Consider the following 72,089-nt stretch of genomic DNA (forward strand, 5'->3'; position numbering starts at 1 on the left):
GGTGGGAGTGCAAACTTGCACAGATACTATGGAAATCAATATGGAGGTTCCTCAGAAAGTTAGAAATCGATCTACCTCAAGACCCAGCTATACTTCTCTTGGGAATATATCCAAAGGATGCTTTATCCTACCACAAGGACACTTGCTCATCTATGTTCCACTGAAGCTTTATTCATAAGAGCCAGAAACTGGAAACAACCTAGATGCGCTTCAACAGAAGAATAGATAAACAAAATGTTGTACATTTACACAATGGAGTAATATTATTTGGCTGTTTTAAAAAATGACATCATGAAATTTGCAGTCTAAAGGATGGCACTAGAAAAAAATCATCCTGAGGTAACCCAAACTCATAAAGAATTATGGTATATATTCACTTATAAGTAAATATAAATCATTAAGTAGATGATAATCAAGCTACAGTGCATAGACCCAGCAAAGTTAGGTAAAGAGGTCTACGAGGGATGCTTGGATGTTCCTAGGAAGGGGGAACAGAATAGATTTTACAGGTAGTCTGAGGTGGGTGGGAAAGGGAGTGACAGAGACCAGGATGGGGGATGGTATGGAGGGAGAGAATGCAGAGAGAGACAGCTGGACTTGGGGTGGGCATTTGGTGGATGGTACGGAAACCTAGCTCAGTGGAAACTTCTAGGAATGTATGAAGGTGATCCTAATGAGGACTCAGTTATGGGGGATACAAAGTCTCAACTGTCCATCTTTTGTAGGCAGACAAGGTTTCCACTGGTGGGACTGGGTTGCATTCAGTTGAATTGTTGGCTAAGGGGGACCCATGAAAAATCCCCAAACAACCCAGGCTGATGATGCTACAACAAAGGGTTGATTTTTGCAAATTGACAGCAGGGACCCAATTGCCAAGGACAGCATCCACACAGCTCATTGACCATGAAGCTGGTACCTACATGGAGCCTTCATCCTTATGTTCTAGTCTCTTTAGTGCAGGAAGGTACTCTCCAGCTACCAAAAAAGAAATGTAGACACCCAATCAGCTACAAAGCTATAATCTGTCTTCCCTGTAAAACATGTTAGGGCAATGTGGCATGGAACTGGTGGGAGTAGCCAATCAATGTCTAATTTGACTTAAGACTCACTCCATCCTAAGGAACCCAAAACCTAAACTGCTTGGGTAACAATGAATCAGGGACTAGATAGCCTGGAGACATAGGGTAAACCCCAACATGACTGGTTTAAAAAATCAATAAAATGATTCCTAGTGATATTTTGCTATATTCATAGACTTAGTTCCAGTGATATTTTGCTATAGACTTAGTACCCTATCCAGTCACACTCAGACAGGCCTCCTCAGGCAGCAGCTGGGACAGATGGAGAGATCCACAGCCAGATGTTATGTAGAGACAGAGTCTGAATTGGAGCTGTCCACAAAATCCTTCCCTTCAGTGTTCAGTGAATCACACAGTTGAGGGGTTGGAGAGGTTGTAAGAGTCAGAGGGAATGGAGGAAACCAAGACATCACAGCTCTCTGAATCAACTAAACAAGGTGCATATGAGGTCACGGAGACTGAAGCAGCAAGCACAGGGCCTATATGTGTCTACACCAGGTCCTCTGCATATATATTATAGCTATGAACTTACCATTTTTATGGGACTCCTGACTACAATAATGAATGGGTCTCCGATTCTTTTCCCTACTCTTGGGACTCATTTCACCCTGTTGGTTTTCTGTGTCCTATTTTGACACAGAAGCTTTTGCTTTATCTTATATTTTATTTTGTTATGTTTGGTTGTTATTTCTTAAAGTCCTGTTCTTTTCTCATGAGAGACAGAAAAGGAGTGGATTCAGAGGGGCAGGGGAAGTGGGGAGAAAGTGGATGGAGGGTAAAATATAATCAAGATATATTGTATGAGGGAAATAATAAAAAAAAAAGAGTGCTTGCTGTTCTTCTAGAGAACTTGAATTTGGTTCCCAGCATACACACTGGGTGGCTCAGGAACTATCTTCAGGATTACAAATGCCTTCTTCTGCCATTTAAGGGTTATTGTGTGTGTTTGGTGGGTGCGCACATGAGTGCACACACTCACACACACACATACATGCACTCACACACACAGTCTCTAAAAAGTCTTTTTGGGACAAGGAATATTTGTTGAGTGAATAAATCCAGTTTTAACTGGGCTAAAAATAAAATCTGATGTTGGATGTCATCTGAAGTTTAGAGGCAACACTCTATTAAGGGCAAGCAGACAGTGTTTCAGAGAGGCTATTTTTGTAGACCTACCCTATCGTTTATGCATTTCATTGAGGATCTGTTGTTTCTTAATGACCTTGCATTCCTTCTTGATGTAAAGCTTCTGGTGAGGCCAGGCTGGTGTTTTCTGAATGGGCTGACATGTGTTTGCCACCTGACTTTCCCGTGATGTTTCCAGACGGCATACATTGACGCGCTCCAACGGCATCTGCATACCTTGGAAAGTTCTGCGTGCTGAGAAGTTCCTCTAGCCGGATCCCCTGATTATGAGTCAGAGTCTGTCAGAACATTTCTTGAATTATTTTAAAATGCATTAAAAGAACAAAAAACTTTAATAACTGGCCTCATATGGTCTGTGCTTAGAAATGCACCTCCCCGACCCCCCCAATCCATGGATTCCCTGTTCCTTTGGTGTCCCTGGTGTGTAATGGCCTGTAGGAAGCATACATCTACTTCTCTTCCTCACTTTTGGACACAATTTATAACGGAGTATGAGAAATTCAAAATTTTCAGTTAATCCCATTTAATACTTCTTAGTAATGTTTATTTTTCACAGCATTAGTGCATTGTGAAGAGGAAAATAAAGTATGATATCTTAACCCTAGGATCAAGCTCCGATGGAATCCTTTCAGCCCTGACTTAGTATAATTACAGGAAAGAGGGGGCATTTCAAACTATTTAAGTGCTTCTAGAAGCCCAGGACTGGAGAGGAATCAGAAAGCCATTTTTCATCTTGTCAGTCCCGACATCATGCTGAAGGAATTCTCACAGTAAAACAAATGGGTATTCAGACAGCATTCAGCATTCCTTGGTCTTAAGTCAAAGCAGTAATTCCTGCTAAGAAGGTTTGAAAATTTGCTGTCACCACTTGTAAAGTGTGTGTCTGGAATTCATAATTAACCAGCATGATCATATCACAGCAATATAATGCTGAAACATCAGGGACAGATTCAACAGCACATATACCACAGGGGCTTTAACACAGGCTTCATGTCTTTGAGATTATAAAGATATTACCTTTCTAGGTTCCATCTAGCATAAAAGGAATAAATAGTAAATCTGGAAAGAGTTGACTCTGAAGCTTATTAGTGACTCTGAAGGATGGTTGAGAGTTGGCCTGGTAGGTAAACTTCTATTCAGGTACCTTGGGATAGAGCAGGTGCCTTTGTAAAGCTCTCTGCTCTGGTGAAACCCCTAATCAATGTCATCAAACACATTAGGAATGGGAGCAGACCTAGGCATGAGCATTTTAAAAGGCCTTCCATTGTTTCCCATATAAAGCCAAGGCAGAGAAGCATTGCTCTAATTATAGTCTAGTGGTGTAGCCCAGAGTGTGGGCACTATCTTTGGGCATGCTGGGGAGAAGTGGGTGACTAAAGGCCAGGGCTTGCTATTAATACATGTGACACTTTCTTAAGAACTTTGCCTGTGTTAACACATTTAACTCAGCCTAATGGACAGCAGCTATTACTGCCAACTTATTACAAATGAGAAAATGATAAGAGAAATCATATAGATGAGAATAGTAGAAGAGAATCCAGGCTTTTGTATTTGATAATACAGTGATGTTTGTTTAACAAGTATTTGTTAAGCTCTTATGGCACATGTAAGAATTCTTGCTGGAATCCCCAGTGTTTGGTGCAGTGAATAAGAAGGACTCTACCACAAAGCACCTAATTATCACCAAATTCCTTGGTAAGTCCTAGAACCAATGGTGGAGAGAATAGGTTCAATCCTCCAAACTACAAACAATGCATATGTCATTCACAGATAGTCATTTGTACTTCAGTGTAGAATTAACGGTTAAGAGCAAAATTTGGGAAAGAAACCACTTGACTGCTGAGACCCATAAAAGAGTTGAAAATGTGAGAAAGGGAAGGCGTGGTTTTGGCAGGATGACCCTATCCCCTTTGCAGTTTTCCTTCCAATCACTTTCCAGAAGGACTCATAACTATCCATGAAGGGAAATGAGGAAACAAAGCTCATTTCTTTTTCTTGATAGCACACACTGTCCAAGGCCAACGTACAGATTAAGACAATGAGTTTTATAATATGGAAAAACAGTAAGGCATATTTCATTATTTTGATACTAAGCAAAGTTGAAAATCTGATCCATTTTATAAAATCCCTTTATAAAGAGCAAAGAAAAGAGAAGGAAGATTCGCAGTGCCATTGTTACCATGGTCAACAGGTAGCAGATGTTTGAGGAAGTCTGACCGTGAGAGGCAAGACTAAAAATGAGTATAATAAGAATCATATTGGCATAAATGATCAAGTCACTAACCACACCAGGAGAGAGAGAGAGAAAAAGAGAGAGCACAAGAGAGAGAGAAATCGTGCTGTAAAATAGAAGAATTAGCTGCATGCAAAAGGATTAAAGCCATGATGAAACTTCTTACTTTTAGTAGGAAGTAGGAAATACACAGAAAGCCAGATTATCTCCAGATGGAAGATCTAGTGAAATACTTGAAGACACATTTTTTTTTTTTTTTGGTAATAAAGTAATTTCAAATAAACTGATGGTAAAAGAAGATGTTACTGATTCTAGCAATTGACTGATCCAGAAAGAAATGTATTTGCTGTAGCTCTTCTTTATGAAATTCAGATTTATTTTTCTCAGAAGAGCTGGGAATAAGAAAAAAAAAAAAGAAGCGAGAGTTATAACCCTACAGATCAAAGAAAGTATAATTCCAGTCATAAATATATGAGGGGGAAATGTCAATGCTTGGAATTAAATATCTCATATGTAGCAAATGTAATATGACAGTAAATGTAATACATCTACTGATTAAGTGAATCTTTTAAAAAAAAAAAGAAAGAAAGAAATCTGAGAAAGACTAGGAAAAAAAATTACTGGGTCAGTTGCTGGAGTGATAAAACAAATCCCCATAGAGTTAGTGTCTTAAATCTATACAATGCTATTGTTTCTCATGATTTGTACTTGTTAGGAACATATTAGTAGTGTGGCTGCACAGATGTGTCTCCAAGAAGGTTGAGCTGTGGCAGTTAAGGGCTGCTCAACTACTTCTTTCTCTTTTTAGGGTCCTATAGCTTTTCTGTTCAGTCTCATAACAGGTGTGATTTAGCACAATAATTTCAAAGCTACATGTTAACTCACATGACAGATCAAGACTCCAGAATTGGGCAAAATGGAAGCCAAACCTTCTTCTATGTCTTCACCCAAAAGGTCATCCAGTGTTAATTTTGCCAGTTTCACTGGTGATCAAACAGTACCAAAAGCCCTTTGTGTTTCTAGAGCATGGGCTTCAGTTCTTCTCGATGGAATAATAAAATTAACATATGTGAGACTGCCAGGTGAGGCATTGTGTAGTTTCATGAAAGGGTCAATGGGGTAGCAGGTTGTATCAAGTCCAGATTGGAAGACAGAAGCTAGCAGAAATATCCTGCTACACTCCAGACCAGTCATTCTCAGCTTGTGGGTCTTGACCTCCACAGGGATCACATATTGGAAATCTTGAATATCAGATATTTACATTATAACTCATAACAGAAGCAAGATTATAGTTAGATAGTAGAAATGGAATAATTTTTTTCTTTTTAAAAAATTTTTAATACTTTTTATTACATATTTTTCTCAATTACATTTCCAACGCTATCCCAAAAGTCCCCCATACCCTCCCCCCCACTTCCCTACCCACCCATTCCCATTTTTTTTTGGCCCTGGAATTCCCCTGTACTGGGGCATATAAAGTTTGTGTCCAATGGGCCTCTCTTTCCAGTGATGGCTGACTAGGCCATCTTTTGATACATATGCAGCTAGAGTCAAGAGCTCCGGGGTACTGGTTAGTTCATAATGTTGTTCCACCTATAGGGTTGCAGATCCCTTTAGCTCCTTGGGTACTTTCTCTAGCTCCTCCATTGGGAGCCCTGTGATCCACCCATAGCTGACTGTGAGCATCCACTTCTGTGTTTGCTAAGCCCCGGCATAGTCTTACAAGAGACAGCTATATCAGGGTCCTTTCAGCAAAATCTTGCTAGTGTATGCAATGGTGTCAGCGTTTGGAAGCTGATTATGGGGTGGATCCCTGGATATGGTAGTCTCTAGAGAAATGGAATAATTTTATGGTTTGGGGGTCAGTCACTACAACATGAGGAACTATATTGAAAGGTCACAGCATCAGGAAGTTTGAGAACCACTGCTGTAGACTCTGAATTTTCCTATAGACTCCAGCAACAACAAAGACAATACTCCAATAATCAAAAGAACTGCACGTTTCATTTAATCCTGTATTCTCTTTATGATTTTCAAACCCAAGCTTCAGATAGCTTTCTTAGCATGCTCAAGAGCCTACTGCAAATAGTGTAGCCACAAAAAAACAGATCTATTTCCAATTCCAGATGCTCTCAGCTGCACTTTGTGTCCTCTTAAAACAAGTTCATCACTACACTCATGGCCATGAAGGGGGAAGGTTTATTACCCATCAGCACTTTGAGTTGGAACTCAGCACTAGACTCATCAGGAAAAAAAAAAAACAAAACAACGTAGGGAACGTTCAGTGCAATCCTACCGGGTCTTTACCAAATTTTGTATCCTGCCTCTTCTACTTCTCCATGCTTACCTTTATCAACATCGTTTCCCAACCATTCTGTATCATTTGCAACCATTTTAGTTGAATTTTGACTGGCCTAAACAACATTTCTGACACTTAAGAGTTGGCCAACTCTCTAATTTAAAGGAGAAAAATACCAGCAAGCAAGACTTCCCTCAGATCCCCTCCCTCCCAGTGGCTTGAGCTTAACCCTTCTTCTCTCTTGTCACCCTGTTTCACATGCGCCCATAGATAAGCTCGTCCCTTTGCACTCTGGATCCCCACCCTCTTCCTGTCTGTTCTGAGAACTTTCCCTCTCACTTATGTCCGCTGCTTTCACCGCAGACCTCCCTCTTCTCTTGGCTCTTCCCCTTCCTTTTTAAAACAATTTCACATTCCTTATCCTAAAAATAATAATCCTTCTCCAGTCTGCTCCCCTTTCACTTAAGCTGTTTGCTTTCCCGGCTCCCCTTCAAGTCTAAAGGGCTTATCAAAACAGTTTACACTGAATGAATTCACCCCATTATCTCCAACTTGCTCCATGACTCATTTTGGTTTGGCTTCAGCTTCCCACTCCCTTTAAGTTGCTTTCAAATGACCCAACCCTGAGTCCAGCTCTGAAATCACTGAAACCAAGGTATAGATAGCTGCAAGCCCACCCCTTTGTAATGGATGTCCTTCCCGTAGCCTTCTGCTCAACTGCTACTAGCTAGGAATAAAGACTTTACTTGATTAGCCCACCAGTTCGTCATTAGAAGTATTAAGTTATATGGCTCAATGAAACACTGAGTCAAAAACAAAACAAAACAAACAAAACAAAACAAAACAAACAAAAAACAACAAGAAGCAAGAATTGTACTTCTTGATGAAACCCAAATGGCATTTAGAGTGCACATTCTATTTATATTAATTCCCACCTCTGTCACACAGTCAAATGTTTTTCTCTTAAGATCTAGCAAAGTCAAGTTCTGTCAGAGGGTTACAAATAGTAGGAAAGACTAATAGTAACGTATTTTATCCCAAATGTCTTTAGAATTGACAGCTGCCTCCTGCTGCTCTTGGCTTATTCATTTACTTAAGGAATGACACTGCGTTGCCTCCAAGTTTTGTCAGTTATGAATAAGTCTCCAATAGGTATTATTGGGAAGGTTTTTATCTGGACATACATTTCAATTCCTTTGAGTAAACATCAAGACACATAATTGCCAGACACTGTTTCTTTTATACAATACTACCAAATCTCTTTCATAGATGATTTAGGATGTTGCATTTCCCCAAGCAATGAATGGGAATCCCTATTGCTCCAGAGCCCTTCCTATGACCAGGGATATCGATCTTGACATTCAAATATTAAGATTCTACAATCGTTTCCCAAAGCCTAAAGTAGGAAGAACTGACATAAATGGTGACCAAATTAAGACCCCGTGCAAGAAGAATGTGAGGAATGCATGACAAATATGAATCCTCAAGCTGGATGTGGTGGCACACATCTGCAACCCCTGTATGTGGTGGCACACATCTGCAACCCCTGCATGTGGTGGCACACATCTGCAACCCCTGCATGTGGTGGCACACATCTGCAACCCTTGCATTAGAAGGCTGAAGCAAGAGGATGAGTAGACTGAGGATAGTCTGGGCAGTAAAACAAGAAAATAGTATCCTGAAAGAAGGAACATCTTTTGTCTCTAGATTGACTGTGGCTCACAGGTCATCCTGCCAGAGAGATACAGATTGTAAAATGATGAGGATTAGAAATTGACCCTGGCAAAACACAAATGTCGGAGAAGCCTGTTCTTAAGGCCACAGTTCAGCATGTCTGGATAGCTCTGTGAGCTTGATGCAGAATGGAGGACTCCCCTTTCCGTCAGGGGTTCCCTTTCTCTACCTGGCACTGGTTGGAAAGCGTCTCTGAACACAGATGCCTGACCTTGTTTGGAGGATGACTGTGCAGAGCTCTCTGCAAATGCTGCATGACTCAGCACACAAGTCCTGCTCTAGCTTCCCAGCCGAATGATAATTAAGTACTGGGTTCTGGCCAATCAGCTCTCTCCACCCTTAGGAGCCCTATATACCCTGCCTCGGAACACTAAAGTAGAGTTGTCTCACTTAAGCTCTGTTCTGAAGTCCTTCTATCAGACTCATGGCTGTCTGCACCCTGCATGATGCTGTTCCCTCGGCCCTTACGTGTAGGTGGCCAAAGTACATCCCCTACCCCCAGGAGAAGGGAGACCCATATACAAATATTTTTTTCAGATAAAGCAATATGTTCTACCGTAGGAAGACATTTTAATGTAGGGAAGAATGTTTCAGACTCAGTTCTGTGATGAGGACAAGCCCTTGATTTCAAGACCAAAGCATATTTCCAGGAATCACCCAAGCAAACAATGGCTAAGTCCTTTGTAGAATAACTAAGAAAAAAAAAGGACTTTGACCCCTTCATTTTAGCTAGTATGTTTCTTGAACTAAGAATTCACAGGGCAAAGTATATAAGCTAAAATTCAGTCTATGGCCATAAGGAAGCCAGTGCCATGTAGTATCTTAATACCCAAGTCACTTTAACGTATTTATGGAGCAGACCAAGACATCCAAGTAAATCCACATCTTGGCTGGGGTTCAAAAAACATCTGTTGTGACACCTTCAAGGGATGTCAGGACAGAGGATGAATTTCCCTTTGTGTCAGGAAAGCTAGCACTAACCCTTGTAGGAAAAGTTATAGAAAAGGAAAATGAGGAACAGAGGGAGAAGGAGGAGGGAGAGCAGAGGAGGAAAAGGTCATGTAACGTTATCAGAATCCAAGAATTATAAAAAGTGGATTTACATAAGCTGAATAAAGAGCCAGAATTACAGATACATTTTATTGAAAATAGAAGATTTATTCCAAAAGTCTTTCATTATTTTAGCCTAGTATGACCCATCAAATCTGCCCAGTGATTGGTCACAGCCTACACACTTGGGACTGGGTTCAGATCTAGAGATGCTTAGAATGTCATGGCATCGGTACCAGGAGAACACTGAAAGTCTGTTACTTCTTTCATGAGACCTCCTCGTGCAGATTCTCAAGCAGGTCTAAAAATGAATTGCAGTGGGAAGTACAGGGGAGAAGAGACAGTGGAGGCTGACAGCTTTCCCTGCAATTTGAGAGTGGCTAGGGTGAGCAGTCTCTCAGTGATGCAGCTTTTGTGAAGTCTGAAGGAGTAGCCGACATTTTTGTTCAGCCTGACTAGAGACAGGGAAGAAGATGCAGATTAACAACTATCTACAGACATCAAAAATGAATTCATATTCTTTATGAAAGTCTGGCATAATGAACTGTGAAGAGGCAAGATTAGAAAATGAAAGCTTTTAGGTTTTTTTCTTTTTAATAATGTAAATCTTTAAACAATCTATAATTTTAAATATGTGTGTTTTTAATATTTTATATCCTCACCATTCGCTGGGGAACTCCTCACATCCCCTCAGGGGACCAAGCCTTACTTTCCCACCCCATCTCTTTATATCAGTCACCAAACCCCAGAGGCCCTTTCTTCCTGAGAATCTGCTGCCCATGCCTGCTGAAGGATCAAGTAGGCAAGCTTCTCTCTTCTTCTTATCCTCCACTTCCAATTCTCTAGTTTCATACTCTAATGAGAACATGCAGTGTTCTTGTGTCAGAACCAGCTTTCCTCTCTTCTGTAAACCTCACAGCACCCCCTGACCCCATTTCCAGCCCATCCTCATGCTCTTTCCATGGTCCCCAGTGGCTACAATAGCCTGACTTTCAGAAGCACTCCTTGAAAGGTAAACCACATTCACCATACAACCCTAAGATCCAGAGTGGACAACGGAAACCAAGGAATGTTGGAATACCCACCTAACAGAGACAAGACCACGTATTAGCACCTAGAATCACAATAACCCCAAGCCCAGATGTCTAGACACCAGTGCAAAAAAAAATTACTAATAGCCAAGACAGTATACCACTATCATAACCATAAAAAGTTTGATATAGCTGAATCAAAGGGCAGGGACTTCAGAATTGCTATTGTAAATATGCTCAAGGACCTCAAAGAGGATATTAACAAATTTATTAATGAAGTCTGTGAATACACAAACAAACAAAAATAAAGTAAGATATGAAAGTAGCAATAGAATCACAAAAGAAAAACCCAAAACAGGTAAAAATGGAAATGAAAAATTTAAGAATTCCAGCAGATCTTCAAAGAAGAATTAATTCCAGCACTCTTTGAATTATTTCACAAAATATAAACAGAAGGAAAATTGCCTAACTCTTTGAATTATTTCACAAAATATAAACAGAAGGAAAATTGCCTAATTCTTTTGACAAGGTCACAATTACCATTGTACCTCTACCACATAAAGGTTGAAAAGAGAAACAGATTTACAGACCAATTTCTTGGTGAACATTGAAACAAAAATTCTCATTAAAATACTTGCAAACTAAATCTAAGAATACATGAAAAAAGATTATCTGCTATGAACAAGTAGGCTTTATACCAGCAATTCAGGGTTTGTTCAGCCTATGCAAATCAATAAATGTAATTCAACATATAAACAGGCTGAAAGAAAAAACAGCATATGATCAACTTACTGATGCAGAAAAGGCCTATGACAAAGTCTAACAACACTCCACAAAGATCTTGGAGAAAGTGGGGATACAAGGGACACACCACCATCACCACCACCACGACAATGGGCAATTTACAGCAAGCCACAGTAAGCATCAACCAAAAAGAAGAGAAACTCAAAGTATTTCCATTTAAAATCAGGAACAAGATAGGGTTGTTCACTCCCTCCATACCTATTCAATATAGTACTTGAAGTCTTAGAGCAATAAGACAACTGCAGGAGGAATACAAATTGGAAAGGAAGAAATATTTTTGAAGCTAATATGATTGCATATATAATTGACCCTGAAAACTCCACCAGAAAACTCCTACAGCTGATGAAAACTTTCAGCAAAGTAGTAGGATACAAAATTCACTCCCAAAAATCAGTATCTTTCTTGTATACAAACAGACATTTGAGAAAGATATCAGAGAAACAATGCTTTTCACAATAGCTTTAAATATATATCTTGTGGTGATTCTAAACAAGCAAGTGAGAGACTTTACAGGGAAAAATCCCCAAGATGCTGAAAAAAGAAACTGAAGAAGGTATTGGGTGATGGCAAGATCTCACATGCTCATGGATCAGTAGGATTAATATAATGAGAACTGCCATCCCACCTACAGATCCAGTCTCCATCAATATTCTAGCATCAATTTTCACAGAACTTGAAAGGACATTTTTCTGCTTCCCATAGAAACACACACACACACACACACACACACACACACACACACACACACACACACACTCACACACACACACACACACACACACACACACACACTCACACACACACACACACACTCACACACACACACACAGACACACACACACACACAGACACACACATACACACACAGACACACACACACACAGACACACACATACACACACACACACACTCACACACACACACTCACACACACACACACACAGACACACACACACACAGACACACACACACACACACACAGACACACACACACACAGAGACACACACACACAAACACACACACACCAAAAGCCCTAAGATCCCCTATCTCAAGTTGTATTACAGAACTATAGTAATACATACAGCATGCTATTGGCATAAAAATACATGTTGATCAATGGAATCAAATTGATAACCCAGACAAAATCTACAAACCAACAGACACCTGATTTTTTATAAAGAAGCCAGAAATAAGCAGTGAAGAGAGGGGAAAAAAAGAACAGCATTTTCAACAAATGGTGTTGGTTAAAAGAATGAGAATAGATCCATACTTACCACTCTGCTCAAAACTCAGCTCCAAATGGCTCAGAGACCTCAACATGAAATTAGATAGACTAAACCTGATGGGAGAGAAAGTGGGGTAGAGGTGTGAACTCATTGGTCCAGGAAAAGACTTTCTGAAGAGGATACTGATAGCACAACTCTAACAACACAGTAACAAATGGGATCTCATGAAGCTGAAAAGTTTATGTTAACAAACAATGTTCACATCCTTATTTCTGTTCAAATTACATAAACACAAGAAGTAAAAATAAATAAATAAATAAAATATATATATAATTCATCATTCATTGAGAGAATATTGCTTTTCCAATGCAAAATTGATATTTGCATTGGATTACTGTACAGTTCTATGTAACATACTTACAGAAAATAAACTATTGTCTCAGATCTCTAATGTGATTGATTTTGTTCTGAAGAATAACAGAAGTTCAAATACTTCTTCTTCTTCTTCTTCTTCTTCTTCTTCTTCTTCTTCTTCTTCTTCTTCTTCTTCTTCTTCTTCTTCTTCTTCTTCTTCTTCTTTTTTTTTTGAACTTTAATTTTTTAATTAGGTATTTTCTTTATTTACATTTCAAATGCTATCCAAAAAGTCCCCCATACCCTCCCCCCAACTCCCCTACGCACCCACTCCTACTTCTTGGCCCTGGCATTCCCCTATACTGAGGCATATAAAGTTTGCAAGACCAAGGGGCCTCTCTTCCCAATGTTGTCTGACCAGGCCATCTTCTACTACATATGCAGCTAGAGACACGAGCTCTGGGGGTACTGGTTAGTTCATATTGTTGTTCCACCTATAGGGTTGCAGACTCCTTTAGCTCCTTGGGTACTTTTTCTAGCGCCTACATTGGGGGCCCTGTGATCCATCCAATAGCTGACTGTGAGCATCTACTTATGTGTTTGCCAGACAGCTATATCAGGGTCTTTACAGCAAAATCTTGCTGGCGTATGTAATGGTGTCAGCGTTTGGAGGCTGATTATGGGATGGATCCCCAGGTGTGGCAGTCTCTAGATGGTCCATCCTTTTATCTCAGCTCCAAACTTTGTCTCTGTAACTCCTTCCATGGGTGTTTTGTTCCAAATTCTAAGAAGGGGCAAAGTGTCCACACTTTGGTCTTCGTTCTTCTTCAATTTCATGTGTTTTGCAAATTATATCTTGTATCTTGGGTATTCTAAGTTTCTGAGCTAATATCCACTTATCAGTGAGTACATATCATGTGAGTTCTTTTGTGATTGGGTTACCTCACTCAGGATGATGCCCTCCAGGTCCATCCATTTGCCTAGGAATTTCATAAATTCATTCTTTTTAATAGCTGAGTAGTACTCCATTGTGTAAATGTACCACATTTTCTGTATCCATTCCTCTGTTGAGGGGCATCTGGGTTCTTTCCAGCTTCTGGCTATTATAAATAAGGCTGCTATGAACATAGTGGAGCATGTGTCCTTCTTACCAGTTGGAACATCTTCTGGGTATATGCCCAGGAGAGGTATTGCTGGATCCTCTGGTAGTACTATGTCCAATTTTCTGAGGAACCGCAAGACTAATTTCCAGAATGGTTGTACCAGGTTGCAATCCCACCAACAATGGAGGAGTGTTCCTCTTTCTCCACATCCTCGCCAGCATCTGCTGTCACCTGAATTTTTGATCTTAGCCATTCTGACTGGTGTGAGATGGAATCTCAGGGTTGTTTTGATTTTCGTTTCCGTGATGATTAAGGATGCTGAACATTTTTTCAGGTGCTTCTCAGCCATTTGGTATTCCTCAGGTGAGAATTCTTTGTTTAGCTCTGAGCCCCATTTTTCAATGGGGTTATTTGATTTTCTGGAGTCCACCTTTTTGAGTTACATATATATATATATATATATATGTTGGATATTAGTTCCCTATCTGATTTAGGGTTGGTAAAGATCCTTTCCCAATCTGTTGGTGGCCTTTTTGTCTTATTGACAGTGTCTTTTGCCTTACAGAAGCTCAAATGCTTCTTCTTGAGAAAAGAAATTACAACCATGTCTGAAGTAAGACCTGTGAATGCTAAAGCTGAGGACATTAAATATATTCATATGCTCACTATTATCTTTCTTACAGCCTGTGCTAGATAGTTTTAGGTCAACTTGATACAAGCTAAAGTCATCTGAGCGAAAGGAACCTCAATTATGTAAACGTCTCCTTGAGATCAGGCTGTACACAAGCCTGTGGGAAATTTTCTTAATTGGTGATTGAATTGGAAGAGTCCTAGACCATTGTGGGTAGAGCCATCCCTGGGCTGGCAGTCAGGGGTTCTATAGGAAAGCAGGGTGAACAAGCCATGAGGAGCAAGTCAGTAAGTAGCATTCTTCCATGGCCCCTACATCCGTGTCTGCCTCCAGGTTTCTGTCATGTTGAAGTTCCTATTCTGACTTCTTTCAATGGCAAACAGCGAGTTGTAAGCCAAATAAACCGTTTCCTCCCTAAGCTTCTTTATGCCCTGTTCATCGAAGAAACAGTAGCCCTAACTAAGACAGGGACATATTTACTTTTAGCTTAAAAAAGTGTTTTATATTTAACTACCATGTTTAATTAAATCAAATTGCACTCTATAGCAACCTAATGTCCCAGAAGCAAAGGATTCATTGAAAACTGACAGCACCGTGAATTTGATGACCTTCTATATTTCTTAATTGCTACAAAAGAAGGGTTGGATTCTGCATGAGTGCCTTGCCTTCAAAACCCTGGCACATCCCCTATCCCCAGAGCCTTTAATCAAAACTCACTGAGGCAGAGGGGTTCAGCTGCTGATCCGTCATTCCCATTGTCCTTACTGAGATGGTGTTTGCGTGATTTAACAATATAAGACCATGAATATTGGCTTCGCACACTGGAGCTTTCTTGAAGAAATCGTTCAGTCCAGTCATGTGTGACATTGTAACACAGCTGAACATTCACACTGAAATGGAGCTACAAGTCACAACGTATATCTTAACAAGTTATAAACAACTTTAGGCTAAGTTATAAAGAGAAATGAAAAATACAATCTTATCATTTAGAAATACCAACTGTTAATATTTTGCAGTTTTATTTCCAATAACATTCTTAGTTTTGTACAGATTTGAAACTGTTTTCCTTACAATACTACTGTAGGTTTTGTGTGTATTTAACAGCAATCAAAGTTTTACTTTGTATCTTGTAGTCTGTGTATTTTACATCGTTAAAGTCTCTTCAAAGCTTCTTTCTAATTTTAAGTGCTTATGTATTTATATTATCAATGACTGTAAACTGTTTGACTTGTTTACTATACACTATGTACATAGTTTTTCCAAAAAAAAAACCCACCTTTTTTTCTTCTCTCATAGTGTATATTTTTAATTTGAATATTTTACTGTGTGAGATCATGGAAGAACTTTTTTCCCAGTAGATTCACCAATATTTTGACTTCTCACCATGTATAACACCAGTGTCCACTTGCACAAGTAACAGGAAATGATTTATTGTGGACAAGCATTCTTTTAGTGGGAAAAAAGCTACACACCATATGAATGTAAAGAATTTGACACCAAGATGAAGGTCTCATCTCCATAAATACAGATCTGTGTTGAGAGTTTTCTTCCACTTGAATTATTATGTTCAGTTAAAAACTAATAAAGAATTGTTAAGTTGTTCATAAGCTTTCACTGCAGAGAGAGATGTTCATGAGGCAAGAATGTGTGTGGAGTTCACAAGTGTTACATTGTGTGGGGAATTCCATACACAGAACCTGACCTCTAGAAAGCATGGAAATGGCTTGACCTTCGACTTTTAGCAATCTGTGGTTGAGTTGAAAAGGCTGTCTGGACATTCTCTAGTAAGTGAGTGCATTCTATGACAACCACACCATGACGTGGAAGGAAATGCTTTATGAGGACTGCTTGTCAATATCATTTCAAGTTTACTAAGTAGCATAAGGGATTCATTTATTGTACAAAACTGTGGATGTGAAATATTCCTGACCAATTATACATAAATTATATGGATGAATGTGTAAGTAGATAGAATAATAAAGGCCTAATCAACATTTTTTTTAGCAGGGTCTGATGTACATATGTAAACATGTTCCCTGGTACATGGTACGAGGCCCAGGGTTGAGACACTGTGTAGTCCTGGCTGTCATGGAACTCATTATGTAGACCAGACTGTCCTTAAAGCTACAGCGACCCACCCGTCCCTGACTCTGGAGTGCTGGGCATCAAGGCATGTACCAACACACTATGCTGAGTCTTCTTTTTTTCCTTTTTATTGCATATACTTAATTTGTGTAATTAATTTGGGGTTTAGGTTTACACACACATGTTGAAGCTATTGATATAGGTGAGCGAATGAGCAAATCCAGCATCCCACACAGTAACATTTTCACGGGCACCCGAAGCCTGTTCTCTTAGAAGTTTTGCAATACTTATTTTGAATACCCGAAACAAACTGTGTGATAATTCCTGAAAGTTTTTGTATTAGTAGATTATATCTAAGTATATAAGACTCTGACTGGAAGCTAGAAGAAAACGTTGGTGAGGAATGTAACTCTTTGTTTAAAAATCTCAGATTCTTAACACCCGTGTAGTTCATTGGCGAAATAGCGCTGTAGAGAACAACGGGAGACCATTCACTACGTATTTCAGTTACACTAGAAAACATAACCTAGAGCCTGGGAAAGCAAGCCAGCAGGCTCTTTCTTTCTTAGCAACCTAATTTTCCCTTTTTAAAAAACAAAATCCCAGAGATGTTGGAATGGACACCCCGCTTTCTCTGCTCTCTTGGCAGTGTGCCCCTACCCTGTGAACATGGATCAGCCCCTGGTGTGACAGAAAGTTTGCAGTGACATCACAGGTTTGGCTGCAAGAAGAAAGAGAATCTTAGGAGTCTTCACATGATTTCCAACATTATATCCCAGTTCTTCCATCTGCTATGCACATACGTGTATGTTTTGTAGCAAAATCTCCCTACACAAACCAGACTGGCTTGCAACTTGTGGATCCTTTTCCCTCGGCCTCCCCAGTGCCAAGGTATAAGCCCCTCCACTTGGGTATTTTCTGTGAGTTTAAAATAAAGTTTTTCAAAGACATTCCCAAATACCACACAGAAGGCTAAATGGAGAACATGTATAAAACTTCAAAAGGATGCCCATCAGAGCCATCTGGACCACATTGCTAAGATCCTAATCGCTCTCTCTGGATTCTTACACTTAAGAGCAATGGGAGGGTGTGGCCTTTAAGGCAACATAATACTTTCACACTCTGGGCATGTGTGAACTGGAATGACACCACATTGCATCACAACAGCTCAAAAGGTGCTGAGCGCTGTGCCCTTCTGCGGGACTTGGCAACACGCAGCACAGAGCAGAAGGCCTAGAGGAAGAAAACAGAAGACTCTGTCCTGTTTTCCTGCTGCATCCTCACTACTCCCTAAGCAAAGCAACAGTGGCACCATTGTGATGATTCTGCAGAAATAAGGGAGTGACAGGATGGTTCTTCCAGCTGCTTCCTTTGACTTAATGAGAGCAATGCTGCCCCATTGAATTCCTTTCCAAGTGCAATGGCTGTTGTTATTTTTGGGAGACTTTGTTGTTCACCATCTACTTAATTACATTTTAAAAAAATTATTTATGTATTAAAATAACAGATGTGGAAAATCTCTAGAGTAGATCCCGGCACTAAAAGTTCCGTTCATTCTTGTGCGTTTAATAAAGAATCCTGATTATTATGTTTCTATGGAAATGCACATCCTCCTTTATGCTTTGGACTGTTGTGGCTACCAGAATAGTTCAAGCCATCAGCTGCAGTGGTGCATGGCAGTAGGATGGGATGAAAAGACAGAGGATCACAAGTGTAGCCCATCGCACATCTCCTTTTCACTGAGGAGATGGCTTGCTGAGTGTTTGCTGTGCAAATCTGAGGATCGAAGTTTGAATTGTCACAAACTGCTTAGAGACCAAGGTAATCCCAGTGCCACCAAAGGATCCTGGGAGGGAGAGACAGAAGAATCTCTGGAAAGACTATATGGATATATATGGAAGGAAGAAAATAAAAAAAACAAAAATTCCCCAAGAGTTAATTTCTATCTCTCTGGCCAGGAGACTTGGCTGCTGAGAGTCTAGGCTTCATAAAGGTGCATGAGTTTTACATAACCATAAGACTATGACAACATGAAACATGACATGTTAGGCTGCTAACCTATGTGGTAGCATTACATGTGATGATGTTTTCTTATCTTCAAGTCCTATAGGAAACTAAAATACTTTTAAATAAATTATTACCTAGTATACACACTTCACGCAACACAATTTCATTAAATAAAAGGTTCCATTATGTTTAATTATTCTTGGAACAAAATGTAGATCTGCAAAAACAATGATATGAATCCAAAAATCTACATGAGCTCCAACACTTAAGAAATGCAATCCCATGTCTGTCAAATCCAAACCCTGTGTGGAAGATGTGATAAGCAAAGCATAGCTCTGTAGGGATGGAAATGCAGCTTGCCTGAGTTACAGGTCATTAGTAATGGGCTGTGTAGCAATGTCAGCAGTTTTACTGACACAGACATGCTGTGGGAGGATGAGAACAACTAGCTATGCCTCTGTCTCTCAGGACAGAGTGGACACTGAAAATTGTGGCTGCAAAGCCATTGGATGGGAGAGAGGGGATTGCCATGGCGAGCAGCTATCTCTGGGACATGACTCAGGGTTCTGTGCGGACCAGGGTGCCCTTCCCACGTCGCTAACGCTTGACACTGCAGCATGCTTTATCTTTGAGGTCAGCAGTTCTAAAGATGGGAATCCTTCTGTGTTTTTAAATACTCCACTTAAAATTACAGACATCTAAACCCCACCCTAGAATGACTGCATGAGGATATTTGTGATCTGGGCAGAGTATGTGAGAAAGTTTGAAATCCAATAAATGACAGTGTCTCTCCTCTCCCACCTGCCCCCCTCAAAGCTACCACTTAAAGCCACTTCCAAGTGTTCTGATTTTAGTATGAATCACTGGAGAAATATGTTGAGGCTATAGAAGGAATAAAAAGTATGAATTTCATAAAAGAATAACCTATTCTGCCATAGATTGGGTCGAACAGAGAGTTAGGAAAAAATGTTTTACAACTTGGCAAAATAGAAAATTTCCCAGCTTAGTTTTTTGTTTTTTTTTTCTTTATAACAAAGAATTGCAAAGCAGGACATTTCTGTAATAGTACTATAGACTTTCCAAGTTAATAAACTGAAGGAAAATATTAAGGCAACAAGAAAAATGCCATGATGATCCTGTATTTCTAAATGGACAGCTAATCTATAGAGATATAGTAATATTTCAGGAACGTTCCCAGATCCCATGCCATGTGTGCACCCACATGACACAACTCTTGGGTAAAATTAGGTGAAAATAGATAATAGCCAGCCTTCGTCTACACATAATTAGACTCAGCAGGGTCAGCTTTGCTTTGCCAAAATCCCACAACCAGGAGCCAGGCTCCTAAGCTCAGATGTGTTTTCCAAATGCTCGGGTTCCAACACATCTCTGTAGTCCTGGAAATCAAGTGGAATTTTGTCCCTTGTAACATGGTTGCTGCCATAGAAGATACTTTACTGTTAGCTTTCCTCGATGTAACAAGGACCTGGTATAAATTAACTTAAAAGAGAAAGGTTTCTTTCCTAATGTTATCTAGATTTATTTTTATTTTATGGAGTTTTAAAAACTACATTTAAGTTAGCAAACAATGGAGTGGATTTTGTTATCATATTTTCATACACATACGTCATTATACCTTGCTCTAATGTATGACCTTCCCCACTGCACTACCTTGACACTCTTGCTCATTCCATAACTGCGCTCCCTCCCTGACAGACAGACAGACAAGCCTCTATGTTGCCTTCCTCTCCCAGGCGTCTCTTACCCTCTCTTTCCTTCACATCCGTCATTAAGATTGTTTCTATCCCTCTTCATCCCATTTCTGGTTTCAAGACAGACATATACACATGTAATGCATTTACATGCATGTTGACATGTGCACATGAAAGGAAACATACCATATAGACAGAAACAAATTCAGTGTCTGACTTATTCTATTTACTATAGTGATCTCCAGGTCTAACTATTTGTCACAGATGTCCGTGTTTCATTTATGAAAAGCTGGATAGATATGTATAGGGACTATGTTTTATTTAGACATTCATCGATGATGGACATGTATCCTAGTTACATATCTTGGTTGTTGTAAACAACAAATGATAAACATGAATGTGAAAGGAGGCTGGCTTACAGTCCTTCAGGAGTGTTTATCTGGATTGAATGGTAGTTAGTTCTGCTTTAAGTGTTTTGAGACAGCTCAACTCTGCAATGGCTACACTGGTCTACACTCCTGCTGACAATGAATGGGTTTTCTTCTTTCCAGTACTCACTAGCTCAGGTTGTCCTTCAGTTTGTGACAGCCATTCTAACTGGGGCAGGTTGCAATTTCAAAGAAGTTTCCATTAGCATTTCCTTGGTAGCTAAGGGTGTTGAACACACCTCAAAGTATTTATTGACTATTTGTTGCTTTAGATAACTATAAATTCAGTTCATTAGTTCTTTTGTTGATTGGAAGACTTAGTTTTGCCGTCTAAAGAATTTCATTGTGGAGAAAATCTTTCAGGCTTGGGGTTAATATATAGATTGCATAAAGAACTTTAAAAGTTAAACACCCACACCTCCTGCTGTTAGTTATGGATGATGGTAAAGTGCTTGCTACACAAGCACGGAGATCTAAGCATGATCACCCAGAGCCCATGTGAAAAGCAAGGAGGACTGAAGAGGAAGAGGCAGGAGGATTTCCTGGGTGTGACTGACCAGCCAGCCTCTCTGCCCAAGCAATATTAACTCTTCAGTGAGAGACCTTGTCTCAACAAATAAGGTGAAGAATTATTGAAAAATACTCTCAATATAGTGTATATATACATCCAGTCAGTGAGTGGGCTAATGAACTGAACAGATCGTTCTCAGAAGAAGAAATGCAGATTTACAATAAATATTTTTAAGGTGTTTAACATCCTTACCAACCAGAGAAATGCACATTGAAGTTATTTTTGGAGTCCATTCCACCTTAGAATGTTTTTCATCAAGAAAATAAATGACAAGAAATGCTACTGAGAATATGTGGAGAGAGGAATCCTCCTTCCTGAATGGCAGTAGTGTGAAGGGGTGCAGGAACTACGGCAAACAATGTGAAGTCTTTTCAAAAATCTAAAAATTGAAATACTGTATCACCCAGCTATACCACTGGTAGATGAATACCCAAAACTCTGTACTTTGCCACAGAAAATACTTAGACATCTGTGTTTATTGCCACTCTTTTAACAGCAGCAAAGAAATGGAACCAACCTAGCTGCCCAAAGAAATGGAACCAACCTAGTTGCCCATCAGCAGAGGGGTATATAATAAAAATGAGGTAAATATACATAATGGAATTCTATTCAGTCACAACAGAAATTAAATTGTGAAATGTACTGATAAATGATGGAACGGAAAAGCAGTATAGTCAGTGAGTTAACCCAGCCTAAGAAAGACAAGACTGAAGGTTTGCTCTCATAGGTGAATTCCAGTTTCTGATTGTTAAATATGTGGAAGGAAGTGTGGATAGAGACCAGGAAATTAGAAGGGTTCAAGAAAAAGCAAAATAGCTTTAAAGGACTGGGGTGAAGAGTCCAATAGGATGTGTACGATATGAAATTAGCTGAGACAATGCTGAGGAAAAGGGCTATGGCTGAGAGAGGAGATGGGGGGTGGGGAGGAAATGGAGGATATCCATCAAAGTATGAATTAAAATGCCACAAGGAAGCCTGATATTTTGCAAGCTAGTGTTTAACTAAAGAAAAAATAATACCTACCTAGTTTCACAAATTAGAATAAGACATCTAGAAACCAACCTAGCTAAGAAGGTAAAAATGTCTACAGGGAAAACTGAGAACAAAGGAAGAACACCAGAAAACACAGAAAAATAAAAAAACAAAGAAAAAGAAGATACCAGAACATGGGAAGACTTTCTGTGCTTGTAATGGGGAGAACTCACAGTGTAAAAATGGAGGTCGTAGCCAAAGTTATCTACAGATTAAATGCAATACCCATCAAAATTCGAATGATGTTTTTCACAAAACTAGAAACAACAGTCCATAAGTTCGTACAGAAAGACAAAAGGAACCCAAGCAGCCACAGCAATCCTAGCAGAAAGGGGGATGCCGGAGGAATAGTGATCCCTGAAACCAAATTCTACTACACAGCCTAGGACTGGCACCAAAGAATCCATTGGATTAGACCCAGGTCTCACCTACACAGCCACAGACAGGGAAAAAAGTGTCAAACGTATACAGTGGAAAGAAAAAAGACAACCTGTTCAACAAATGGTGCTAGGAAAATACACTTCCACATAGTGATGGAGGAGATGGCATCCTCCTCTCTCACCCTGCATATCAATTTCAAAGCAAGCACAGACCTCGGTATAAGAACTGGAACTTTGGATACTTTCTCTAGCTCCTCCATTGGGGGCCCTGTGATCCATTCAATAGTTGAATGTGGATATCCACTTCTGTATTTGCTAGGCCCCGGCATAGTCTCACAAGGGACAGCTATATCACGGTCCTTGCAACAAAGGCTTGCTAGTGTATGCCATGGTGTCATCGTTTGGAGGCTAATTATGGGATGGATTCCTGAATATGGCAGTCTCTAGATGGTCCATCCTTTTGTCTCAGCTCCAAACTTTGTCTCTGTAACTCCTTCCATGGGTGATTGCTTCAACAACATTATGAACTAACCAGTACCCCAGAGCTCTTGACTCTAGCTGCATATGTATCAAAAGATGGCCTAGTCGGCCATCAATGGGAAGAGAGGCCCATTGGTCAGGCAAACTTTATATGCCCCAGTACAGGAGAACGCCAGGGACAAAAAATGGGAATGGGTGGGTAGGGGAGTGGGGGGGGATGTGGGGGACTTTTGGTATAGCATTGGAAATGTAATTGAGGAAAATACGTAATAAAAAAAAGAGTGGGAGGGGGACAAGAGATGGTAATGGAGGATGGACATGTTCAAAATACATTATGTCACTCTGAAACCCATTAGTATATTAATTAACTAATTAATTAATACTAACTTTATTTATTTATTTATTTATTTTAATTTTTTTCCATTTTTTCTTAGGTATTTAGCTTATTTACATTTCCAATGCTATACCAAAAGTCCCCCATACCCACCCACCCCCACTCACCTACCCACACACTCCACCTTTTTGGCCCTGGCGTTCCCCTGTACTGGGGCATATAAAGTTTGCATGTCCAATGGGCCTCTCTTTCCAGTGATGGCTGACTAGGCCATCTTTTGATACATATGCAGCTAGAGTCAAGAGCTCCGGGGTACTGGTTAGTTCATAATGTTGTTCCACCTATAGGGTTGCAGATCCCTTTAGCTCCTTGGGTACATTCTCTAGCTCCTCCATTGGGAGCCCTGTGATCCATCCATTAGCTGACTGTGAGCATCCACTTCTGTGTTTGCTAGGCCCCAGCATAGTCTCACAAGAGACAGCTACATCTGGGTCCTTTCGTTAAAATCTTGCTAGTATATGCAATGGTGTCAGCGTTTGGATGCTGATTATGGGGTGGATCCCTGGATATGGCAGTCTCTACATGGTCCATCCTTTCATCTCAGCTCCAAACTTTGTCTTTGTAACTCCTTCCATGGGTATTTTGTTCCCAATTCTAAGGAGGGGCATAGTGTCCACACTTCAGTCTTCATTCTTCTTGAGTTTCATGTGTTTAGCAAATTGTATCTTATATCTTGGGTATCCTAGGTTTTGGGCTAATATCCACTTATCAGTGAGTACATATTGTGTGAGTTTCTTTGTGAATGTGTTACCTCACTCAGGATGATGCCCTCCAGGTCCATCCATTTGGCTAGGAATTTCATAAATTCATTCTTTTTAATAGCTGAGTAGTACTCCATTGTGTAGATGTACCACATTTTCTGTATCCATTCCTCTGTTGAGGGACATCTGGGTTCTTTCCAGCTTCTGGCTATTATAAATAAGGCTGCTATGAAGATAGTGGAGCATGTGTCCTTCTTACCAGTTGGGGCATCTTCTGGATATATGCCCAGGAGAGGTATTGCTGGATCCTCCGGTAGTACTATGTCCAATTTTCTGAGGAACCGCCAGACTGATTTCCAGAGTGGTTGTACAAGCCTGCAATCCCACCAACAATGGAGGAGTGTTCCTCTTTCTCCACATCCACACCAGCATCTGCTGTCACTTGAATTTTTGATCTTAGCCATTCTGACTGGTGTGAGGTGGAATCTCAGGGTTGTTTTGATTTGCATTTCCCTGATGATTAAGGATGTTGAACATTTTTTCAGGTGCTTCTCTGCCATTCGGTATTCCTCAGGTGAGAATTCTTTGTCCAGTTCTGAGCCCCATTTTTTAATGGGGTTATTTGATTTTCTGAAGTCCACCTTCTTGAGTTCTTTATATATGTTGGATATTAGTCCCCTATCTGATTTAGGATAGGTAAAGATCCTTTCCCAATCTTTTGGTGGTCTTTTTGTCTTATTGACGGTGTCTTTTGCCTTGCAGAAACTTTGGAGTTTCATTAGGTCCCATTTGTCAATTCTCGATCTTACAGCACAAGCCATTGCTGTTCTGTTCAGGAATTTTTCCCCTGTGCCCATATCTTCAAGGCTTTCCCCACTTTCTCCTCTATAAGTTTCAGTGTCTCTGGTTTTATGTGAAGTTCCTTGATCCACTTAGATTTGACCTTAGTACAAGGAGATAAGTATGGATCGATTCGCATTCTTCTACACGATAACAACCAGTTGTGCCAGCACCAATTGTTGAAAATGCTGTCTTTCTTCCACTGGATGGTTTTAGCTCCCTTGTGGAAGATCAAGTGACCATAGGTGTGTGGGTTCATTTCTGGGTCTTCAATTCTATTCCATTGGTCTACTTGTCTGTCTCTATACCAGTACCATGCAGTTTTTATCACAATTGCTCTGTAGTAAAGCTTTAGGTCTGGCATGGTGATTCCGCCAGAAGTTCTTTTATCCTTGAGAAGACTTTTTGCTATCCTAGGTTTTTTGTTATTCCAGACAAATTTGCAAATTGCTCCTTCCAATTCGTTGAAGAATTGAGTTGGAATTTTGATGGGGATTGCATTGAATCTGTAGATTGCTTTTGGCAAGATAGCCATTTTTACAATGTTGATCCTGCCAATCCATGAGCATGGGAGATCTTTCCATCTTCTGAGATCTTCTTTAATTTCTTTCTTCAGAGATTTGAAGTTTTTATCATACAGATCTTTCACTTCCTTAGTTAGAGTCACGCCAAGATATTTTATATTATTTGTGACTATTGAGAAGGGTGTTGTTTCCCTAATTTCTTTCTCAGCCTGTTTATTCTTTTTTTTTTTCCATTTTTTATTAGGTATTTAACTCATTTACATTTCCAATGCTATACCAAAAGTCCCCCATATCCACCCACCCCCACTCCCCTGCCCACCCACTCCCCCTTTTTGGCCCTGGTATTCCCCTGTACTGGGGCATATAAAGTTTGCAAGTCCAATGGGCCTCTTTTTCCAGTGATGGCCAACTAGGCCATCTTTTGATATATATGCAGCTAGAGTCAAGAGCTCCGGGGTACTGGTTAGCTCATAATGTTGTTCCACCTATAGGGTTGCAGATCCCTTTAGCTCCTTGGCTACTTTCTCTAGCTCCTCCATTGGGAGCCCTATGATCCATCCATTAGCTGACTGTGAGCATCCACTTCTGTGTTTGCTGGGCCCCGGCATAGTCTCACAAGAGACAGCTACATCTGCGTCCTTTCAATAAAATCTTGCTAGTGTATGCAATGGTGTCAGCGTTTGGATGCTGATTATGGGGTGGATCCCTGGCTATGGCAGTCTCTACATGGTCCATCCTTTCATCTCAGCTCCAAACTCCGTCTCTGTAACTCCTTCCATGGGTGTTTTGTTCCCAAATCTAAGGAGGGGCATAGTGTCCACACTTCAGTCTTCATTCTCCTTGAGTTTCATGTGTTTAGCAAATTATATCTTATATCTTGGGTATCCTAGGTTTGGGGCTAATATCCACTTATCAGTGAATACATATTGTGTGAGTTTCTTTGTGAATGTGTTACCTCACTCAGGATGATGCCCTCCAGGTCCATCCATTTGGCTAGGAATTTCATAAATTCATTCTTTTTAATAGCTGAGTAGTACTCCATTGTGTAGATGTACCACATTTTCTGTATCCATTCCTCTGTTGAGGGGCATCTAGGTTCTTTCCAGCTTCTGGCTATTATAAATAAGGCTGCTATGAACATAGTGGAGCATGTGTCCTTCTTACCTGTTGGGGCATCTTCTGGATATATGCCCAGGAGAGGTATTGCTGGATCCTCCGGTAGTACTATGTCCAGTTTTCTGAGGAACCGCCAGACTGATTTCCAGAGTGGTTGTACAAGCCTGCACTCCCACCAACAATGGAGGAGTGTTCCTCTTTCTCCACATCCTCGCCAGCATCTGCTGTCACCTGAATTTTTGATCTTAGCCATTCTGACTGGTGTGAGGTGGAATCTCAGGGTTGTTTTGATTTGCATTTCCCTGATGATTAAGGATGTTGAACATTTTTTCAAGTGCTCCTCTGCCATTCGGTATTCCTCAGGTGAGAATTCTTTGTTCAGTTCTGAGCCCCATTTTTTAATGGGGTTATTTGATTTTCTGAAGTCCACCTTCTTGAGTTCTTTATATATGTTGGATATTAGTCCCCTATCTGATTTAGGATAGGTAAAGATCCTTTCCCAATCTTTTGGTGGTCTTTTTGTCTTATTGACGGTGTCTTTTGCCTTGCAGAAACTTTGGAGTTTCATTAGGTCCCATTTGTCGATTCTCGATCTTACAGCACAAGCCATTGCTGTTCTGTTCAGGAATTTTTCCCCTGTGCCCATATCTTCAAGGCTTTTCCCCACTTTCTCCTCTATAAGTTTCAGTGTCTCTGGTTTTATGTGAAGTTCCTTGATCCACTTAGATTTGACCTTAGTACAAGGAGATAAGTATGGATCGATTCGCATTCTTCTACATGATAACAACCAGTTGTGCCAGCACCAATTGTTGAAAATGCTGTCTTTCTTCCACTGGATGGTTTTAGCTCCCTTGTCGAAGATCAAGTGACCATAGGTGTGTGGGTTCATTTATGGATCTTCAATTCTATTCCATTGGTCTACTTGTCTGTCTCTATACCAGTACCATGCAGTTTTTATCACAATTGCTCTGTAGTAAAGCTTTAGGTCTGGCATGGTGATTCCGCCAGAAGTTCTTTTATCCTTGAGAAGACTTTTTGCTATCCTAGGTTTTTTGTTATTCCAGACAAATTTGCAAATTGCTCCTTCCAATTCGTTGAAGAATTGAGTTGGAATTTTGATGGGGATTGCATTGAATCTGTAGATTGCTTTTGGCAAGATAGCCATTTTTACAATGTTGATCCTGCCAATCCATGAGCATGGGAGATCTTTCCATCTTCTGAGATCTTCTTTAATTTCTTTCGTCAGAGATTTGAAGTTTTTATCATACAGATCTTTCACCTCCTTAGTTAGAGTCACGCCAAGATATTTTATATTATTTGTGACTATTGAGAAGGGTGTTGTTTCCCTAATTTCTTTCTCAGCCTGTTTATTCTTTGTATAGAGAAAGGCCATTGACTTGTTTGAGTTTATTTTATATCCAGCTACTTCACCGAAGCTGTTTATCAGGTTTAGGAGTTCTCTGGTAGAATTTTTAGGGTCACTTATATATACTATCATATCATCTGCAAAAAGTGATATTTTGACTTCCTCTTTTCCAATTTGTATCCCCTTGATCTCCTTTTGTTGTCGAATTGCTCTGGCTAATACTTCAAGTACTATGTTGAAAAGGTAGGGAGAAAGTGGGCAGCCTTGTCTAGTCCCTAATTTTAGTGGGATTGCTTCCAGCTTCTCTCCATTTACTTTGATGTTGGCTACTGGTTTGCTGTAGATTGCTTTTATCATGTTTAGGTATGGGCCTTGAATTCCTGATCTTTCCAAAACTTTTATCATGAATGGGTGTTGGATCTTGTCAAATGCTTTTTCTGCATCTAACGAGATGATCATGTGGTTTTTGTCTTTGAGTTTGTTTATATAATGGATTACATTGATGGATTTTCGTATATTAAACCATCCCTGCATCCCTGGAATAAAACCTACTTGGTCAGGATGGATGATTGCTTTAATGTGTTCTTGGATTCAGTTAGCGAGAATTTTATTGAGGATTTTTGCATCGATATTCATAAGAGAAATTGGTCTGAAGTTCTCTATCTTTGTTGGATCTTTCTGTGGTTTAGGTATCAGAGTAATAGTGGCTTCATAAAATGAGTTGGGTAGAGTACCTTCTACTTCTATTTTGTGAAATAGTTTGTGCAGAACTGGAATTAGATCTTCTTTGAAGGTCTGATAGAACTCTGCACTAAACCCGTCTGGTCCTGGGCTTTTTTTGGCTGGGAGACTATTAATAACTGCTTCTATTTCTTTAGGGGATATGGGACTGTTTAGATGGTCAACTTGATCCTGATTCAACTTTGGTACCTGGTATCTGTCCAGAAATTTGTCCATTTCGTCCAGGTTTTCCAGTTTTGTTGAGTATAGCCTTTTGTAGAAGGATCTGATGGTGTTTTGGATTTCTTCAGGATCTGTTGTTATGTCTCCCTTTTCATTTCTGATTTTGTTAATTAGGATTTTGTCCCTGTGCCCTTTAGTGAGTCTAGCTAAGGGTTTATCTATCTTGTTGATTTTCTCAGAGAACCAACTCCTCATTTGGTTAATTCTTTGAATAGTTCTTCTTGTTTCCACTTGGTTGATTTCACCCCTGAGTTTGATTATTTCCTGCCGTCTACTCCTCTTGGGTGAATTTGCTTCCTTTTTTTCTAGGGCTTTTAGATGTGTTGTCAAGCTGCTAGTATGTGCTCTCTCCCGTTTCTTCTTGGAGGCACTCAGAGCTATGAGTTTCCCTCTTAGAAATGCTTTCATTGTGTCCCATAGGTTTGGGTACGTTGTGGCTTCATTTTCATTAAACTCTAAAAAGTCTTTAATTTCTTTCTTTATTCCTTCCTTGACCAAGGTATCATTGAGAAGAGTGTTATTCAGTTTCCACGTGAATGTTGGCTTTCCATTATTTATGTTGTTATTGAAGATCAGTCTTAGGCCATGGTGGTCTGATAGGATACATGGGACAATTTCAATATTTTTGTATCTGTTGAGGCCTGTTTTGTGACCAATTATATGGTCAATTTTGGAGAAGGTCCCGTGAGGTGCTGAGAAGAAGGTATATCCTTTTGTTTTAGGATAAAATGTTCTGTAGATATCTGTCAGGTCCATTTGTTTCATAACTTTTGTTAGTTTCACTGTGTCCCTGTTTAGTTTCTGTTTCCACGATCTGTCCATTGAAGAAAGTGGTGTGTTGAAGTCTCCCACTATTATTGTGTGAGGTGCAATGTGTGCTTTGAGCTTTACTAAAGTGTCTTTAATGAATGTGGCTGCCCTTGCATTTGGTGCGTAGATATTCAGAATTGAGAGTTCCTCTTGGAGGATTTTACCTTTGATGAGTATGAAGTGTCCCTCCTTGTCTTTTTTGATAACTTTGGGTTGGAAGTCGATTTTATCCGATATTAAAATGGCTACTCCAGCTTTTTTCTTCAGTCCATTTGCTTGGAAAATTGTTTTCCAGCCTTTCACTCTGAGGTAGTGTCTGTCTTTTTCCCTGAGATGGGTTTCCTGTAAGCAGCAGAATGTTGGGTCCTGTTTGTGTAGCCAGTCTGTTAGTCTATGTCTTTTTATTGGGGAATTGAGTCCATTGATATTAAGAGATACTAAGGAAAAGTAATTGTTGCTTCCTTTTATTTTTGTTGTTAGAGTTGGCATTCTGTTCTTGTGGCTGTCTTCTTTTTGGTTTGTTGAGTGATTACTTTCTTGCTTGTTCTAGGGCGTGATTTCCGTCCTTGTATTGCTTCTTTTCTGTTATTATCCTTTGAAGGGCTGGATTCGTGGAAAAATATTGTGTGAATTTGGTTTTGTCGTGGAATACTTTGGTTTCTCCATCTATGATAATTGAGAGTTTGGCCGGGTATAGTAGCCTGGGCTGGCATTTGTGTTCTCTTAGTGTCTGTATAACATCTGTCCAGGCTCTTCTGGCTTTCATAGTCTCTGGTGAAAAGTCTGGTGTAATTCTGATAGGCCTTCCTTTATATGATACTTGACCTTTCTCCCTTACTGCTTTTAATATTTTATCTTTATTTAGTGCATTTGTTGTTCTGATTATTATGTGTCGGGAGGAATTTCTTTTCTGGTCCAGTCTATTTGGAGTTCTGTAGGCTTCTTGTATGATCATGGGCATCTCTTTCTTTATGTTTGGGAAGTTTTCTTCTATTATTTTGTTGAAGATATTAGCTGGCCCTTTAAGTTGAAAATCTTCATTCTCATCAATTCCTATTATCCGTAGGTTTGGTCTTCTCATTGTGTCCTGGATTACCTGGATGTTTTGAGTTAGGATCCTTTTGCATTTTGTATTTTCTTTGACTGTTGTGTCGATGTTCTCTATGGAATCTTCTGCACCTGAGATTCTCTCTTCCATTTCTTGTATTCTGTTGCTGATGCTCGCATCTATGGTTCCAGATCTCTTTCCTAGGGTTTCTATCTCCAGCGTTGCCTCGCTTTGGGTTTTCTTTATTGTGTCTACTTCCCTTTTTAGTTCTAGTATGGTTTTGTTCATTTCCATTACCTGTTTGGATGTGTTTTCCTGTTTTTCTTTAATGACTTCTACCTGTTTGGCTGTGTTTTCCTGCTTTTCTTTAAGGGCCTGTAACTCTTTAGCAGTGCTCTCCTGTCATTCTTTAAGTGACTTATGAAAGTCCTTCTTGATGTCCTCTATCATCATCATGAGAAATGTTTTTAAATCTGTGTCTAGATTTTCGGTTGTGTTGGGGTGCCCAGGACTAGGTGGGGTGGGAGTGCTGCGTTCTGATGATGGTGAGTGGTCTTGATTTCTGTTAGTAGGATTCTTATGTTTGCCTTTCGCCATCTGGTAATCTCTGAAGCTAGCTGTTTTAGTTTTCACTGTTAAGAGCTTGTTCTTCAGGTGACTCTGTTAGCCTCTATAAGCAGACCTGGAGGGTAGCACTCTCCTTAGTTTCAGTGGGCAGAGTATTCTCTGCAGGCAAGCTCTCTTCTTGCAGGGAAGGTACCCAGATATCTGGTGTTCGAACCAGACTCCTGGCAGAAGTTGTGTTCCACTCACTAGAGGTCTTAGGATCCCGTGTGGAATCCTGTGTGGGCCCTTGCCCGTGTCAGGCGACTCCGCTGGCAAGGTAGCCCGGGGCTCGAGTGGAGCGGAAGGGGCTTGTGCCCCAGATCAGGCCCGGGTAGCCTGCTTCCCTATGTACTGCAGTCTCAGGTTCCGCGCGATTGGATTGGGGCAGGTGCTGTGTTCCACTCACCAGAGGTCTTAGGATCCCGTGGGGAGTCCTGTGTGGGCCCTTGCAGGTGTTGAGCAAGACTCTGCTGGCAAGGTAGCCCTGGGTTCGAGTGGAGCGGAAGGGGCTTGTGCCCCAGATCAGGCCCGGGTAGCCTGCTTCCCTATGTACGGCAGTCTCAGGTTCCGCACGATTGGATTGGGGCAGGCGCTGTGTTCCACTCACCAGAGGTCTTAGGATCCCGTGGGGAGTCCTGTGTGGGCCCTTGTGGGTGTTGGGCGAGACTCTGCTGGCAAGGTAGCCTGGGGCTCGAGTGGAGCGGAAGGGGCTTGTGCCCCAACTTTTTTTAAAGAATAAGGAAAGCATAAAAAAAAAAAAAGAACTGGAACTTTGAAACGACTAGATGAAAAGATAGATTTAAAAAAAATCTTTAAGATATGAGAACAGACAAGGTCTTTTTGAAAAAGGTCTCTAATAGTACAGGAAATATTCCTAAAATGATACAAATGGATTTACACAGTACTGTAAGGCCTAGGTAGAATGAAGGAAACCCTGCACAGAGAACAGAGCCTTTAGCAGGGGGAAATTATGACCGTCTATCTATCAGACTAGAGGATAACAGAATATATAGAGACCTGTAGGATAAAACTTCCTTTTGGTTCATGGTTACATAGATTAGAGATTCCGGCTCCTCACCCCTTAGCCTGCCTTGGGCCTCGGACAACGTGGAATACCAGAGAGGGAGCAGTTTGACCAGGAACAATAATCTCATGACTGGGAACAGAAATAAAAAAAAATTCTAGTTCCTGCAAAGGCAAAGGCTAGGCTTTGAATGAGCTCTAGCAAGTGTCTTCCTCCCTTAAAGTCCCCTCCAGCCCCAATAGCATCAAACTAGACACAAAGCTTTTTACACGGGAGCATTTGAGGAATCTTACAAATCTGAGCTACAGATGGTCATCTTGTGCATTGCTTTTCTGTCAGTTTCTAACCTCTCTTGAGGTACGCAGGGCACGCGGATGTTCTAAAACCACGTTCACCGTTTTGGCTGCTGTGCTGTACCCAATCCTGGGAGGGGAAAAGACTGTCGGTATGGCATCACCTCCGGTTCCAAATAAAGTGGGGATCATTGTGAATATCCAGAAGAGCTTTCCAGTGTTTGGTGGGCAGCCCAATGCCCTCAGACTTCCTGCTGCAGTGGTGACCTCTGGGTCAGCATGTTGTGGCTGGAGTAACTTTTTCTGCTCTGCTCCGGCCTTTTTGTGCTTTTCTTCCAACCATGCTGTTGGTTTTTCTAAAGAATCAACATTTGGCTTCATTGATTTTCTCTAATGTTTTTCCTCTTTTCTGTTTGATTTCCACTGCGGGTTTATTATTCCTGTGCTCTTTTTATTTTCTTTTTCTTCTTCTTCTTCTTTTTTTTTTTTTTCAGTATTGGATTTGCTGTTCTTATTTCCCTAGCTTCTGAAGGTAGAGGCAGAAATTATTGATTTTTGATCTTTTCTACTTTCAATGGCAAGCAGTTAAAATTATAAATTTAACTCTAAGCATAGACCACTCTTTGTCGTTTATTTCCAACTTAAATTGCTATGGTTAGAGGACACATTGAATGATGTTTCAACCCATTTCAGTGGGTTGAAACTTTTTTATTTAATTAATTTATTTATTATATTGGGTCAATGCTGAGAGTGCCTAATGCTCTCAGGAGAAAATGGACTCTGTTGTGGAGTAAAAAGTTTCTCAGGGTAAATTGATTTTTTTAAAAGATATTCTGTATCCACACTGTTTTTATTTTCATTGCTAATTACTGAAGGTAGACTATGGAAATGGCTAATTCTAATTGCTAACCTTTCTCCTTTTTTCTACAATTCCTGTGAGCTTTTAGTAAAAGTTATTACATTTATGTATTTGTAGGAGACATGTGTATTCCATGGCATGAAGTATGCAGAGGTTGGAAAGCGACTTGTCAGAGTCAGATTTCTCCTTCACCATGTTAATATCAGCGACTGACCTCAGGTCCTCAGACTTGATAAGCCCAAGTCTTACCCATGGAGCCATCTTGCCAGCCCCCTCTAAGGTGGGCGATTCTGCTTTAGGTGTTTATAATGCATCCTTGTCAAAGCTTTGTCAAGGGCTAACACAGCTGCCTCTGCCTCTCTTTACTTCCAACTTACATGAAGCTTTTGCAGCTTTTATTACTTTATTATGTTATTCATAAACATATGTAGTTAATTGACTTAATATTTTCAATCAAAGTTTGAAACTTTACATACTCATCATGACTATCAGTAGGATGCACTGTGGTCTTTGCTTTCAGGCATACGAATGTGCTGATCAAATGTGACTTCTTTCCTTTGGCACTTCCCTCCCTATTGCCTTCCGACATCCACTTCTTGAGAATTGCATTTTTCTTTTCTGTTGTGAATTGTTTGCATATCTCTCCAAATTCATGTTAAAATCTTGGCACTTAATGTGATGGTGTTAGGAGATGAGGCCTTTGGGAGATAATTAGTTCATGATGCAAGAGATCTCACAAATGAGATCAGTATCCTTGCAGAACAGGCCCCAGAGAACACTTCAGCACTTCTTTGGTTGAAACACAAATGAGCAACTGCAGGACCTCATTAGAGCCCGACTCACATTTCTCCAGTTCCTAGAAACTGCTGGCGTCCTGGGCTTGGACCTCTTCCTCCATTTTTATGTGCAACATAGCATGTTCAGTTCTCGTTGGCGACCATTTCTTCCACATTTGAGGCATTCTTATAGTTACACTGACCTAACAGATATTCCGTATTAATCTTTATGTTTAAAAGCTGTTTGGGGGCCTGGGATATAGGTCAGTTGGTCTTGAAAGCACAAGAACCTGAGTTTCATCTAAGCAAAATCCACACATTCACAAAAGTGTCATAACGTGGTTCTGAATCCCACTGCTGACGAGGTGGAGGCTTGCTGATCAGTCAGCCTGGTCTACTTGTTGAGTTACAGGTCAGTGAGCTATCCTTGCTCAAAAAATGTGAATAATCCCTGTGGCACATGCAGAAACACACACACACACACACACACACACACACACACACAGACAGACACACACACACACAATTCCAATTCCTCCAAAAGCTTTGACATTTTCTTGCTATGTACCATAAAATATCCTTGGGTCACCTATAAAGGACCCTGTGTTTTCAGAGATTATTATCCTGTCACAGTAATAGTGTTTGCCTCATGGCTTACTGTAATGATTAAATGTACAATACAACAGTGATGCCAGCACATGCTCAGTGTGTTAGCTGTTACTGCCTAGCTTCTCATATAGGGGTGAGGCATGGAGTAAATAGGAGAGAGGAAATGCTGGGGACACTTGAGACCAGCACACTGCTGGCATGTATCCAGCAAAGCTGTGGCCAAGAACGTCAAATGATGACTTTCACCCACAAGATGAGCTACCATTCACCTCTTTTATAAAGTCAAATGTGGTAATCACCAAATCACGACAAAAGGCAGACAACTGCTTGTACAAGGAGGGAATCCTAAAATCCTATGTCCTCTCCTCAAGGTATCACCAAAGTGAGTAAGAGAATCCAGTGTATCCAGAAAAAAATAGTTGTATTTTCTACTTTCTATCAGAATTCCTTAAAATTCCATTTAGTGACAATTTAAAACCCACACATATGCGGTGAAGCTTACTGCTCCTTCCCAGCAGGACACAGCATCGTAAGCTGGTAGATGTGTGTGCAGGAGAACAGAAACAAGCCCCTTGAAGGTTTCTGCCTGCTCTAATGTTGGTTAGTGTGGAGAGTGTTAATAGATATTCAAGCCAGCTGTGTAGAAGAGAATATTAATATACAAGATGTAGAGCTTCAGTTACTGAATTCTGTTATTTTTATTTCTTGTTTTTTTCATCATTTTGGTTAAAATTTATTCTAAAATAATATTATGAGAGTAAGGTAAACATGTTATAATAAAAGTAATTGAGCATAATTATTATTTTATTTTGTTTGGAAAATTGATTCTTTTCTCATATAGTATATCCTGATTACAGTGTCCCCTGCCTCTATTGCTCCCAGTTTCCCTGCCACCCCTCCCTCCATATCCACTCCCCTTTTGTCTCTCATTAGAAGAGAGCAAGGCTTCTAAGAGATAACAACCAAACACATCAATAGAAAATATAATAAGGTGGAGCAAAAACTATCATATCAAAATTGGGCACAGTAACCCAACAGGAGGAAAAGACTCCCAAGAGCAGGCATGTGAGTCAGGCACCCACTTGTTCTCATAGTCAGGAGTCTCATAAAAACAGCTATATACACAAAGGACCTGACTTAGACCCATGTAGATCCTGTCATTGCTGTTTCAGTCTCTGTGAGCTCATATGTGCCTTGGTTGGTTGATTCAGAAGTCCATATTCTCCTGCTGTCCTCCATCCCCTTTGACTTTTACAATCTTTATACCTCCTCTTCAAACTTCCTCTGAGCTCTGGGGTAGAGATTTGATGGAGAACTCAATTTTAGACTCTCTCTCTCAGCATAATTTCTGGCTGTGGGTCTCTATAACCATTCCCATCTGCTGCTGGAAGAAAATTCTCTAGTGATGACTGGAGAAGGCACTGATCTATAAGTATATACACTGTTAAGAATAGTAATATTTAGTTCTACCCTAGGACTCTGGGATATCTATTTTCTTTGGTTCTCAGTTACCCAAGCAGTGCCAGGTATGGGTACCTTCTCATGGAGTGGGTCTCAAATCAAATCAGATATTGGTTGGCCACTCCCACAAGTTCTGTGTCACATTGCCATAGCATATTTTTAAGCAGGAAAGATTGTGGGTCAAAGGTTTTGTGACTGGGTTGGTGCCTACATTTCTCTGTTGGTAGCCTAGAGAGTACCTGCCTGCACCAAAGAGACTAGAACATAGGGATGAAGGCTCCATGCAGTCACCAGCTTAACTTCTCCATGTTCAATGAGCTGTCCCTCTGTCAGTTTGCAAAGACCAACCCTTTGTCTTAGTATCAGCCTAGGTTGTTTGGGGATTTCCATGGGACCCCCTTGACTAACAATTCAATTGAATCTAACCCTCTCTTGGCATTAGAAGTCTTTCCTGGTTACAAGAGATGGCCAGTTGAGACTTTGTATCTCCCGTTACTAGGAGTCCTCATTAGGATCACCTTCATAGATTCCAAGAAGGTGCCACTGCATTAGGTTTTCACACTGTCCTACAAATGCCTCCAATTCCAGTAGTCCCTATCAGCACTATTTCCCTGCACCCTATCTCCCTGATACTCTCGATCACCCCTGTTACAGTCCTCATCTGCCCCAAGTCCACCTGCAAAATATATTCTGCTTTTCCTTCCTATGGAGATCTGTGAATATCACCCCCAAAACTTTCTCTCAATCTGATCTCACTGGGTTTACAGATTGTAGCTTAGTTATTACTTACTTGACACTAAGTCTATATCTGGTTTGTCTTTCTGGGTCTGCTTTACTGAATTAAGGATGATTATTTTTTCTATTGCCACCAATTTGCCTGCAAATTTCATGATGTCTTCTTCTTCTTCTTCTTCTTCTTCTTCTTCTTCTTCTTCTTCTTCTTCTTCTTCTTCTTCTTCTTCTTCTTCTTCTTCTTCTTCTCCTTCTCCTTCTCCTTCTCCTTCTCCTTCTCCTTCTCCTTCTCCTTCTCCTTCTCCTTCTCCTTCTCCTTCTCCTTCTCCTTCTCCTTCTCCTTCTCCTTCTCCTTCTCCTTCTCCTTCTCCTTCTCCTTCTCCTCCTCCTCCTCCTCCTCCTCCTCCTCCTCCTCCTCTTCCTCCTCCCCCTCCTCTTTCTGCTTCTCCTCCTGCTTCCTCTTCCTCTCCTCCTTCTTCTTCTTCCTCCTCCTTCCTCTCCTTCTCCTTCCTTCTCCTCCTCCTTCCCCCCTCCTCCTTCCCCCCTCCTCCTTCCCCCCTCCTCCTTCTTTTCCTTCTTCTTCCTCTTTTCCTTCTTCCCCTCTTCTCCTCCTCCTTTTTCTTTCTTTCTTCTTCTTATTTCTTCTTCTCTTATTTTTTCTTAAAGTCCTAAGTAATATTCCATTGTGTAAATGTACCATAGTTTATATATCAATTCTTTTGAGGGACATTCGAGGGTTTTTTTTTTCTAGTTTCTGGCTATTATGAATAAAGCTGCAATGAACATGGTTGAGCAAGTATCCTTGTGGTAGGATGGAGTGTTTTTTGGGTATATGCCTGAGAGTGGTATGGTTGGGTCTTGAGGGGGATTGATTTCCATCTTCCTGAGGATCCACTATATTGACTTTGATAGGTACTGTACAAGTTAGCACTCCCATGAGCAGAAAAGTGTTCCCCTTACTCCATGTCCTCACCAGCATGAACTGTCACGTGTGTTATTGGTTTTAGCTATTCCCATAAGCGTAAGGTGGAAATCTCAAAGTAGTGTAGACTTGCTTTTCCCTGATGACTATTTCCTGATTTTGAACATTTCTTTAAGTGTTTCTCAGCCATTTAAGATTCCTATATCAAGAATTTTCTGTTTATATCTGTACCATGTCTTTAATTTAATTATTTGGCTTTTTGATAGAGAACATCTTCGACAAATTATGCTGGTCAGACTGCATATCACCCTGCACAAAACTCAATTCCAAGGGGATCACAGACCTTAATATAAAACCAGATACACCAAATTTGATAAAGTGTGGAATAGCCTTGAACTCATTGGCATGAGAAATAACTTCCTGAACAGAAAACTGGCAACACAGGCACTTCCTGAAAGTAACAATGGTAGCACAGGCACTAAGATCAACAATTAATAAATGGGACATTAAGAAACTGAAAGGCTTCTGTAAGACAAAGGGCACCACCAATAGGACAAAGCAACAGCCTATAGAATGGGAAAAGATTTTTACCAACTCCACACACAGGTGAAAGGTCAAATCTCAAAGTAGTATTGATTTTGATTTCCCTGATTTTGATTTTGATTTCCCTGATTCCAAAAGATGTTAAACTTTTTTTTAAGTGCTTCTCAGCAAGTTGAAGTATCTATGTTGAGAATTCTGTTTATATTTATAACCCATTTTTAGTTCTTTTTTTATATATAGCTTCTTATATATTTAGCTATTATTCCTCTAGCAGAGGTGCGGGTAGAGGAGGAAGAGGAGGTGGTGGTGGTCGTGGTGGAGGAGGATGGGGGGGTGGGGAGGAGGAGGAGGAGGATTGGATTGAATCTGTATTTTGCTTTTGGTAGAATGGACTTTTTACTATGTTAATTGTATGGGTCCATGAGACTAGGAGATCTTTCCATCTTATGATATTTTCTTCAGTTTAGTTCTTCAAAGACTTGAAGTTTTTATCATATAGATCTTTCACTTGCTTGGTTAGAGTTACCCCAAGATCTTATATCATTTGAAGCTATTATGAAAGGTGTTGTTTCCCTGATTTCTTTCAAAGTCAGTTTGTCATTTGTAAATAGAAGGGTTACTGCTGTTTTTTGAGTTAATCATGTTTCAGTTATAGGTGTTCTTTGGTGGAATTTTTTTGTATGTGCTACATTTTGTTTATTTTTATTAGGTGTTTTCTTCATTTACATTTCAAATGCTATCATCTTTCCTAGTTTCCTCTCCGAAAAAATCCTCTATACCCTTCTCCTTTCCCCTGCTCCCCAACCCACCCACTCCTACTTCCTGGCCCTGGCATTCCCCTATACTGGAGCATAGAATCTTCGCAAGACCAAGGACCTCTCCTCCCAATGATGGCCGACTCGGCCATCCTCTGCTACATGTATAGCTAGAGACACGATCTCTGGGGGTACTGGTTAGTTCATATTGTTGTTCCTTCTATAGGGCTGCAGACTCCTTCAGCTCCTTGGGTACTTTCTCTAGCTCCTTCATTAGGGATGCTGTGTTCCATCCAATAGATGACTGTAAGCACCCACTTCTGTATTTGCCAGGCACTGGCATAGCCTCACTGGAGACAGCCATATCAGGGTCCTGTCAGCAAAATCTTGTTGGTATATGCTATAGTGTCTGGGTTTGGTGGTTGTTTATGGGATGGATCCTCAGGTGGGGCAGTCTCTGGATGGTCCTTCCTTCAGTCTCAGCTCCGAACTTTGTCTCTGTAACTCCTTCCATCTGGAATAACAAAAATCCTAGGATAGCAAAAACTATTCTCAACAATAAAAGAACCTCTGGTAGAATCACCATCCCTGACCTCAAGCTGTACTACAGAGCAATTGTGATAAAAACTGCATGGTACTGGTATAGCAATGGTCACATACCTATGGTTTTTATCTTTGACAAAGGAGCTAAAACCATCCAGTGGAAAAAAGACAGCATTTTCAACAAATGTGGCTCAACTGGTGGTTACCATGCAGAAGAATGTGAATTGATCCATTCTTATCTCCTTGTACAAAGCTCACCTATGGCCACTTGCTCTTTGCTGGTCTGAGATTATTTATTTCTATGGCTGTAGTTAACCTCCTTAGGTTTGAGGTTTTGTAAATACTGCTTAAATTTGAGTTTATCATGTAATATTTTAACAGTCTATGGTGATTGAAAGTTTTGATGAGCATAGTAATCTGGGCTGGCAACTATGGTCTCTTAGACTCTACAGGACATTTGTCCAGGCTTCCAGACTATTCAGAGCTTGCTATGATAAAATTGATGGGCTCAAGTGGAGATACTTTGCCCTGTCCATTATTGATTGTATTCTTGTGCTGGTATCTAGACATCTGGGTTTGGGATGATCATTTGTCTAGGTACTGATTTCTGGGTTTGACTTTGTTGTTTGGGTGTTTTGTTCTTTGGTTCCTGTTTTCTTTCTGGATTTTCAGAGAGTGTGATGGCTGTGTGGTACCTGTTTTACTGGCTTGCTCAGTTGGTGTGTTCACAGGGAATGCCTGCTAGTGTTGGAAGCTGGGATGTGGTGATGAGTAGGGGGAGGGAAGCTAGGAGGAGATGAAGGTCTGTGTGATCCTCAGGGGATGTGAGTGTGGGGAAGGGAGGCTGCAATTGGTGTATTGTGACTGTGATAGGAGTGAGACTAAGGGATTGGGTCTGAGGGCAGAGGGAGAAAGAGGGAGAGAGAGAGAGAGAGAGAGAGAGAGAGAGAGAGAGGAGAAGGTTTGCAGGCAGCCTACCTAACATTTTGGCAACAATCATTAATTCTCTTAAGTGCTCCAACTCCTCAAACATTTTATGTTAAATTTGTTTAAAATGCTGCATAAAACCAAAATAATATATGCATATTAATTGGACAATGTGATATTCTGATATATTCATATATTATGTAATGAAACATATGTTCATATATTTATTCTTTCTTATGGTAAAGTTTTCAGAATTCCTTCTCATAGCCCTCTGAAATGTTAGTGCATTATTTATGTTTATAGGCACCCAACTAAAAAAAAATGTCTGGCACAAATTCTTCCTACTGTCTAACTGTAAATTAGTGCCCATTCATCAATGTCCACCTCATAGGTCTCTGGTAGCCTCCATTCCACCCTCAACTTCTGTGATATCAACTCTTATAGATTCCGTACCTACAAGTGGGTGGTGTTTGTCTTGCTGGCCAGCTTGGTTTACTAGTACAATGGCCTCCACTTCCGTCCATGAGTCTCAACCAGGCCCCAGGTACAGAAGCTGAGACTGTAGGGAATGAACACAAGTCCTTTGTCTGCACCAAACCAGAGAAACATGGAAAAGAAGAGATTCACAATATGGACAAAGTCAACTCAGTCATTAATGTATAAACACACACATTGGGTTGTGGTCCTGAATGTTTGAATGTAATAACTCACTAATCATAAACAATCTGTGCAGTAGGTTCTATTCATTCATATGTAAACATATGAGCAATACAAAACAGTAAGCTTAAATATTTTGCCAAGGTTAGCCATCTCAAGATCACGATTCTCTGAACTATCTCTTTATTCATGTTATGACTCTATTTTGAACTGTATCATTAGCTAGTATTGTAGTTTTAAGTAACGTTTAAATTATAAGATAAAACATTTAATAAAAAAAATATATATATTTTTCAAGACAGAATCTTCAGTGTGTCTCAGGCTGCCTACTCTTTACTTTGTAGCCCATGCTGGCCTCACACTCATAGTAACTCTTCTGTGTTCGCAGCCTCCAGAGTGTTGGGATTATAAGCAGGAGGCACCCACACGAGGCTAGGTCAAGTCACTTTAATATAATAAACTTTCAGTGTTTCTTATCTGAAATTATACTAGAGGTTAGGGAGAGATAGAAATGGTGAAAACATTTTAAAAATATTTGTGGAGGGGAAAAGTATTTTTTATTATGCTTATGTTTAAAACATTTTGGTTTGCATTCATTTTAACAGTTTTTTTTGTATTTATTGTAGAAGACTTGGAAATATAGAAAAGCAAAGAAGACTTAAAAATATAGAAAAGCAAAGAAGAAAAACTCCTCATAATTAATACTACTGAAAGAAAAATTTTGTTTTTTATATGACTACTTGCAAGATATATGTGCATAATTATGACAAGGGTATAGCTGTTATAAATCAATTTTTGCTACGTATTGCATTCACGAACACAACATAAATGTTTGTCATTCTGAAAATAGTGTCTAAAACTCATTTTCAAATCAGGTCCCCATCTCACTTTCAGAGGCGTTGTACATTTTCCCTCATCTTATTCTTTCGTGCCATGTGATCCAGAGTAGGGACATTTCCTGCATTAGCAGGCTTGGTTTTGAAAGTTCCACAGCAGGAGAAACCTAGATTGCCAGCGGTAGTACTAGAGTGGGTATTGGGAGTCTCTCCAAATCAATGGCACTTTATATTAAAGAGAAAACACATCTGTGTGGAAGCAGGTGCGTATCTACCCTTTGTAATGTTAGGGTAATAATTTGTAATTTTTTGGTTTGTTTTTCAAAACAGGGTTTCTCTGTGCAGTCCTGGCTGTCCTGGAACTCACTCTGTAGACCAGGCTGGCCTCGAACTCAGAAACCCCTGTCAGGCTCCTGAGTAAGTGATGGGTAAACTTTTAAGTCATAGGTACTTTTGATTCACAGAGCATGCCACCCAAAGCCCCACGTTCAGTTATTTCAGCCGTGTTTAATGCCACAGCACATGATTTATTTGATATGATTCCAATGTATTGTTGGAGAAAATAAATAATAATTCTCAGTATATAATTATGTGGGAGACCGGATCTTTGACAGGGGAATTACTCATCTAAAGACAGATGGAAATGCTGCTCACCACAAGAGAACCTCTGAATACATTGTCTTGTTTCTAAATGAGTCTCTGATGACGTTATCTACGGAACACATCATTAAGGAAGTCAAATAGTTTAAATCTCCAATTGTGCCAGTAAGGAAGATTTCTGTGTGTGGTTGGGAGTTAAAAAGCAAAATAATAGCAAGAAAAGAAACACTTGAAATAAGAAGCAGCTGTTTTGAAAGCTTCCATTATTCCCAACCACTAGCATCTTTAAGGGTAGTGCTAAAAAACAAAACAAAACAAACAAACAAACAACAAAACCCTCAAATTCCATTCAGCTAAGAGCACAGGAAGCTGAAGGGAGAGAATGCAGGAGGGGGTGTAGTTCAAGATATAACTGCTGAGTTATGCAGAAATTCTATTCAGGAGCATCAGCTGAACCATCTCTCTAATCTGACCTAATAAATAGCTTCCCAGAAAGAAGGCTGAATTTCCTATATAGATGATACAACTTGGAAATACAACATTTGTTTCATTTTTCCCTTTTTAAATGAAGGAGTATTATGAGAAGGACCGACATTTTCTAAAATACTGAGTAATAACTGTTAACCTTGGTCATATTGAGGAGCATCTCAGGGTATAGTAAAGGTAACACCCCAGGGTAAATCTATAAGAGAGCTTCTGGATGTTCCTTAAGTAAGACCCCTTGAATATAGCCTTGCTTCCTAAATGTGGGAAGTTCAGATAAAATACAAGGAAAAGTGACCAAGTCAGCTCGTACCAGCATCTTCTCTCTCGGTCCTTGCGCATCATTCTGCACTGCATTACCCCTGTCCGGAAACAATGCTGTTGATTGTGAGCTGAAGCCTCCACTAGCGTGAGCCAAATCCATCTCTCCTCCTTTGAAGTTGTTTTGTGAGCTGTTTAGGCTTGGTGATGAAAAGTCTGGCTAAACAAAAAATTGATTATTAGAGGGAAGATAATTACTGTATTGTTCCCTGATGTTGTTTTAAAAACCTTGGACAGTGAAGCGTAGGGGTTTGGAAATGTTTGAGTATGTGGGCTAGAGAAGACCTGGAATGCTGTTGGCACAGAGTAGTGGGTGGTTCTTGTGGGAGCTCAGAAATCCAGAATACTTCCAGGAGTCCAAAGACAAGCTTTCCCCGGGAATAAGCCATCAGAGGCCCTTACATTGGCAGAGAACTTGGCCACATTTTGCCCAAACCCATGGAGGAAGGTTAGGTTTAAAGGTAATGGACTAGCTTATATGGTGGATAGAATCTCAAGGCAGCTAAAAAACAGTTTGTCCAGAAGAGAAACTGTGGACAAAGGGGATAATCTTTTAAAATAGACTAGTGCCATTAAAGAGAAGACAATAGAAAAACCCGTAGAGAGCCTTTGGGAATTGATCAGAACCCTACCTTCCCCACACTCCAGGAAGTAAAGATTTTAGCACACCTCAAATCACTTGAAATACTTGGAAGATAACTGGGGTGCCATGCTCACAGAAGCCCAATAAAGTGGGCTTATTGGAGGAAACAGATTTCTAGAGGTGGACCTTAGTTCAAGTTTATAGTTGAGCTCAGCTTCCCGTTACCACTCTGCCTCCTGACTGCCAACGCTAAACAACCAATGCCTGCATCCCTGCTTCGCTTCCTTCACTCCATGCTCCTCCCTGCTATGGTAGTCTATATTCCCTGAAACTGCAGTCCAACATAAAACTCTCTTACATCAAGTTTCTTCTTGTCAGATATTGGTTATGGTAACGAGAGAATAATACATACAGCTGCCAATGGGAGTGCCTATTGTAGAGTGATATAATACTGTTCAAACTTTCAACTTCCCATGCATTGTCAAAACAGGTTTCAGTGTTGTGGATTGTTTTAAATCTTTACCTCATGACTATCTCTATAGAGTTAAATAGTTCTCTCCCTCTCTTTATATACATATATATGTAATTTTGTATACATTTATAAATGTATGCATGTACATTGGATTTGCAAGGATTTATTCTGACCTCAGCTTTGCTAAAGATGTTAACTGTGCTGTTAGGCAAGTTGCAACTGCTTTATTTTTCATCAAGTATTGCATCTGTCAAAGGGTGATAATATCTACCACAGATGTGGGAAAAAGATGACATAATGATTTGGTAGAGTTCTCAGCTCTGTGGTAGGGCAAGGAAGACAAGCAGAAACTCCTTTTTGTCCAGTTTGAGTAATAGCTCTATAGAAGAAACTGATCCTGGTTCTCAACTTAATGAGGGGAAGCTACCCAAATGTGCATTATCTGCAATGTTACAGGTCTAAACAGAGTCAAGGAGATCAGGAATAAAAGGCATACACTGAGATAAAATCTCACTACAGGACTACCTGCTTTTCTAAGTAATGATGGGTTAACACCAAGGAGATTACGTGATGCATGCATAAGATGGGTACAGACTATGCCAGTGTGTGTGTGTGTATGTGTGTGTGTGTGTGTGTGTGTGTGTGTGTGTGTGTGTGTGTATGAAAATATGAAGGTGAGAGTGCAGCTGCTTAGTTGTGAGGTTTCAAACAAAAAATGATTGGATGGCAAATGAAAAATACGCTCTGAAGGAGACATTCATCCAAAGACTTTCCTCCAGCAGGGCAGTGCAAGATCTTGTTATTTTTAAAGTTAAACATGAGAGGACATTAAGGTAGTACACTAACATTTTCATGTGTATGGTTTTCTGAAGTTTGTATTAAGGGTGATAGGGACAGGCACAGCTCACAGCAAGAAGTCATTTACACCACCATCTGGTCACCAGAACTCTCCTGGCACTCAAGTATGCGCTGGTGTTTTCTGTTGCCTTAACATCCCTCCTCTGGCTTTGGCTGTGCTTTTTTAAGCATAGCATACAGATGGCGAATCATCATCTAAATTCATAGCTCATCTCTTCCTCTTCGTCTACATGCTTATACACATCCAAATGTCCTTGATGAACAGGATTCCCATCACCTCTGAAATACCATCCCAGGACACTGCATCTATAAATGTCTATAGCTTCTAAAACTAAAATTAGTGGGAGTAGGGAATGTATCCATGTTTTTAAAAAATTTTTTATATATAATTTTGACCTTTATTTAAAATGGATTTTTTTCCACAAAATATACTGAGATCACACCCACCCGCGAACTCTTTCCAGGTCCTCCCAACCTCTCCATTCACACAAATTCACAGTCTTTCTCTTTCTTCCTCATTGAAAAGCAGGCAATTCAAAACAAAACAAAACAACAAAGTAAAAACAAACAAACAAACAAACAAACCAGGATACTACAAAACAAACAGGAAAAAAAAAGGAGCCAAAGAAAAAAACAGAAGGAACATACAGACACAAAGCCACATGCAACTAAACAAACAGAAATCTCACAAAATCAGAAACCGTAAGATGTAAGTAAAAGTCCTGTAAGGGTAAAAAAAATAAATAAATAAAACAAATGAGTCCAGACAAAGCATTATGAGACAAAAACCTCCAAAATACCACTGACTTTATTTGTATTGGCAGTCTGCTGCTAGGCCCGGTGTCTGCTCTGAAGTATGATTTGTTTACCCACTGAGACTCCATTGAAGAAAATTAATTTTTCCTTTGTGAACAGTTGTCAACTGGAGATACCTCTGGGTTAGGGATGGGGGCTTGTGTCCATCTCTCAGTGCTGGGACCCTATCTGACTTGGAGTTATGCAGACCCTGTGTATGCTGAAGCAGTATAAATGAGTTCACACGTGTTTAAATCTTGTGTCCAGAAAACCTTGTTTCCTTGGCATCTTCCATCCCCACTGGCTTTTACAATCTGTCTCTTCTGCAAAGCTCCCTGAGTCCTGAGGGATGGATTTTATGAAGATGTCCCACTTACCAATGAGGATTCGGAGGTCTCTCATTCTTTGATGCAGTCGTGGGTCTCAGTATCTGTTCGCATTTCTGCAGGAAGGAGTTTCTCTGACGATGGTTGAGCAAGACACTGATCTATGAGTATAGCAGGATGTTGTTAAGAGTCATTAAATTCAACAGCAGGGGTCAGCTGCTTCTATCCATTGGTTGGATGCAAATATCTGCATCTGACCCTTTCAGCTGCTTGTTGGGTCTTTCAAGAGGGCAGTCATGGTAGGTCCTTTTTTGTGAGCTCTCCATAGACTCAGTAATAGTGTCATGTCTTGGGACTTTCCATTAAGCTGGATTCTACTTTGGGCCTGTCGCTGGACCTGTTTTTCTTCAGGCTCCTCTCTATTTCCATCCCTATACTCTTTCATACAGGAACAATTATGGGCCAGAGATGTGAATGTGGGATTGCAACCCCATCTCTCACTTAGAGTTCTGTCTTCCTGCTGGAGACAGGCTCTATAAGTTCCCTCTCCGTACTGTTGGGCATTTCATCTAAGATCCCTTCCTTTGAGTCCTGAGAATCTCTTACCTCCCAGGTCTCTGGTACATTCTGAGGGTCCCCCAACCTCCAATTTCCTGAAGTGGCCTGTTTCTATTCTTTCTTCTGGCCCCAGGACTTCAGTCCTTTTCCCTCACCCAATACCAGATCAAGTTCTTCTCTCCCTCCTCCCCCCACTTCCCTTCCTCCCTGAATCAGGGAAAGGCTGAAAGAAGCTGAGGAGGACTATCCTGTAGGAGGACCAGCAGTCTCAATTAATCTGGACCCCCGAGATCTCTCAAACAGTGGACCACCAAACAGACAGCATACACCAGCTGATGTGAGCTCCCCAACACACACACAGTAGGGGACTTCCGGGTCTGTGTTCATTCATAGAGAATGCACCTAACCCTCAGGAGACTGGAGGCCCGAGGGAGTTTAGAGGTCAGGTAGGGTTGGGGGTGGGGACATCCACTTGGGGAGGGGTTGTGGGGAGGAGGTATGAGATGTGGAGCAGTCAGAGGGTGGATGGGGGTGGGTAAAATATGGAGTGTAAAAGAAGAAAAAAAGAAGAAAAAGGAGTCATTAAATTGATACATTCTCTTAGTAGAGCTGTATCAAGGAAAATTGCCTTTATTTGTAATATAAAAATAATGCTTTATTGTTTTACAAGATGGGGTTTCAAACTGCCATTGAGTTTGACGTCCTCCTTCTCTGTCTCCTGGATTCAGGATTACAACCATGAACCACCATTTTGGACTCCTCTCCTCTCCTCTCCTCTCCTCTCCTCTCCTCTCCTCTCCTCTCCTCTCCTCTCCTCTCCTCTCCTCTCCTCTCCTCTCCTCTCCCTTCCCCTCCCCTCCCCTCCCCTCCCCTCCCCTCCCCTCTCCCCTCCCCTCTCCTCTTCTCTCCTCTTCTCTCCTCTTCTCTTCCTTTCCTTTTCAGTGTAGGCAAACTGATGACATTTGCCTGGAGAGGTCATGGTAGTCCACACCAGCAGCACCTGCTGCTCTTGCTCAAATGCCAACTCACAGGTTTATCTAATGATTCTTCATCTCAACTCCAGTTCAAAAAGTGTAGCTGCTCCTGATGCTGAGAGTACATCTGACAAGACTGTCAGAAGCTGTAAATGTCATTAATCTGAAAATGCATTTAATACACACGCCCGCTGACCATTGCTACCTAGACATGCAACACTCCGATGTGGATCATCGGTTCTGCACTCCTATGACCAAGCCCATTTAATTTGTATATGTGTACTAAGAGTGATAGCTTGATTGCATATTTTGTGACTTGGGATAATTTTCACCAAGAGCTTTTATGCAGCAAAACCATGTTCTAACTCGAGGATGCAGCATTCTGAAAGCAAATACTGAGTGATGTGGGGAAAGTAGCATCTGCTTTAAGAAATCCAAATCAAATGAAGGCTTGAATGTTGAGGTTACTTAAGGTATGGCTATATTATGCTTTCTCTTTATTTTTATATTTGTTTGTGTATCATGTGTATGTGAACATTTGTGTGGGCACATACATGCCACTGCATACATGAGGAGGTCAGAGGATAAAGTGCTGTGGTTGATTCTTTACTTCTTCAATGTGGGTGTGGGTGAATTGAACTTGTATCATCAGGCCTGACGGCAAGCACATTTACCACTGAGCCATCTCACAGGCCCAATTTTATTTTTTCTAATGAACATTTTGTGACAGTTGTTAAATTTGATGACTCAATGGGTATGTATTAAGTTATGTATTTTCGGGTTTGCAAAGGTGGTTTTCTAAATTTTTATTGCTGCAAAGAGACACCACTGCCAAGGCAACCTATAGACGAAAACATTTAGTTGGAAACTTACAGTTCTACAGGGTTAGAATCCATGAGCATCATATCAGGGAACACAGCACCAGGCAGGCAGGTGTGGGTCTGCAACAGTAGTTGAGAGCTTGAATCTCCATCCACAAACAGGAAGCAGAGAGAGCTAACTGGAATGACTTGGGTTTTTGAAACTCAAAGCTCCCCTCATGACACACTTCCTCGCCCCTGTGACACACTTCCTTCAACAAGGCCATACTTCTTATATTTTCCCAAATAATACCATCAACTGGGGACCAAGCATTCAAATATATGAGCCTGTGGGTGACATTCCCATTCCAGTCACCACCATGGTTCTTACATTCAGGAGAAAATGAGATGACCGGTAAAAGTACCCATTATGAAAACCAATACACACAGGGCTGTCCTTTTTTTAACTTCGAGTGTTAGCTTTAAAACAGATGATAACCTAATATGCTACGCTCTCTGGTCGAGTCAACTGGACAAGCCGAGAGGCTTAAAAGTCACTCATGAGGCAAAAGAGTTTCAAGGAAGCTCTCCTCCTGGAGTCTAGCGCTCCCTACCCATACAGTAATTTTTCATTCCCACGTTCCATTCCCGCGTTAGTCTAGTGTATGGATCCACGTGCTCTCTTTCATTTATTTTCCTATCATAAGTGCCTTTTAAGATTGAATTCTGACATAGCTAAAGTCTGCCAGTGTTCCAACAGTCCTAGTTCGTCCTTAGCAAGACCTTGGGTTTGGAATTCAGTATTGCCCCTGGTATTACACTATCTCTTTGAGTAAAAGTTAGGTCACTGCCCTTCACAGGAATTTACCATCACTAAGGAAGAAAGAAGTTTCTGACCGTAGGAGAAACCAGAATAGATATTTAGAATTATAGCTGAGTTACACCTATATACAGGAATTTACAATGGTTTAGGAAGTAGATCCAGCTGTGGTTTTAGAGTATTGCATTATTCATGAGATGGTTAGCTAGAACGGAACTCCCTAGTTAGAACCATGACTTGGTGTGAAAGCCCTTGCCCTAGGAGTGAAAAGTTCTCACACCTGGCGTCTAAGACTATAGCTGACCTTAGATAGGGCTGACTTTGTCTCAGTTATTTTATTGCCCAGTTCCTGCCAGTCTTTGCGTTTTCATTCCTCTGTTCTGTGTAAGAGTCATTAAGCATCCGGTTACCTCATTTGTACCTTGTGGGTATGTCACCCAACTACCTTGTTGTCTTCTGCATAAAAAGTCTGATGTTCGATTTGAAAAATTACATTCAGATTCCACACAAACTCTCCTGCGTGTGTGTCTGTCTGTCATCCATCCACGCTTTGCCCACCCGCGTCGAGAGACCCCGTTCCACGCAGACACTGGGACCTAGAAGGTCTGCGGCACTAATATAAGTAAGTAATGCACTATTTATAAATTGTACATTTTGCTTCTCCTCATACTGAGCATGTAGCAATGTAATAAATGTTCACTGAAAGAGTTAGTGTTTGTTTTTTTAATAGCACTTTTAGAACACGATTCTCTACTGAGCAGGGTACCATTCCATACAAATCTGTTAAGTACAGGAGAGAAAATATTAAAACCAAGTTCAAGGTTTAGATATGACTTAAAGAATACTTTCCTAATTGTTCCCTCAGGTACTGTGGCCAAGGATCTTCATACCTTATATAAATGTCAAAACATGTGGACTATGGGAACCATGGATGTTAGTACAGAAAAATAAAAAGAACTTGAACGGTGTTCCTGAAAATTATGGTGAATAGAGCAGAGAATTTTTATCTATGGATTTTAAAGAAGTTGCATAGTTATTAAACTAAACATAAGTTCAAATTATTGTAAAAATTATTAACACAAAGGAAGGCCTGTTTTGTTACTTACAAAAATAAATAAATGAGAGAAAATAGAAAGCTTCTATTTAAGTTTATAAAGAGAAGATATCATATTTCAATTAAACTAATAAAAGTACAATAATTTAACAGTCATTTAAAGAAATAAATGTGATCAGTGCAGTTCCTTGGAAACTTTATCCTTAAGGCCATGCCTGCACCACCCCTGCACAGTTGCTCTTCGTCTGAAGCTGCTCTCGCTTCTGGCAAGAGCATCGGCGGCTTCCGGTTCTGGAAGGCAGAGTGTGGATTGTTCAGAATGATAGCAGCCCGTTTCACAATGAAGGGGACCAAATGAGGTAGCATGCATGGATGGGCCTCGTGTAAGGTGTTGTTTTGATGTTGTTGAGATCTGAAGAGAGAACACGCATCTAACAGCAATGGGGTGGGGACACGGTGCTGCCCTGACTGCATGCATGCCCTGACAGATTAGAACAGCTGAAACAATATTGGATCTGAAAATCGAATAAATGCTGAGTTACCTTACTTACAAAGCCACAAACAAATGAAACCATTATATTTTTCATTTTTGGTCACATCCATTGAAAATACTGTATTCTTCTTCGTATCCTTTTCCTTGATTTTTTTCTAATAAAAAGCCTTATCATTTCAATGCCTTATTTTCAGGGTAGATACTTTTAGCCCTTTAATTTGCTGTCTTTGCTCATTTTCCAAGAGTTCTTTTTCTCTCATCTTGTTGTTCCTCATATTGCTATTGCTGTAAGGTTTGGTATTTTAGGAAATTGTAATATATTTAATAGCGTTTATGTTTATGTCCATATAAATTTTATTTTAGCACAATATAACCTAATTAAGTTGGAAATATTTTTGAGTGGTTACATTATTAATATTATCAAAACCAAAGAAAGAGAACAAAAACCCAATCAACCAAATGAATTAAATCAGTGGTATTTTAACAGCAGATCAAATTCAACTTTTACAATATAGCTAGTGGTATATCTTCTGATGCTTTAAGAAAAATAATTGTATATGCAATTTTTAAAATTTACTTTAATTTATGTGTTTGAATGTTTTACTTGCATGTAATGTAAGTGTGCCACATTTGTTACATGGGTAGAAGAAAGGTATTACATCACCTGAAAGTGGACTTTTAGTCAGTTATGAACAACTATGTGGTTGCAAGGAATTGAATCTGGGTCCTCTGGAAGAGCAGTCATTATCCATTGAGGCATTTCTCCAGCCCTCATGAAACATGCAGTTTTATATATTATGGTTTCATAGATTCCTTTATCATGGAGAAATAATGTTTGGGATTTTTATTCTCTGATAATTTTGCCATGTCTATATATTCCTTGGCCCAGTTGGACCTCATTCCTGTAGTCACTGATTTAACATTTCTGTATTAGTAATATGGGGATAATAAAAACTACTTAATAATAAGGCACTGCTCTGGTCATGGGGTTAGGGGCTCTTTCTTTCTCTTTTCTGCCTTTTTTTCAACTCTAAAATTAGTTTAGTAAAACATATAACTGGCAAGGTAGTGAGGTTTAAAATGTCAGTCCAGGTGAAGTGGTAGAGTGACTGAAGCTTATAAACCTATTAATGGTACTACAAGTTGGGGAACATTCCAGGCCCTGGCAAGGCAGTTATAAAGAAAATCACAAGAGTCTTGTGCAAGATGAGATGGATTGAAGTAAACCAAAAATAATTAACATATGCTCTGATCATAATTGAAGTTACAAAGACTATGAAACAGGGCAATGTAACAGGAATTTCCTGGTGGCTAAGGTCAATTTTAGAAAGAGGAATAATCAAAAGAGGCTATTGCGAAGAGGTGAACTCTAAGCTGATACTTGAATGACAAAAAGAAATTGGTTCTGATAATCTTAAATGGAAAAATGCTTTGTTTTTATAATGATAGAGAGAAGCTCGGAGAGTGTGCAGCTTAAGTAAGATGAGAGAAATAGAAAATCATTGAGTTTGTATTTGAATGAACTTCAATAAGACCTCGTGCTTTGCTATATTTTAGCATGTTCAGTGCAATCTTAGAGCAATTCCCATTTAGTTTACATTTTCTATAATCAGATCTATGGTGTATTCAATTTAAAAATACTCCATTTAAAGCAACTTTGAAAAAAATATTTATTTCTGGGTAATTTAAAAGGTAATATTGGCTAACAGTTATTTAATATCTTTTTAAAAAGACTTTCTAAATGATATCAATAACGTTGATTTCCCCTAACAAACTGAATACAATCATTTTTATGGCTAGCAAGACACAAACATATCCTTTCCCTAAGACCTCAGGAAAACTAAGTTAGTGAACATAGCTGATCATATTCACCAGACATCACCATGGAGCAGAGATAGAGATGGCTGAGCTTATGGCCTGTGGTTATGGCAACTAATTAAGTGAAAACTCAAAGAGATAGATAAGTGGTTGAGCTACTAACATTCTCTCATGGACAAATCCCAGGGAAACCAGACCTTCAGCTGAGGTTCCACCCCCAACCCCATCACACCTTGTTGTAGGAGGTGGCACTAGGTATACAAAAGGCAGACAGGTTAACATGGTATACAACTAGGTACACAAAAGTTAGACAGATTAACCTGGGTCATGACTACAGGAATGTAGGCTTTGTAAGTTCTCACTGAAGCTATACTGGGACTTCAGGTCACCTGTATTCCTGAACATGACTCCATTGAGGACATTGGCTCACATACATTAACTTGGGTACCATCATTTCTCTGCCTCCCATTGCCCTATGTGTATGGATAGACTATATATGTCTCTGTGGAAACTCATACCACTTTGCTATTTGTTCTTTACCATGGTATCAATCTGGAGAATTTAAACCTTTGGAGAATTTAGAACAAAATGAACCCTTTAAAGCTACCAATTGAAGCAGTATTTATTTAATTTAGTGTGTGGTCTGACATCCCTATAAGCCCATGCAAGTCAGCACAAATCGATGAGGTTAATGGAGGGAAAGTTCCAGCGATGTGTACTGGTCATAACTAAAGACCTTCAGCAACATGACTTCAGAGGCCAAATGTAACAGTGCAATATTTTAGTTAATGGCCAATCTGAAGCTCTTTCAACATAAATAAATATGTGTCAAGAACAAGTGACACTCAGCCCCCTTTCCGAAGCATGTGGAGCAGGGGTAGTAGTTTTATGGAAAGGGACAGAAGAAGGCATGCTGAACATAGAGATGCAATGCTAAACTTTGAGGGGAAATGGGAGAGTGTAAGGTTAGAAGGAGAGACTGTGATAGCCAATTGTCAGGTGGAAGTTGGAGTCCTCTGAGAGGTAGGGAGGAGTTGGGTATGGTGCTCTGATGGATGCTGCTGTCTTTGGTTTCTTTGTAGACTGTCAGTGACGTTTGCTTTCAAAATCAGAACTTGATAGATTACTCTATTTGTAAACATGGTATGACATCAACAACATAAATAATCAGCAATCAAGACAAGGCAAAATTCTTGTAATTCTTTGCATGAAGCTGGCACAGATGGCACTGACAAGGGTATCTGGCTCAAAGTGAGTACTCAGAGTATGGCACCTGCCACTTCTCTCCTCTGTCTGTGCTACTAGGCATGAGGTTACTACTCTAAGAGCCCGCTGCTTGTGGAGTGACATATAGCATTTGCTGTGTGCTTTTTATTCATTTTTATTCATGTGTTCACATCAAATTTTCAAGATTTTCAACTTTCTCACTTGAAAGCCAATGGCATTGGGGTTCAGAGAGATTGAGTTAATTGAACAGATTCACACATCCTGTGTGAAATCAAACTCAGATTTATAAATGGCTTAGGTTGACCATCATAATACACTGCACTACCAATGCTTACAGAACCAGGTATGAAAACCCAACCGTATCCAAGGCAGAGGGAGAAGTGTGTGGAGGTCAGCTGGAGTGTGACAAGCAAAGCTCCATTTTCTGGGTATGCTTTCCTATCTCCTAATATCATTTCTACCCTAAAAGAAATTATGTAGTCCTGTTGGGATGCCAACATTCCCAAGTCTTCCAGATTTTGACCTGAGTGATTTTATTTGTTCCTGTAAATTATAAGAAACATCAATCCTTTGAGGATGAGCCTGTATGTCATCTTTCACAGTACAAATTTTGGTAACATGGCCAAGAATAAGAGCTCATTGTAAAGAGAAGACAGTGGCCTTGTCAGCTTTTAATATTCGAACTAGTTTTGAGAGATGAGATCCCCCAGGAGAATTATAAGACACACGGACAGGTTTCCATAACAACCACTGTTTGCTGTATAATTTGGATATTCCTCAAACTTTGTTGTAGGATGAAGAACTTCCATCAATTGTTGGGCTATATAAAGGTTTGCTCTCTGTTATTCACGGCGCAAGTTTTCCAGAATTAATGAGGAAGCTTGAACTTCTTGGTTTGTTGTTCTCTTATAGCTAAGGGAACATGCTGCAATACAATGAATGGGCATCCAGCCAGGGCTATTTCCTATTAAAAGCAGTTAGCATTGTGCCAAAGCACAAGGAAAACAATTTATAAAACACAAGTGTGGGTCTTGTTGAGAGGACGGAAACAGAGGATATGGTTTTTTCTTTTTTCTTTTTTTTTTTTTTTGAACATTCCAATATAAAAATACATATTGCCTCTGTGGGCCCCAGAACCACACTTAAATCAGCCCTGGCAATTCTCCCTGAAGTCTGTCCATTTTCCTCTTGAGCATCGAAGCAAGGCATTGAAAGCATAAGCCTTATGGAGAGCATGCCGTCAGCCTTAAAATACTCTTGTTTATGGGCCTCTGGCAACACACTATTGTCAGCCAACTGAAGTATTTTCTTAAATAGCAGTCAAAGAAAGAGGAAATTCTGGTGGGACTCAACAAAGAAAAGTACACAAAGGTCAAATATAATTAGGAGCCAGCACTGATTATGATTCTATTCTGTACAAACATTGTATGACTATACACAATGCTAGCCAAGAATGATAATGTTCCTACTCACAAAAGAAGAGGCATTCTATAAAGAGAACTTTCAATAGGGCTATGTTTTAGAGATGACTATAGTTTTGATATTGCCTACATCATGCTATAAATCATGGTATATGCTGATTTTCTGTAGAATGCTAAAACAAGTACGAGCATAAAGAACAACAAAATCCCCCATAATTGATATAGACTTTATCATATCTATGATACACATAATAGATTTTAGTTATCATTTCAACACTGGCAATGACTAGAGACACATGGACTCAGTCAGGGAACTGAGAAATATAGTTAACAAAGGAGAAAAGAAGAAGGTGAGTGTTAAGTAGTTAACAGGAGCTCTCCAGGTAGAATCTTAGGTGCCTTTAATGGAAATGATAATTAATCACCTTATATTTGGAAATAAAATAGGGTTTGATAAACTTAAGTTTTATCTCTGGCTTCAGGGACTTACATACATATTTATCAAGATCCACTTTATCTTGAATTCCTTTTTTGTTTTGTGTGTTTTGAGTTAGATGCTCCCTTTTGACCAGCTATTTTTTAAGCCCGTATCTTCTCTTGATTTCAATATAGAGGCAGTATTTCTGTGGTCACTCTTAAATTTGACCCCCTCTGATTGGGGCGATTTAGTCACTAAATCTGTGTAGTATGTTTCCAGGTTAGTGATACAACTCAACCTCTGAAGCTCAAAACAAGCCCCTACTTTGATTAATCCAGGGCGTGGGTCCCGACAGCTTAGGAAAACAAACAAACAAACAAACAAACAAACAAACAAACAAACATCTAGTATAATCCATTCCTTTGGCTACCTGTATTCAGTTTTGGGTTGTCATAGTACAATATCTTTGATAATGAACTAGTGAGAAAGGTTTATTTTGGTTCATAGTACTATAGGTTCCCTCATAAAAACGAAGTGAACTCAATATTTTGAGCATCTAATAAAGACAATTTCTCATGTCAGGAGTGCTTACTGGGAAACAAATAATTGAAAAGGAATCAAAGAGAATGACCTAATAGGATATGAAATCACAGTTCCTTCATTGGAACACTAACAACAATCTCCTACTAGGACCTACTTTTTAGATGTCCAAAGTACCTTCCAATGTTACTGCCCTGGGGACTAGAATTTGGAAACATGCATTTTGGGGAGACATTCAGTCAAACCAATTCACCACTTAACATACAACTTGAACCTTATTCATAAGTACCTTATTCTCTCTTACTCCACCCAGTTCCTCTGACTAATGTCAACTTTTATTTTTATTTTTCATTAGTTCTGAGTAGAAATTCTTGTGGCCACAACAGCCAAGAGTTTGATACCACACAGTGTCCAATCATATGAAAAGCATGTGAAGAGATGAAGATATCTACAATAACATTCATTGGATGGTAAATGTAGAGAGAAAGGCACAATGGTCAAGAGCCTTTGGTCAATATCATACGTGGCTCAGAAGGGTCAGTAGGGATTCTTTGGTCTGGGTTGAAAATGCATGGGGCTCTTTTGTCAACAGGTGTTAATGAGTTGCCTTGGTTCTCATAGTCTAGAAATTTCCTTAATTTTCTTTTGTTTTGTCCTTAATGGTCATATGGAAGATGTGAAACTGAGTTATGTTTCACCAATTGCTGTTATAGCAGAATCAGGACTTGAGATATGAATTGATGGATATACTTGTTACTTTTGTGAGTGCTGAGGGATACATTAATAGCTTTTCTCATTGCTCTGAAACAACACTAGGGAGAAACAATTCGAAAGTAAGAGCATTTACTTTGGCTAATGGCTTCTGAAGTTTCATTCCATCATGGCCAAGGGTGGGGATCTGGCAGATCAGAACAGTTCACATCATGGTGGACAGGAAGCAGACGACAAGAACATACAGGAACATAACTCAAGTCGAGATAGATCCCACAAGGACACAAAAGCTGTGACATACTTTCTCCAACTAGACCCTGTACTGGCTGGTTTTGTGTGTCAATGTGACACAAGCTGGAGTTATCACAGAGAAAGGAGCCTTCCTTGAGGAAATGCCTCCATGAGATCCAGCTGTAAGGCATTTTCTCAATGAGTGATCAAGGGGGAGGGGAGGGCCCAGCCCATTGTGGGTGGTACCATCTATGGGCTGGTAGTCTTGGGTTCTATAAGAAAGCAAGCTGAGCAAGCCCAGGGAAGCAAGCTAGTCACAACCCTCCATGGCCTCTGCATCAGCTAGTGAGAAAGGTTTATTTTGATTTATGGTACTATAGGTTCCATCATAAAATGGAGTGACATCAATACCTGACCAGCTTGAGTTTCAGTCCTGACTTTTCTTTGGTGATGAACAGCAATGTGGAAGTGTAAGCTGGATAAACCCTTTCCTCCTCAACTTGCCTCTTGGTCATGGTGTTTGTGTAGTAATAGAATCCCTGACTATGACAGACCCCCAACTCCTGCTTTCAATGATGCCAGTATTTTATGAATCTGAGAAGGGACTAATCCATTCTTTGGGAAAAACCTTCATGTTTCTAATTATCTCTATGTTCCTAGAAATACCCTCATAAACACACCAAGATATGTGCTTATTAATCTCATAGGCTCTTGAACATCCAGAAAAGTTGATTATCACAATTCTCCACCATATTACCAAAGACCAGAAGTGTACACCAACATTTGTATTAGAAATAATCACCATAGTTGTCAACTAATGTTGTTCTGCTTATGTCCTTTAACCAGATTACTTGTGTCTTGGCTTCTATCAAGGCAGTTTATCATGGGGCTGGGGAGGGAAACTCAGCCAATCCAGTTCTTGCTCCCAGGTTCATGCCTGGGGTAGCGTTGGGGATGAGGTATTTGTTCTAAGTAGCTTAAATTAGAATCTCCAGAGATTGTTGCAGAGTGAGTATTTAGTCCTAAATGAAGTCTGTCGTCTCAGCTCTCTGGAGGCTGAGACAGAAGGATCATTCATGTTTGAGGTTGACCTGAGCTGCATAGTGGGTAGAATTGCCTAAGGGGATTGGCCAAGAGGAGGGTTTTAATTTCTTCTGTTCATTCTGTTGATCCTGTCTCCCTGCTTTATCTGCTTTTATCTGGAGGACAGAATTGTGCTTTCAAGACTTTCATCTTGAAATATGTCCATCGTCCTGAACCAAAGGTCTCTGGTTTGAAACACATTTCATAGTAAAGTCTCTTATTTCTGTGTGTTCACTCAGATTAGCCAACTTCAACATGAAACTTGTCTCTTGCTTATGAGACTGTTGAGGACAAGAATTTTTAGAAATGATGTGACCAAAACTACACTGTTCATTTCAGGATCATTTGTACCATTGTGTCAGGTTAGACCAGGCCTTCATCTGCTACCTGTACCCTCTGCAGTCAAACCACAAGTACTGCCATCTTTCAAGCTTGGGAGAACTAGATTCCCCCTCCTCTCTTGATTCTGCCAGCTATAAACTTAGTACTATCATGCAAATTCCGATATAAGCTTTTGTATGTTCCAAAAGCAAGTGAGAAAAACTAATCCAACATACTTATTATGTTTGGTTTACATGACTGAAAAGTCTAGTGTCAGCTTGATCCAGGTGGGATGTAAGCAGGCCCAGGTCATCTGTGTATGAGGGCTCCTTTTTAAGATAACATTCTAGTGCGATGCTGTTAGTCTCCCTGAGCTGGGACCAGAGATCATTCTTTTCCTGATTTCATATCAAACAAAGTGCAAGCAGGATGCTGCCGGTATCACACTTTGAAACGTGCATTGTGGTCTACAACTTCATAGAGTTATTTGCCAATTAAATCTACCAAAATGAGAATGATAAGTACTAACTTTATGTTGGGGAAGGAGTTATTATCACAGGATTTAGAATTGAAGGCCTCAATTGCATCTGTAATGTAGAATTCTTTTTTTAAAATAGGCATCTACAATGATCTGAACAAACAAGGCAAATTCACAAGGCCTGTGTCAGGAGCATGCATAGCTCTGTTGAGAAAGACACCACCTTTTAAAGCAGGACACTCAACCTGTTAAAGATTGAGGAGTAAGAGACTCTAAGTCCCCTTCATACTGGGTGTCCCTGTGACGTCATCCAATCTCCTGCCTCTGTAGTTCTGAATTGTTTCTGACTTTCTTGTGGTCAGCTTTGTTTCTTTCTTAAATGCCAAGTTCAGGCCTATCCTCAGACATTGACGCAAGAGTATTCATTATTTATTTTCAACAGCTTTAAAAATTGGACCAGGATAATAAACCTTTACTTAGTATTGCTTGTAGTTGTTTGGTGTCTTTAATCAAATCTTCACAACTGAGGTTTCTGTTTGGTATTATCACATGACAAGATTGACTTCAACTGACATTGTTTCGGGTTCCAATCCGGCAGAATAGGTTTTGTGTGTCATTTTAGTCTAACGATCCCTTCTAATTGGACCACTGGGAAAATCTTTGTGGCCACAAGGGAAAAAGAATATACTTATTGGTCAGGTTTGATCTATACATCCACATTGATACTGATTGTTGTGGCCTGAGAAACTCAATGAATTGACGGGATAATCTTGATTTACAGGCTTTTCTCTAACAATGTTTGAAAGGACTGAGGTCCCATTCTTTTCCAGTACTTCAGGATGAGAGCAGTGTGTGTGTGTGTGTGTGTGTGTTTGTGTGTGTGTGTGTTTGTGTGTGTGTGTGTGTGTGTGTGTGTGTGTTGAGAGTACACTCACAAAGTTGCCATTGAAGGGTGATAGAGGAACAGTGTGCAGGCCTGAAAAGTCTGAGCTTACTTTATATACACAGTGGAGGTTGAACGCCTCTGAAAGATGTCAACCCAGGGGATTTCTGACCCCTCAGTCCTGAAGTCATTAATTTTGTTCTCTCAATTTGAACATTGTAACTCCATATGTAGATGTTGCTCTAGAAATAATTAGCTTGCCAAATACTATGCTCCATGTTGTTTGGAAAGATGCTGTTTGTGAGCTGAGAAGCAATTAAGCCAGGATTATGGACCGCCTAAGTAAAGGCAGGAAGCAGGAGACCACTAGGCTGTAATTCTGTGGTACCCAGCATTTGTGGACAAAGAAGCAGCTACAGTAAAGGAAACTGAGAAGAAGTCACAGGGATGATACAGAAAACCATGCAGGTTTGTGACTTCATTATACTGGCACAAGGACTACGTCTCCTTGGTGAAAACTGGGTGATTCCATAGTTTAAGTCCACACACAATGATGTATTGTTTTTTAGCAAATAAATGAAAAAAATATGCTTAAGTCTCTCTACTTTCTTTTCACAATATTCCTTAATATATGTATCAAAAACTCATACCCGACATTGAGTTCTGACTTATAAAAGAGATATTTTTTTTTACATCAGCCTGTAAGTCTTTGACCAGAAGTTTCTGTTTTTAAAAATGAAGTAATCTGCCAAATACCACAGGAAGCTGCTCTTTTGAAAACAACTCAACTCTAAGTACAGACCGAGTAAAAGATTTATTCTTAAGTAAGATGGCTAGAGGGCTCAGTTAAAAGAATGTATTTCTCCTGCACAGGATCCAAGTTGGGTGTGTGGCACCTATGCAAGCTCCAGGGTCCTATGTCCTCTTCTGGCCTCCACAGGAAGCTGCACTCATATATATAGGTTCCTACACAGACAAACACATACAGAATTTTTTTTTTTAAAGAAAAATGACCACAAAGATTTTGACAGTTAATGACTAGACATGTTTTTGATTGGATGCTCTTTAGTCTAGTTTTCAGTGAGTATTACAAATCATTCTGATTGATCTATCAGTAAGCTTTACAAATATTTTAAATATGAAACACAGTTATTACAAATAAGCCATTCATTCATTCATTCATTCATTCATTCATTCATTGGTGATGGGGGTGGAACTCAGTACTTTCTATGTGCTAAGCTGGTACTCTCCCATTGACCTACATCCCTTGCTCAGTTTGGTAGTCAACCATAACTTTTGACTTAGAATTATTCATTTAGAGTCAGTTCTTGAGTTTACATAACTGGAGTTACTATCAAAATAGAACCAGAGAATAATTCAGGGGTGCAGTTTATGTTGCAAGGTTTTAGGAAGGAGTTAATGAAGCTGGGGAACAGCTTCTGTCATCTATTTCTTGTCTATCTAATGAGCTTATTTTCTTATGTTTTGACTTTTTAATTATAGACATTGAAAAAAACATTGGCTGAAGAGTTTCAAGCATAAAATTGGCACTTTCCAAGTACGAAAGCAGTCCTCGGATTCAAGCAGGGCTGTTCGGTTCTCAGCATATCAGCACCTGTGTGTAACTACTATAGTCACACTGCATAAACTTGAAATCCCTCTAGGAAGCTCCTGCCTGCTTCTGATGACAGCCTTTTATTGTCTTTTGTTCTTTTCATATCTTGTTCCAAGCTATTGCTGTCAGTTACCAACCCCCAGAGTTTTATTTCTATGAGTGAATTTTTACAGAAAAGAAATTCAATTTACGAAATAAAGCAAATGTCAAGGGATACACTGAAGCACAACTGGAGAGAGACCTGCAGGGGGCCTGCTGTCTCCAGACACACAACTGGAGAGAGACCTGCAGGGGCCTGCTGTCTCCAGACACACAACTGGAGAGAGACCTGCAGGGGCCCACTGTCTGCAGACACACAACTGGAGAGAGACCTGTAGGGGCCGCTGTCTGCAGATGTGTCCTTACTGAGGGCCCCAAAGCCAAGGACATTAGAGAATTTACAATGACTCTCAAGTTTTCCTTTATATCAGAGTTCCAGTTTAGGCCTTTTGTTTTATTCTGGGTTTTAGCTGACAAGATAAAATTGTGTATACAGTTGTATACTATAATACTTTAAAATATGTATATGTTATGGAATGTCTTAATCAATTACATAGTACACGTCTTACTTTGTATATATTTTTAATTGCTGAAAACACTTTAAATGTACTCAGAAAATTTCAAGAGTGCAAAACATTATTAACTATAGTCACTCTTACTCTATTCTGCCTATCCAACTGAAATTTCATATCCTTTGGCCAGTCTTTCCTGTCTTTTCCCAGCTACTAGAAACCAGCTCTCTACTCATTGCTTTGCTTAGACCATTTATTTCAGATCCCACATGTAAAGAAAAGTCTGCAGTATTTCTTTCTGTGCCTGGCATATTTCATTTAGCATTCTGTCTAGGTCTACTGACATGTCACAAATCATAGATCGGTCCAATGCACCCATGTAAATAAAACTCTGTTGCTATGCAATACACAATAAGAAAGTAGATCATGTAGAGAAAAGGATCAAAACACAAAGCGTCCAAGCTCCCATCTAAATGAGTTTTTAAGACAAAATAACAATCAAATTATAATTATACACCAGAAGAAAAGAGCAAAAGCTTACATTATAAATGAGTAAAACTAGTTCAAAGCTAATGGGAATCGATAGCTAAATATAGGCAAGCTGAACTATATATAACTTCAATTCAGAATGTTCTAGAAGACATTCAAAAAACCTCGAAAATTAAAAATATATGTAAAAAAATTTAGTAGACTGCAGAAAGAATGTGATCATGCTTTAGGGAAAAGAAAGGGAAATTAAACTTGAGAAACTATAGTCATGCAATAAAATACCTTTAAAAGAGATAAAAGAAATGCAGTAAGATGTGGGTAAGGGATTAAATGTCGGAACACACAGAAGGCAGAGGCACGAGATTTCTGCTTTGAGGTTAGCCGAGTTGACCAGCACAGTGCAGTCACCCAGAGCTTCAGGATGAGATCATGTCACCACCTCCCTTCCACCACCAAAATAGGAGAAGGCTACACCGCTTGTGCATTTGAAAGTCTCCATGAAACCACAGATTTTGTGGGAAATTCTAAAAAATAGTATGATAGGAGCAAAAACATACACATTGAAAAAGTTATTTCTTCATAAAATTCTAAATGAAAGCAGATGACATTACAAATGCACAAGGAAAAGGTTTCACATTTTCATAACAAAATATTATGTTTAGGATTCAAACAAGAGTAAAAAGTTACCATGGAAAGTTATGAGGTTTTTACAAAATATAACCACTCTTACGATTATAAAGATGAAATGTGATGCTATTACATTTTAAAGATTATTATGAGTGAACCCTCTTCCCTCTTATATTTTAAATGAAGATCCACGATATGGCCCACTTCAGTCTCCTGGCCCTCTGTCTTAGCCTCCTGAGTGCTGGATTACAGTGCATCCTCATTCCTGTCCAGGAAACTTCCTGAATCTTATCCTACTACTGGACCACAGATACCCAGGGCTGTGGTTCTACGATGTGTTCTCTTCTTACTCAAAGTTCTCTCCTACCTTTCATCTTTCTTGTCCTACCTATTATCCTTCTGGGTCAATTTATCTTTTAACATCATGGCAACTGTTGTTAGAAGTGACACAGATCTTCAATCCAAGTATATAACCAGTGTGCCACCCCCCTCCTTTCTTGGCATATCTTCATTTGACTTTCACCCCATCAGAGTCTAAGGCAGGCTGTAATTAATTTTGCAAAGAGTTCTCTCTCTCTCTCTCTCTCTCTCTCTCTCTCTCTCTCTCTCTCTCTCTCTCTCTCTCTCTCCCTCTGTGCACACATGTGTTACTGTGATTACATGTTTGAGGCTTGGCTATTCTATTTAAGAATGCCACAGATCACGACATTCATGGGTGTGACACTGGCATCAATTCAGCACAAGTACATTGACTACTAGAGGATTCTAGAGGCAAGTGAGGGTCACGTTGCTATGCTATCTCATGCTGTCCAATTCTCCAGCGTCATTCAGCCAGCACCAACCTTGGCATCCTGGCAGTGTTTCAGAATGCTTGCTTCCTCAGAAGTTCAACGCTGTACACTGAACACTGTGTTTGCTTCCCAGTTATAGAAAACACTTGCAGCTTTGCTAATGTTTCCTGTGGGTTTTTTTTTTTGTGTGTGTGACTATTTTCTTATGGTTATTCTAATACTATGTATTATTCTATTTAAGATTTTTCCAGATGTCGATGAATAACAAAATAACATTTTGTTATTTCTGTATAGACTTAAGAACCAATTTGTAAATTTCCTGAGAAATTCTGGTAACTCTATGATGAGTAAATTAAATTTCAGCAGCATGGTTTTTTGTTTGTTTTGTTTTGCTTTTTGGTTTGTTCTCCTTAGAAAGTTTCCTTCTTGAGGTTTGGTGAACATCCCAGACGCCTGATTGTTTGTTCTCTATAATCCCACAGGGACTTTTAAAGCCACTCTCATGTCTCTTCCCCATTATTTTACTTTCTTAAAAATTTAAGAGTTAGTTTTTAATGAACACATAAAAAGATAGAAACTATATGTATTACTGTAGTATACTTTGATACTTCAATTTAAGTATACATTGCATGTTTAAGTCAGGTTACACACATCTTTCCAAATATTTACCATTTCTATATGATGATAACATTCAAAATCTCATTTCTAGCTTGGAAAAGTCAACCATATGTTAATGAGTGTTATGCATAGATACATGCCACACTAGAACTTTTTATTCTTTCTTTCCTTTTTTTTCCCCTGGGGGAGGAAGTTACTTGTCTAGGATGGAATACTGTCCTTGTGTTCATGTGGTCAGCATGCTATCTACTGCTGAGGCTGAGTCACATCCCCAGGGGTTGCTGCTATCTAACTGCAGCTCAGAAGGCCCTGATTAGCCTTCCTCCTATCTCCCGTCCCCTCCCCCTCCGCTCTCCCCAGCAGCTGGCCTTGAGTCCTCTCCTCTTCTCACAGCTACATTCTCTAAGCTACAAAAGATTGCCCATAACTTCCGAAGGGTAGCATGATTTTCAGAAGTTTCTGAGAAAGAGTCTTAGTGTTTTCACACTGGTGCAAGATTCAGCATTGATTCTAGTGAAAACCAGGAACCCTATTGTTTCTAGCATATAAATGACCAGATAAAGAGCCAGAATTTAAGGCAAAAATAAAAGACACCAGTCTTTGCTCTTTACCACAGGAAGATCCAACTGCAGCAAATGCTGTCTGTTATTCTACATACTATTAGAGAAATTCACAAAGCAATAATGAAGCTTAGAAATCATTTTCATATGACTTCGTAAGCTGTTGACTCAAGAAACAAATCTTTTATTTCAAAAGGGTAAGAGGCTCTTGCTTTTGGTGCCAAGTAGAGTGACCATGACCTTGGAACATAGATTTAGATCACTGCATATTACACATTCCAGTGTGGCACTGGTTTTATGACATTTGTATGGTAGCATAATAAAGTTATAAATCAAGATGTCATTGATTAGGGATCTCGGCTTAGGCCTCAGATACTATCTGCAGATATCCTTAGCTTTTGAATTGCTTGAGGATTGTTAGTGCATTCCAAAAGGTTTCACCTGATAGTCACAAGAATGTAAAGTCAGATATAGAAGTAGACAAGGAGTGGCTATCATTGGGGCTGAAGATAGATGACCCGGGGTAAATTGTAAGGTCTTTAACTTGCAACATTCTATCCTGTCCATAATCAATGAAGTTCTAATCAGTTTATCAGTTTTGTAAGGTGCAGCTTCTTTGTAGCTTTCCTTAACAAACAAACAGGAGGAGGTCTTGCCTGGATGCTATTATCTGGAACCTAGATGAGGGTCAAGGACTATCTGGTTACAGCCTGTGTTGAAGCAGGTGATGTGCTCTGTCCTGAATGGCAATGCTCCCATTATCCAGTAACTCCTTTTGTACAAACAGAACAGGTGGTAAGTCCCAGCCCAACTGCAGATTATGCTTTCTTCTGACCATCTCTCTCTCAGAGATACTGACCTCACAAGCATCATGCATTCATGTTCCTGGGTCACCTTATTTGCATTTCAACCTAAGTGAAACACTGAGACATACAAAAGCACCTGTACCAGGGGCCTGGCTGGTCCCATCAACTAGACTGCTAACATGAGCTGACTTGTCACTTAATGCTATGCCTTGTGTTTTTCTTACTATTATGAATGGTTTCACAGACTATCAATACATGACCAGCCCATGACCAAATGAAATCAAGACAGAAACAGCCCAATTGCATTCATGTTTGAACATGGATAAAATATAAATAAAATATCAAGCATTCTCCTCTCCTGGTAAACAGAAGTGCCTTGGTCTTTGTACCTGTGGACTTTCATCAAGATAAGCAGAGGGGCAGCCCTGCTTCCTGACAACTTATGATCCAGACCAAAAAATATGTTGTCTTTCCTAGAATCACCTAACATGATTCTCAGTGTCTTAGTTAGGGTTTGTTAGAGTCACAGAAATTATGGCTCTCACTCTCCCTCCCTCCCTCCCTCCCTCCCTCCCTCCCTCCCTCCCTCCCTCCCTCCCTCCCTCTCTCTGTGTATGTGTGTGTGTAAAGGGAATCTATTGGAATGACTTTCTGGCTTCAGTCTAACTAATTCAACAATGACCCACTGTGAATAGAAAGTCCAAGAATCTAGCAATTGTTTGGTCCCATGAGGTTGGGTGTCTCAGCTGGCCTTCTGTATAAGCTGGAATCCCAAAGAAGTAGGCTCCAATGCCAGTGAAAGAATGGATGTCTGGCAAAGTGAAGGCAAGCAGATGAAGAACAGATGAAACCTTCCTTCTTCTAATGTCCTCATATAGGCTTCCAGCAGAAGGTATGTTCCAGAATAAAGGCGTGCCTCAAAATCTGTATTAAAGGTATGTGTCATTCCTCCTCAAGATCTGGATCAAAATTCTGTGTCTTCTAGCTTCAAGATACAGGTCAAAGACACGCTGTTGTCCTGCCTCAAGATGTATATCACAGGTGCATCTTCTATTTCTGGATTGTAGCTCATTCCAAATAGATTCAAGGTTGTCAACTGAGAGTACCCATCATAGGGTTGCTATCGCTGTGATGAAACACCAGGGCAAAATTCAACTTGGGGAGGAAAGGGCTTATTTGACTTGCATTCCCTTATCACTGTTCATCATTGAAGAAGTCAGGACAGGAACTCAAGCAGGTAGTAGACCCGGAGGCAGGAGCTGATGCAGAGGCCATAGAGGGGTGCTGCTTACTGGCTTGCTCAGTGTGTTTTCTTACGGGACCCAGGATCATCAAGCCAAGGGGTGTTCTCACCCATGGTGAGCTGGGTCTCCCCCATCAATCACTAGTTAAGAGAAGTCCCTTCATGCCTCCCTACAGCCCAATATTATAGCATTTTCTCCGCTGAGCCTCCCTCTCCTCCATGTTTCTTGCCTGTGTCACATTGACAAAAAAATCAGCCAGTGCCATACTGAGCTCTTTAATAGTGAGTTTTATTGAGGAAGATTCAAAAAATTAATAACATATAGAATCTCAGTCAATTTAAAACTCTTTATGTAGGTACTAGTTGAGGAAGAAAAGTGAAAGCTGTCACCATTTTCAATAGAAGAAAGGGCAATTTCATTTATAAAGGAAATGACTGTAATCAAATGTCTAGCTCATTTGCCATTGTGTAGACTGGATAATCTATATGTAGGAGAAAGTAATGCATAGCATAGGAATGAACTCCAGATTTTAGCAGTGACTTTCAATATGATGACCCACTGCTTATGATGTCCGGCACTAGCATTAAACAGCATTACTTATTTTCACTTATGTTGATTCTTTTAAAACCAACTGTATATGTCTGTCTAGCATGGAATGCAAGTCCAATACTTTATTACACATTTACTTTACATTGAGTATAGGGATTTTTTACATTGAGTATAGGGATTGCTACATTGATTCACTTTAGCATTATGTTATTTTCATCTTGAGCACTAATTTTCTGGATGTATCTTAGAGCAAACAGACACATAAGTATTAGGAGATCAAACTAAAAGGAAAAACAGTTGGCAGAGGAAATATTTGAAATGTATAACACAACAGAAAGTCCTTCGTAGACTTCCAACTGAAGCTTAGTCTAACATTATGACTGCTTGGCAACAAATGTAAATCAATCAAGTCAGAAAACAAGCAAGCAAACAGACAGACAGAAAGACAGACAGACAGACAAACCCCTGAAAATCCAGGACGCTCCAGCTCCTACTGTTCCATTACCAAGCATAAGTACACACACTGCTCGCCACTATTCTTGATTGGTCTCAGCTCTCCTGGTTGCCAGGTCTCTTCCATGCTCATGCTGTCTCGGTGTGTCAACACCAGTTTTTCTGTTCGGTATTTTGTTTTGTTTTGTCTTGTTTTTCCTGGTGAGCATTTTAGCTCTGCGTGCGAATGTTCACTCTGGGCACTCAGGCACATGAAGGTCTGAATGAACAAACGAAAGCCCTTTCCGGATTCTGACAGTTTGTCCAGCACAAATAGAAGATGAAAGGCCTCTGGATTTCTTTTCTTTTTTTTTTCCCTGCTTCAGAGGAAATGCCTGCCCAGGACTATTCACTGTTTATAAAGTCTCAAGGATTTAGGTTTTGATTTTTCTTTCCTAAAGCTGAATGTTGTTTGAAAGAAAAATGTGAGAAGAAAGGCATAGATCTGTGTCTTTGGGCTGTGCTGCTGGGGTAAGGTACAATCTTCAGTTGGGTTCCACTCTTTCTACGCTGCTTCTGGAAAATATTTGATTCATGTTTTGCCTCATCAGTCTGTGCCAGGGGCATTGCTTACCGTGCCTTCTTTCCAATCTCTCGCTAAAACAAAGAGATATATTAAACTGACAAATGTCTGTGGATACATTTTTTAGTTTATGTGCTTTGATACAGAACAGCCCTACTTCTTGTCTTCACACCCTGCCTAACCACAGGAATGCTCACTGATCAGATTCTTCTTGGCTTAGCAAATATTTATCAAGGTCATTCTTTGGGTGAAGTAAGAGCAATCTTGCATAGCATGTGGATACCTGAACTTCTGAAGTTGAATGGGCACTCACTGTGCTTAGAAAGCAACGGCATGAAATACCAGTACTACAATCAACTTTCTCATCATATAGACAACATTTTGGGGGAAATAGATGGCCAATGGAGTGGCTATAGGCAATTTAATCAGAAATGAGAGAAAAGGTTCAAACTACTTAAGTGTAGAAACACCAAGGCTCTGTGGTTGCAAGGACGATTTTGATTGTTCATCTTAGGAAAATGGAAGCATGCAGGATGGAGAGTGGGTTTAGATGAGAAAGCCATGAGTTCAGCTTGGAATACTTTGACCTTAAATCCTTCCAAGAATCTGGACCTTGGTAGAAATGTTAGCTAATTGGTTATGGAGGGGGTTGGGGATATGGACTGGGAAATAGATTTGGGGGTCATTAGCACTTAGGTTAAAGTACAAAAGTCTTACAGGAGTAACAAAGTGGGATTTTGTGCATTTTGCACATGTCCATGGATTCTAATTTATGTTCTCAGTGAGAAGACTCTCAAGAATATATTTTTCCCCTTATGCAAATGAATGAGGACCTTGCAATCACATTGAAAAAAATCTTTATTCTAAAATTCTCATATTTTTCAATTTCCCAGTGGACCAGGTATTTTAAAGTTCAAAGTCATATACTTGTTTGATAAGACTTCTTTGTTTCTCCCTTTTTTTTACAATCCAAGAAAATGAACTTTGCCAAGATACTTAGTCGGCAATAAGCAAAGTCAAAGTCACACAACCAAGGTCAGGATTAGAAAGAAGTCGTTGAAAAGCACTCTACTTCATTTGACTGAAGATGGTAACGCTGTTTCTTTGTAGATTTTATTTTCACATTAACTCATAAAAATTCATGTTTTCGTGGGTCTTGAAACACCCTAGTACAAATATTGATAAAATGCTAATTAAATTGCCAACACATTTTTACAAGGATTTCTAAATTGCAAAGGAAAGGAAGGGGTATTTTTTTTTATAAATAAAGTCTATACAACTTCTTCACCTTACTCTAACGATATGAAAAGGATGGGCACTCTAACTAATCAATGTTATGATGATTATAGCGTTACGTGAGCAGAAACAGTTTGAAAGGGAAAGGGGATCTATGTTTAAATTCTCTTATTAGTTTATCTTAGAAACAATAAATAAATTTGAAAATAATTTCTATTAGTAGTGACAGTCACTGAAATTATACACTACAGACAATTTTTTCTTTACGAATATTTGCATGTTTTTTAGACTCAAAAATTAACTTCAAATTTTTAGAGATTAAAAAGTAGTTCCTTCCTTCCTTCCTTCCTTCCTTCCTTCCTTCCTTCCTTCCTTCCTTCCTTCCTTTTCTCCCTTCCTTCCTGTCTTTCCCACTCTCAGGATGATATAAGGAACATCTGCTCCCTCCAAAGAGGCAGAAATCCCACAGAATCTCAGTGACCTACTTCACAATGCTCTCTTAAACATGCTGAGCTAGCATAAGTGTTGTTATATAGATGTTCTATTTAAAGAATAACTTAAGATGCTCACTGTTCATTGATAATTAAATTGTACTAACAGTTTTTTCAAAGAAGATAAAAGTTTCTCCTTCAGGTTTTTGCAAGAGCCGAGACTTTATGACATACAGAGACACTTGGGAAAGCATAGGTGCTTTGCCCTCTCTAGGTCATGCGATGTATTTTTTATTACCTTGAATTAAGAATCAGCATTTGAATTCATGTCTTTTCTCTGAGGTTTGCTGCCCTCTAGTGACTGGCTTCCCCAGTTCAAGCCTATGTAATATGTAATTAATTAAATCATTATCCAAATTAAATAATTACAAAAAAATCAATATTTGCAGACTTGAAGCAGAGATATAAAACATTAGCTTTACTTAATCCCACTGTCTCCAGGTGTGAAATTTAGAATCATTCAACAGAACCAATGAAATTGTCAAAAAGAGAAACATGATTTCAAGTTATTGAAAGAGTCATGGGGGTATAATCTGGA

The 72,089-nt window shown here is 39.8% G+C and overlaps 1 annotated feature.

Annotated features, from left to right (window-relative positions):
* Positions 2,208-5,581: an enhancer, noted in NCBI's record as "VISTA enhancer mm1052". NCBI's record gives its function as "enhancer in: branchial arch[10/11] | heart[10/11]" and the evidence as "EXISTENCE:transgenic organism evidence [ECO:0001131][PMID:17130149]".

The sequence above is a fragment of the Mus musculus genome, chromosome 3 (genome assembly GCF_000001635.26).
Source record: "Mus musculus strain C57BL/6J chromosome 3, GRCm38.p6 C57BL/6J".
Lineage (NCBI taxonomy): Eukaryota > Metazoa > Chordata > Mammalia > Rodentia > Muridae > Mus > Mus musculus.